A 52,941-nucleotide genomic window follows, 5' to 3' on the forward strand; every position below is an offset into this window, starting at 1 on the left:
GGCCTTCCAGCTCCATCTAAGGTAACCCAGCCAACTCCCACCAGGCCCCTCCTCAATTCCTCCTTCTCTGCCACAACCTCCCGTTTCATCCTGGTGAGATTCACGTCTCCCTCTTTTGTCCTCCAGTGCCCTTCACTGGTGCTTCCATCATGGTGAATACAAGCTCTTTAATAGAAAAATCTCTCTCTGCTCTAGGACACCTTAAGCCCTTGAAGTTAGGGGTGTGCCTCATCCCCCACAGAGCTCGGCACATGGTCTCTGTACAACGTGCATCCACAGAACCGCTCCTTCCACATTTCTGTAGAAAGCGTCTTTCCTTCTGTATAAGAGATACTTGCACACACTGTGAGGAAGGAAAACAAACCCTCCACGCCTTCCTCCACCATCTGACATTCTTTCCCACTTCAGGGCCCTCACCAATAGTGGAGGTTCCCTACACGCCTCAGGTGACCCCTAAGGACAAGGGGGAGACCATCCCCTGACCCTCGAGGAAGACACCACAGGGCCCTGGTTCAGGAGTTTTTGTTACTCATCAACCACTTGTGGAAAAGTCAGGGCTCAACTAGCTGGAAATCAACAATGAAAGAGGGTTTCCCAATACACATCAAGGGAACTCACAGTTTCATCACAGAGAAAAATTAAAATGAGAATAAGCTTGGATGGGATAATAGCAAGACACTCTTAAATGAACAGCACAGGTCCTTTTCTTCAGGCCACAGGTGGATTTTTCACTCTCTCACTCTTCATATAAGCTACCTTCTATATGTGACCAGGCATTATATAAATATTTATGAAAAGAAATGGACTTAGGATAATATTATAGTAATAAGAAAAGGGAAGATATGGGGATTTAACAGTAAAGCTGTAGCATTACCCTGATAATGTCAGGAGTAAAATTACTTAGAAATTTAATTTATGAATGGAATACTATAGTCCACAATTAAAAGTTAAACAGAAAAAATAAGGGAGCCTCCAAAATGGTATGGAAATGACTTTTTTTTCTCAACTAAAAGAAAAACAAAGTCTTCACCATTGACTCAAGGTGGGAAGGAAGCATAGACCCACAACCCCTCCAGGCACATCTCTCCAATTAAGAGCAACCCAAGGTCCTGGAGGTGTTGGTGAGTGGAGAAGGTCCACGGTCAGTGGAGGGGCATGAGCTCCACCAGTCACAGGGCACAGGCCCAGAAAGCCATTGTGGCTGGGGCACCTGAGGAAGACATCTTCCTGTCACCCCTTGAGACAACCTGTTGTCTTCATGTCGTGCTTGGGATTGTTTCCAGACAACATGACAATCCCCCACAGAAACAGTGGGACATGGAGTGGTTTTGCAGCAGAAATTAAGTGGCTGCACTTCACAATGTGCTCCCTACCTCTCTGTGCAGGGTTCTGCAGCCCAGGTCTTTGCAACATTGGTTCGTACGGCCTGTATCCCTCAGGAAGCCTCTTTTGGGACATTATCTCCAATCTGGAATATAGAAAAGGAATGGACTTCAGTAAGAATTACAACACCAAGTCCTTTGCTAGGCACTAAACAGCTTAGCCTTAATACCTCAAAAACACCCTTAAAAAATGTTTTTCAAAATCCCACACCTGTGTTTCAAGTGAGCGGCTTCCCTGCTCTGCTCCACTATCTCCCTCTCCAAAATCCGAGCCTTGATCTGTTGGAGAAAAATACACCCAGCTTCAGTTGTGACAGACTGTGCACAAAGGGAAGGAAGGAAAACAAAACTTACCCAACTATCTTGAGCATTCTTCTCATGCACAGCGATCTGAAAAGCCAACAGGTTAAAAACCCTATGTTAGGGCTTCCAAGGGCCATTGTAACCCTCTGCATTGGGTGCTGAAGGATCCAGGAGCTTTGGGCAGAATGCAGGTTACCTGGTGTCTGAAGGTGGACTCTACTTGCTGCACCTGTTGCCGCATTTGATCAGTTTGTTGCCTATGAGTGACAATTGCTTTCATCAGATAAAGCACAATATTGAGGATGATTTTAAATAATCTGTCCATGTTCCCATTATCCAAACTGTACCCTTATACATATCATCCAATCCTATAAGACACATTTCATGAGGTTACAAAAGTAAGTAGGATCAAAGCGATTGCTGCTTTGTTTCCTTATTTATTATCGAATGCCTGCCAGCTTCTCAGTTGATAGAATTCCCTTGCTGATTCTCAGTATCTCCCTAATTTATCCTGCAGTGAGTACCTTTCATCATACAGCTTGATTCTTCTTTTCCTTCTATCCTGATCATGTTCCTCAGGACTACAACAACTGGGTCTCTAAAGTGGCATGCGCATATTTATTGATGAGATTCGTCTGACACCAAACTGCTTCCCTAAGGTTTCTAACAATTTTTACCTCCTCCAGAAACATTTTTGTGAACCACGTTTCCACACAGTCTGGCCAGCATTAAGGATCAGGAAATTTTTCGGAACTTCATTTTTTTTAAGTTAATATTTTAACTTGACATTTGTAAAACTTAACATTGTTCATTCTTGAGGGAAATCTCTATATAAATGTCTTCTGAACATTTGTTTGTATTTGTATATGAATTGGGTCTCAACATTGTACAAAAGTTTAAATCCAGCAAGGGTGTTATAAGTTGCTGACGGTCAGAAGCTGAACTCACTTGCAGCGCTGCATTTCTTCTGCAGCCAATTTCACCTTCTTTTCTGCTGATGAGAGCTGCTTCTCCTTTTCCACCCTCTCACGTTCTTTCATTCTCAGCTTCCTAAGAGGGGAAAAAAATATGCATTTTCCAGTAGCCCCTGTGACATTTTGCCTTTCTAGCCTCCCAGAAATCTAAAGGGCAGGATTCAAATGTCCCCTCCCATCCTTCCCCACAAATGCGTAGATTGACAAATATAGTGAGAGGAAAGAATTGAAGCCCCTCATCAGAGGACAGAGAAAAATCAAACTCCAGTCTGCTGGCAAGTCTTTGGCAATTCTGAGTTTCTCTTCCCAGTTCTGTTTTCCTAGTCATTAGTAAATAAACTAAACAAATATGAAAAGCACATATGAGATGCGCCATGTGCCCTCCCACGCTTGGTCTCTTGTGACTGGGACAGCGTACGTTCATTTTCTTTCAATGTGGAAACCAGGCCTGACCAGCTCTTCGCAACTAAACACATTAGGATGAAGCAGGAGTTCATGACTTGTCTGACTTCTCCCAGGGAAAGTCCAGAGGCCATGACACAGCCATGGATCCTCCCTGGACATGGTGTAATAACATTGGATAATTAACTACTGGACATTTCTACAGTTCAAGAGTGGAACTCCTGCCACCTACTTCAAAGGTCCTAGTTGAGCAGAACAGAAACTGTTGAATGAAAGGTGATCTGAATTGCCCCATAGTCAGGGTGTTATCTCCTGAAAATGGAAAGCCTTCGAATTGAAGATATTGATCTGCTTTAATAGCAGATTGATTTCATTAACAAATACTTTGATTTCATTGACAGTGAAGGCAGCAAAGGGCAAGGGCTCAAGGCAGATTTGCTGTGTTGCCTTTAAACTACTTTGTTCAAGGTTCTGATTCAAAAGATTCTCAACTTGACGTTGCATTTGCTATGGATCACACACAAAATTAAAAGAGCTCTAGGAAACTGGGACAGAAACACTACAGAGAGAAAGTTCATGTGTTTGTTTCTGGCCAGCCAGGCAACCTTTCAGCAAATGCTGTCTGGACAAGCTATAAAGTAGTGGGTGCATTGTAAGGTGTTGAGGACACAGAGGGAAGCAGGGCACTATCTCCACCCCAAAACATCTCATATGTAATACAAACAAGATGCCAGTGTGGAGATAAAGCCCTACCTCAGGCTTGGGAAGGGATAAGACAAACCTGACTCCTACGGGAATAGAAGAAAAGTTTTACTTTTGAACATGGATGAGTGGGTGTGAAATCCCTCATCTCCCCATGAGAACAACAGGAAACATTGGCCAAAATATGAAAATTCATGATTGCACCAAATTGCTAACAAGCCAGTAGAGAGACATGAAGCCAAGATGGAGAAGAAGGAAGCCCAGGATTATGATCAGCCTGGCATTTGGGGCCACTTTCCCCAGGGTTCATGAACTAATTCCAGAGGGGAGTTTGAGTTGCAAAGAAGCTGAGGAGCGTTTGCACACATCCACGGGCACAGAAGTAAAACAACTGGAGTTCACGGTCACTAAATGAAGGTCATCCCTAGAAAAACCTGCAGGCCTTAGCTGGGTCCCAGGAGATGACACACTAAGAACAAAGGTGGACAGAAAACACACTGGCCTTAGGAGGGATTGAGCCTTCAGTGAATGGTCTGAATTGCTAACTGGATGATTAGGATTCAGTAGTGCTGGCGTCCCTGATCACCCGCCAGATATAAACTCCCAGATTTTCTGCAGCAAGATAACAACAAAATAGCCCTCAATTTTTCTCTAAATATTTTCTACCCAAAGTCTAGGGTTTAATAGGAAATGATAAACATATGGCAGGTCATGACAATATGATGAGATTGAAACCTAGAGTACAATGTAAATTCACCAAGAGGGTTCCAGATAATGAAGTGATTAAAGTTGGTACCAGGACTCATATCCTAAATTAATTACAAACAGGAATCGCTGATAATCAGTTGGAATGGAAAAGAAGATGCAGATAACAAAAATCAAGGCAGAAATGAGAAACACAATTCTGTACTGACTGAATATGGTGAAAATACAGTGATAAATATTGTACGAAATTATAATTATCTACATTGGTCTATACTTTCACTAATACAACACTATTTGTAACTATCAACACTTGAACATCTTACTTGTCTATGACCATCTTGCTTTGTCCAAAGAGTTCATCAGTCACGCCTATGTTCATCTTCAACATTTTTAATTCAGCTTCCTTTTCCACTTTAATAGATCTCAAAGCCTCACAGTTCTCTTTTAGTGTCTTTCTCCCTTCTGTAAAGCATAAAACAATTTTCTTTGTCTGTGTGCACACATTCTCAAGAACTGGGTTGTGATGGGGAGAGGAGAAAGGAGAGAATCCTGAAGGCTAGAAGACATTTTTTACCTTCCCAGTGCAAACTTATTTTTAATATATGGAATTTTCTTCCCAACAATCAACATACCTTCCAGATTACATTCACTAGATGTCGAGGCTTTGTGGTTCGAATCCTTGAATCCTCCACTCATATCTCCTGACTTTAAGACAGATTTGAGAAAAGATATTCAAGAAGCAATGATTGTACAACAATGTGAATGTATCTTACACTACTAAAATGTACACTTGCAAGGGTTAGATGGCAAATATTAGGTGTATTTTACCTCGATTAAAAATAAGAAAATTTAAAAGGAAGTAATGATGTTTAGTTCTCTGATTTATATAACCTATGGGAGGAACTTTTTGTTATCTGCTCCTTCTTGCCCGTAAGCTGAGCATTTTCCTTCTGTACCTGCTGTTCTTCAGACTTCAATTTTGGTTCGCGGACATGAACTTCATTAAGGGGGATTCAAACCTAAAGCCAAACATTCTCACTAATGACTTAGTTTCCAAGAAGAAAAATCTCTAAAACAATAACATATAAATTTAATATTCTAAGACATGACATATTTGTTCTTCATCAAACTTAAGGTGTACAATGAAATTCTTGCAGCAAATCTAGGTAGTTTACTTCTGAAATTCCTGAGGTGTTCATTGAAATATCAACTTTTAAGTTCTCTGTAGATTTTTCTTTTCTGCTATCTACATGCAGGATAGAAACAAAACATGTACTGGATTTCAATAGGAACACCGGACGGTATGCTAAAAAGAAGAAATGCCAACCAGACATACCCCACATCAGCCCCTGTTTCATTAAAAGCGGTTGATCCAGTTTGAGCCAAGGAGAAAAGTCAAACACAGAAATAAATGAGGAACTAAGAGAATAGTAGAAGTCAGAAATATTTCATGGGCACTCCAACTTTCTACTATTGAGACAATGAGATACTTGACTGGGGGACAAGGCAAAAGCAAAGAAGGTCTAAAACCTTGAAGCCAAACGGCTCAAATGAGCAGCTTTTCTTAGTGGAAGGTAAATACTGTCACTAGAATCACTTTGAAAATTCCCTGCTCTGCACTAAGAGGGATAGGACTGTTCAACATGGCTAGACGTCTCTAGTACTCTCTCCTACAATTTCTCAGTTCTATGTTTCTTGGAGGAGAGGAAGTGCTGGATGATATAAAGAAATTACCCAGGGTTGTAAAAACAGAAAAACATTCTTCCTAAGTCCTTAAATTTAAAAAGGCATTGTGGGTATTAGTACTTGGAACAGCAGTGAACAGCATGGAAGAATGCAGGGCTCAATTCACCCCATCAACAAAAAGGCTCAAAATCAAATTATGGTAATAACTTGGTAGCAAAACTCTCACCAAATCCCGATTCTCGTTGTTTCTATCTCTGTCATATTCCAGTTCAGCAAATATCCTTTCAATGATGTCATTAATGTTTTCCAGCATTTTGATGTTTTCCTTCAACAAAACATATAGAGATCAGCAATATTTACTCGTTACTTTTACTTCTGTTTTTAGAGTGTAATCTATGAAAAAGAAGGGATTTTTACCTTAAATTTCCGTGCTTCATCACCGAGAATCTTGTTCTGCCTCTTAGTTTCTTGAGCAAATTTATTTTCTTCATTGAGCTATACAAATAGTAATAAAGAATTCAGAACTCAAAAATACTTATTATAGTGATAGTGAAACTTATTCCCCCATGGGTAAGTCTTTACAGAAATTTAAAAAGTGGTACTTTATATATAAGATGCTTGCTTTGAATTTAGACTGTTATACAACATAATGAAATGTCACACTAGGTTGAAAGAAGGCACAGCAAAATAACTAAACTAGAAGAAAGTGGAGGTACTTCAAGATGAAGCCATGAAAACAAAAATTCAAGGATGATTATACCTTGTGTTCACAAAGAGATAATTTTTTGACCAGTTCTGAATTTTCTTTCAAGTAAGTCTTCATCGTATAAGAACTGTGACGGAAATTAACTAAAAAGAGAGCAAAACCATTTCTAAGATTATTACACAAATGAATAAAATTGAATTACCCCAATGTGTCAACAGCAAAGGCACATTATTGGCACTATGACCATAAATAACATTTTAGCAGGACTATGATCCTGAAGAAAACAAGTTTTAGTTAGTGGCATTTTAAATATAGGAAACAAGTATGGATATAAGAACCCTATTTCAATGAGATTCCTATTTAATCTTTTTTCGAAGATGGGGAAACACAATAAAATGTCTTAGACTAACATCCCATCGTAACCAATATTCTTAGAAAATGTGAACAGTTCAAACAGCCCTGTCATCACCAGAGGGGAAACAGAAAATTCAAGCAACCTATGTACTTACATTCTGTCCTCCAATTATCAAATAAAATAAACAGATCAGTACAATTGCTTTAAAAAACAAAAATTAAAAACCTGGCTTCCTCCAGGTTTTCCCCACTTCCCCACTCGCTTACTAAATATTTCTCTGCAAAATTAAACTCATCCTATTTTCCCTACCCCTGTGATCTGTTCCTCCTCTGGCTCTCTTATCTCAATAGATGGCACCTCCTTCTACATTGTCATTTAGACTCCAACCGGCGAAGAGTAAGATTTTCAAGCGTTAAAAAGCCAATTAGACATCAAAAGTCACTGTCTTTACTCCCAATTGAATTAAAACTCATCAAACACCAGAACTGAGGAAATATTACAAGGAAAACCGAAGCCTAAACTCTTACCTTGATATGTTCGAAGCTTTATCTAGGAGAGGAAGAAACAAAATTAAATATGATGTCAAAACATACTATTAGTAAAAATCTATCATTCTGATAAAATATCAAAATAATAATCCAATGAGGTTATAATCATCATTTTGTTCAGCATAATGATTCATAGGATTAAAAATAAGAGAAAGTTATAATTCCCTGTTTAAGTCATGAAACTTCACAATCATCTCTGATAAAGAGCACATAGGTAAATAACTTATTTTTGAGCAAAAGACCTCTTTATATTCTATTAAATTAACACCAATCTATTTAATTTTGATAATGGATATGGCAAACATTTTTATAAACACAATAATGCTTCATTTATCTGATTGTTATTTTGTCAAACCCAATATCCACACTGAAGTCCAGAATCTGGGATTGTATTAAAAGTCTCCAATAAAAAAGGCAAAAGATCTGTACTCCTAAGATATGCCTCTTTCACTCAATAGAAAGGTTTTCTGAAATCTAACAGAGTTGGCTGTTTGCTGCATTGATAAACAATTACAACACATCAGGTCCTATGATTTTCAAAGACCACTAAATACATAAAGAGGGTCATCAGATGAGAAAGAGAGGGGGAGATGGCTAGAGGAAAGCACAAGCAACAACAGAAATGACAGCTAACATTTTAAGAAAAGGCAAAAAAAGTGCTTCCCAGACCCGAGTCATACCCTGTGGAATTATAGCTCAATAAAATCTAGGCAGGACCTCATTTTAATACCATGGAAAGGCACATTTTATTGACCCCCTAAAACATATTTCCCCTTTGAATAGTTTTAAATGATGATCAGATGCTGAGGCCAGCCCAAATGATATTGCCAAGATACTGGAATATCATTATGGTATCAAAAGACAGTTATAGTGATGTTTTTATAGGAAAATGAATCCATGGAAGGCAAACAAAAAATCACAGATATACCTTTAACTTCACACAATGCGCAGGAATCAGTGCACTTCCCTGTCCCCTGTCACCCAACCCTACAGGGAGGGACAAGTGGGAAGAGGGATGGGCTCACCAAATACTTAATATCTGTGTTTTCTTTTTGAAGGGGAAGGTTTATGAATTGCAGTTTTCTCACTGAAAATATATTGTTGTTTTGCTCAACGAGTTCTTTACTAAAATGGTTAGAGTATTTTACAAAGTCAACTTCCATTTCAAACATTAATTTGTGGTCAGATTAGTAGTCTAAAGGAAGCAAATCAAAGAGCTGGACTCCTGGATCCTGATCCAGCTTGTAAGGAGCTTGGAAATTGTCACTCCTGTCCACATAGCAAGAAAACAGCTGAACAAACTTAAAGTCAAAAGTTCTTCATAGACCTGTCAGAGAACTGAAGTCACAGAGCCAACTGTTGCCTGGAGAATCAGTGAACCAGACTGGCGGATCATACAATCACCACTAATTGGACCAGAAGCCCAAGGTCAGGAATCTCCACAGGAACTAGAACGCCATGGTAGGAAAACACCATAACGGATGAATTCCTGGATGCTCAGCATGAAGAAGCAAGAGATTAAAAAAGGCCCGAGTGCCCAATCTTGAGGGGTTCCCATATTTGTGTGAATTTTATCTCCAGGAGTCCTAACAGGTTCTCACAGGAAATACTGGAGAAAAATCCCCTCATTCTATTGGCAGGAAGGGGGAAAATAGCCATTTAGAAATAAACTCATGGTATTTATTCTTCTTGAAAAGACCTGCATGCAAGAGAAACTACTTTAGCAGAGCCTAAGTGGTATTTTTCCAAAGACTAAGTGACCTAGGTGAAGGGAAGTACCCAGCTCCAGAGCTCTCTCTTCTTCCTGTCTCACCTAAGAGTAAACTCAGCCTAATCCCAGCCAGATAAACGTAAATCCTCAGACTAAAGGCCTATTTACCTCAGTTCTTCTTTTAAACCAGGACATGATACCCAGCTTTCAACAAAACCTTATATGGCAGGCTAAAAGAAAAAACACAGTTTGAACACAGAGAGTAAGCATTAGAATCACACTCAGTATGGCAGAGATGATGGAATTATCAGGCTAAGAATGGAAAACCATGATGATTAACACACTAACAGGTCTGACACAAAATGGAGAAAACAGACAAGAAGAGACAGTGAATACAAGCAGAGAGATGAAAATTCTACGGGCCAAAAGGAAATTCTAGAAATCAAAAACACCATAACAGAAATTAGGAATGCCTTTGATGCATTCATTAACAGACTTGACATAGCTGAGGAAAGAATCATCAAGCTTGAAGAAATGTTAGTAGAAGCTTTAAAAACAGAAATGGAAAGAAAAAATCCCCAAAATAACACACAAAATCAAAGACTAGTGGGACAATTACAAAAGGTGAAACATACACATAATGGGAACCCCGGCAGAAGAAAGGAAAGGAAGAAATATTTGAAGCAATAATGACTGAGAATTTTCCAAAATTAATGATAGTCACCAAACCATAGGTCCAGGAAGCTCAAGGAATTCCAAGCAGGATACACACCAAACAAGAAAAAATGTACACCTAGGCATATACTATTTAAACTACAGAAAAGCAAACACAAAACATTTTGAAAGAAGCCTGGGGTAGGGCAGGGGCACGGGAGTATAACATCCTACCTATAGAGGAACAAGGATAAGAAATACATTCAACTTCTCTTGGGAAACTGTGCAATCAACAAGAAAATAGAATGAAATATTTAAAGTGTTCAAAGAAAGGAACCATCAACCTAGATTTCTGTAGCCAGTGAAATTCTCCTCCAAAACAATACTAAAAAGTAAGGAAAATTATCAGGAATAATGAGTGGCATCATTTTGATGGTAAAGGTGTCAGTTCTCCAAGAAGACATAAAATCCCTAATATGTATGTATTAACAACAGCGTGTCAAAATACATGAGGCAAAAACTGACAGAATTTCCTGGAGAAATAGGAGAATCCACTATCACAGCTGGAGACTTCAAAACCCTCTATCACTCAATGACAGACCCAACTTACAGAAATAAGATGTTGTTCAGTTCAGCTGTATTCTTACTGAATTTCTGTTGAACTGAACAACACCTTCAATCAACTGGATCTGCTGACATCTGTAGAAGACTTCAAGAGCAGAATATACTTTATTTTCAAGCTCACATAGAACATTCACCCAGATACACCATATTCAGGACCATAAAATTCATAAGAAATTTAAAGTAAAAGAAATCAGAGAAACTATGTTCTCAGACCACAATGGAGTTAAACTAGAAATCAGTGAAAGAAAGGCAGTTGGAAAACCACAAAAAAATTGGAGACTAAACACCACACTTCTAAAGAACACATAGGTCAAAGAAGCATCTCAATAGAAATTTAAAAATAATTCAACCTAAATGATAATGAAAATAGGACTTACTAGAATTTGTGGGATGCTGTGAAAGCAGCACTTAGAGGGAAATTTGTAGTACTGAATGCAAACAAAAGGTCCAGTGACTATCAAAATCCCTACTTATTTATGATTAAAAGTATATCCATAAATTACTTTAGTATACTCACAGCAAGGACAGTTTTCCAGTGGAAAATGATGAATGCAGAAATTCCCAAGGAGACAATAATAATGGTCAACTTCCACAGGATTCCCAAAACATCAAGCCCAAAGTGGAAAAGTTCATGTGGAATATGGACCAGCTGAAATAATGTTGAAGATAGTGAGGAACCTCAAAGACATTCACAATACATTTGTCACAGAGTCATCTTTAGAAACACTAACCCAGCCTCCAGGAGGACCACACCCCTCGAATGTCTCCTCATGGACAGATGGATTACAAAGGAGCAGGAGGAAACTTTTGGGAGCGATGAGTGTGTTTACTATCTTAATGTGGTGATGGTTTCATTGCTGCATACATAGGTCAAATATCAACAAACTGGATTCATTACAATGGTGCTGTTATTATACAGAAATTACACCACACTTAAGCTGGAGGAAAAAAAATCTAATACACACACTGTTCGAGATTTTATTTTGCTGGCAAACACATTTCAGATACTTTTTAAAATAGTTAACAGAACTTAAACTATGAATTTATAAACCAGTTAAAATTGAAAACTAATTAAAATCAAACTTATCGTGATCGGGAAGCCTAGGTCATCTATTGTATATTCATGAAGTACCTAGATAAAATTCTTTGGAACATCTCCAAAAGTACACCCAAATGTATGGAAGAATGGGAAAGAATAATAAAAAATGTGTGTTAAAGATACAAATGAGAATAATAAAGAGATGTTTATAGATATGCACACAACTGAGAGAGATGGGAGGCTGTTATTATGATGACACCGGGATTATTTCTCCTACAAAAATTAATTCCAGAGTTTTGCTTAGCTCAAGTTTCTAAAACTATTGAGGTTTACTTTTAATGTCCACTTTGATTGTGAACCAGAGCACATAATATCAGATTTCTGTAGTACATAGAGATTTGCATAATACTGTGATCTTGTATATTATGATTAAAACTATGAGAATTTAAGTTAGTTAAAAACACAATTCCACATAGCTAGTAAAAATAATTCCCATTCATATTTCATAGAATGGCACCTAAATGAATCAATAGCAACCATGAAAATTAACTTGTAAAGGAATACAATAATTCTAGAATGTCTGTTCACCAAAACAAAAGGCAAACACGTCGTTTTACCAAACTATATCTATAAATATTTTGGAAGAAAATAAACTCACACCTCAATTCATACTAATCCATGTACCAAGCTTCAGTTTTGTGCAAATAAAACTTCTCTAGAAAGTAGCCTCTGAAATCTATAACATTTTCATCTTCAGCCCTCACAGCTGGGGTCAGTAAAATGTGTGCTCATGGGGAACATGCACTGTCTTTGAGTCACCACTGTCAGAGAGAGAGCAGTAGCTCTCAGCACTTGGACAACCATGTGGATCAAATGCACAAAAAAGACAAAGACCGTCTGGTCACTACCTGATCAAACATCCCCAGTCGTGAGCACTCTCCTTACATCTGACAACCGTGGAGAGCTGATATCAGTAGTTGACTCCTACGTAGATGAGATCCAATGGGGCCAAAAAGCTGAGGTTCTGACAGTCAATGGCCATGAGCAAGGGTAGATGTGGGAAATGCAAGACAGGCGAGTTTATCCAGGTGCTCAAAGATGAGGTAGGGAAAGAGAGGTTAATTCATCTATGAGAATGGAACCTAGGTAGAGGGTAGGGGGAAGTTCCAACAAAGACTAACAAGAAATTTCCTCCTTTGTAGATTCAAAGGAAACAGAATAATTCTTCTTTGATTAGAGATACTCATTTGGGATGATTCTGCCTCAATGTGAGGGTTGTTCCTGACCACTGGACCTTTCCAGATCCCTAAGAATCTGGTGCATGCCAATCAAAACAAATCTACTTATCTCTAAGGGGTTTTCTCAGTCTCTCTCCCTCAATACTAGGAGTCTGGAATTTCTTTATATTTGGACAATCCTAAGGACATTAAGGATGCTTTTTGCTTTGAGTAAATCAACACTCTACACATGAATGCTTTACTAAAGAAAGGAAAACAACTCATTCGCCTCCTGGTCATGTCATTCCTAATAAATTACCCTTTATTAACATCGCAGCAGGATGCAGCCACTTATTTTCTGATGGACTTCTGAGGGCTCCCATCAACATGGTTGGACACAGAGTCCCTGGGGGTAGCTTCCAAGAGCAGAAAGGAAGAGATGACTTAGAAGTTGCTAAAAGTCAACAAGGCCGAAAGCACAGAGCACAAATGACATTCCACTTTTTAACAGACTAGTACCAACACCAATACTTAGATACCACTGTTCCCAGGGCTGCCAACCTTCACATATATGAACCATGTACTTATAGAAAAGCAAACTACACATGAGATGGGCCCTACAATTGCATGGCTTGAAACAGGATCTTGACAAGGCTTCCAGGAGACAGTCTAATTCCCATGACTCCTCTTAAATAAGAGTTCCTTATGTTTCTAAAAACAACTTGACTGAGCTATAATTCACAAATTAAACAATTCTTCCACTGAAGACATACAACTCAATGACTTTCAGTATATTCACAAATACTTCCTTCTAGACACTGTACAGTTACTATTTTCAGGTTTCCATCCTGTCAACCCTGCTGTGTTTGGTCCAAGCAGTGCTGACAAGACCCAGAATTTGATGTGCACAGTTCTGGCCAGAACCTGTTCAGGCTGGTCAAGCAACTTGGCCTGAGGTCCTCAGTCTTCAGGATGTCTGAGTTCCCATCAAGAAACCCATGAAAAATATGTTATTTAACCACCATGTAAAAGAGCCCAATAAAAAGGAAGAACCATCTGATGTCCAATGTTCACTCACGTTTGTGTTTGGGTAACCGGGAAACCCAAGCAAAAGGAGCCAGAAGACCAACCTCTGCACCTCCATGTCCTGGTCCTCAAGGAAGGAGGTGGGGAGGGAGTGATGCAGAGGGCGTGAGGGGAGGGGTGGGGTAGGGAGGTGATGAGGTGAGGGATTGGGAGGGGGTTGGGGGGAGAGGTTGGATTGAGGGTGGGATTGGGGTGTGGGTGTGGCAGGAAAGGAGCTGTTGGGCACCTGGGAGGGGAAGAAGAAGCAGGCCAGGGAAAGTACTGGGTCAGATCAAGTCCTGAGGGGAGGGAGGAGAGTTCAGACAGGTCAGTAGGTCAGTAAGTCAGCAGGACACAAGGATCAGGTGAAGCAGACTCTCAGGAGCAGTTAGAGGGGATGAGGGCTTTGTCCTCCTCCAAGCCTTCTCCTGTTTGGCTGCTGCCTTAGCAACCCCGATGCTTTATACTCCCTTTTGACCAATCCCCTGCCTTCACCCCTGGTTTATCACAGTGGACACCGTGTGACCTTACGTTTAGAATGCCCCTCCCCCAACCGGTGCCTCCCCAGGAGCCATCCCAGTAACAGGTCCTCTTTGGAACCTTCACAGACCTTCTGGTTTCTAGTCCTTCCCAACCCAGGTCCCCTGTCCCCCACTTCTGGGCACCCCTCTTTCCTTTCTGACCTCCCAAGGTTTCCCATGGCCATTGGCTGAAAAACATACAAAGCAAAGGATGACTTGTAAGTGAAATGAAAAGAGAATCAAACACACAAGCAGAGTGGGAGGGTTTCACATCCCTCTCAGCAACTCGTACAATAAGCAGACAGAACATCCGTAAGATGCAGACGATCTTAATAGCAAACCACCTTAATCACCCAGATTACCTATATATCTATCTATAACCATGTAACGACTGTTGGGGGCAGGTATGATACGTTTACAGAATTAACCCTATTTATTTTGTCTATACACAAATTTCCATATATTTCAGAGGAATGAAATCATACAGAGCATCTTTCCACAAAGTAATTGTGCTAGAAGTCACTGATAAAAAGCTGACTGGAAATTCCCACATGTTAGGAACCTGAGAGGTACCTTTATAAATAAAAAAATGAGTATAAGAAGAAATCCCAAAAGAAAAGGGTCTATCTTTGAACTGAATGATATCATCATGATAAAATGGCAATAAAATACGTCTCCACCTGCCCTGGGAATTCCACTCTGTGTGGCGGATTGTATGGTCTCAAAATCATCCTCGATTAAACAGACATCATCACAACTGAAACAGTGGTGAACATGTCACTTTTCTGTCACCCTGCTGTCTGTTAGCATGGGTTTTGCGTTATGAACCTCAGTGGGGAAAATCCAAGCTCACTCTCATGATTGATCTCCTGGGATCTCCAGGAAAGTGAGCATTTTAAGAGAGAAAGTTCATTATCTTCTCTCCTGGGGGACCTGGGGACAACACCCAGGGAGCTTGGCAGCACCAAGAGTGACAGGTGGGGAGAGCCAAGCAGGTGGGCAGGGGCCCGGAGACCAAGACAAACCCCACTGGTGATCACCTCTCCTGGGCCCCGTCACGAGCTACCTAAGGCTCTGTTCTGCGTGTTTACACACAGTGTTTCCCCAACTCATTCAGGCCCATGGCAGCTTAAAATCATTGCTTTAAATCCCACCACATTTTATTATTATATAAATTTATAGCAAACAGGAAAGATTCCATCACTATTATAGTGGAAAATCAGCGTCTTTTACCGTAAATATAAAGAAACCATAAAAAACAAGAAAAGCAAAAACAAAACAAAACAACAGTGCATATGAAATTCTGTTTAGATGCTGTTGGCTGCCTAAAGAGCCCCAGAGATGCGCCGTCCTGGTTACACAAGGAGAGAGCAGTACAGAAGGGGTGGAAGTCAGACTAGCCCAGAAGTGAACGGGAGAGAGGCCCAGCCTGTAACGGGCTGGGGACTTCCGTGAAAGCTTCCAGGGTCACCCTGACCATAGTTCAAGCAGAGAGGAAGGAAACAAGGAGAAGTGACAGAGGTTGGGGGCCTGGAACAGGTGAGATCATTTCTGCAGCCGAGGAAGCACTTACTCCCCAAATGCACGCAGTGTGAGCCTCCCGTGCAGGGGAGCCCTTCATGGCCCCTGGAGGCCAGGCCAGCAGCCTTGGGCTTAAGACTCAGGTGTGCTGCTTTCCAGCTGTGTGACCCTGAGTGGGTTTCCTTCACTAAAATGGGAGTGTCCATGCCTGCGTCCAAAGACTGTCCTCAGGACAAGAAAAAGCCTCGTGCTGAGCCCCTGTGCACATCAGCAGCAGCATCCCCCAGGGGCATCTGTCCTCCCAGAACTGGGGCCTTGAAGGTATGCAGCCATTAAAGGCAATAAGGATGTAACCAAAGGCCCCTCCTCTTGTGGGCCTGTGCTGAGCACTGAACTGTGCAGGCATCATCTCATGGGATCCTGAGGTCAGCACCATCTCTATCCCCGTTGCACACATGGGGAATCAGCTTCAGAGTGGTGAGGGAGAGGGCGGTACCAAGGCTGAGCAAAGGGTCAGAGGGGACTTGGGTCTAGGAAGGGATGTTGGGAGAGGGGGAGGCTGAGGCAAGAAGATTCCAGAAGGAGAAGGGGCCAGAGCGAAGCTTTGCCCAGGGCCCAGCTTTGCTTGGGGTCTGCCCTGCTCAGAAGATGAGGTCAAACCAGATGGCCATGGTGACACCCCTTGCTCCTCGACCTGGGACTGATGATCAGTCATTGCTGTTGTGATGATAATATCATCATATAATAGTCCTGACAATTTCATTATTGTTATTGTCATTATTGTGGGAGAGGGTGCAGCTCATTCTGAGGCATGGCAGGGTCCTGGGGAGGCTCGCCTCTCTCCCTCTCTTCTCCTTGAGCTCTGCTAAGCCTCATACAGTACCTCTGCCCTAAGTACACACTGTCAGGATCCCTGTCCCTACCCTGGGCCCCTGTCTCCAGAGCAACTCTACCCTGGTCACTCTCTGGCATCTTAGGACCCAGGCACAGCTGTCCAGAAGGCCCTGGTGTGGGGCAGATGCCCAGCCTTCGGTTTGGAACCAGGAAAATGCCCCCTTACCTGACAGCTTAGGTGGGGCAGGTCATGCCAGGGTCTATTCATCATGTCTGCCTGCAGTGGCCTCCACTGAGTGCCAGGGCTGTCTGTTCGTCTTGTTGGCTGTCTTGTGGGCTGGGGTGGGGTGATGGTCTGGGAGTGTGTGTGTGCATGTGTGTTTGGTTGTGTAATTCTGCATCATAGACCTAAGAGTCTGAGTTTCTCTGTCTATGAGTATATAGATTATGCACATGAGTTTTCCCTGTGTGTCTATGTATATTTTAAGTGATGTATTTCTAATATATCATTCCACTGTCTCCTAGCTGTAGAGTTTCCGCTGATAGTGTGATGGGGGTTCCTTTCTAAGTTATTTTCTTCTCCCTGGCTGCCATTAATATTCTTTCTTTGTCATTGACCTTTACTTTTCCTTTTCCCTCCAGCTTTCCTGGGGTATAATTGACAAGGAGGCATTGTATATATTTAAGGTGTACATCTTGGTATTTTGATAATATGTACGTTTTGCAAAGATCACCGTGCTCAAGCTAATTAACACATCCTTCACCTCACGTGACTATTTGTGTTTCTGTGTGTGTGTGTGTGTGTGTGGTGAGAATACTTGAGATCTCTTTGTAAATTTAAAGTATATAACACATTATTAACTATAGTCACCACACTGTACATTTTCATCCAGAACTTATTCATCTTTTAATGGACAGTTTCTTACTTTTGATCAGTATCTCTTCTTTTTGCTCATCCCCCAGCCTCTGGTAATCACTATTCTACTCTGTGATACTATGAATTCAGATTTTTTAAAAGTTCTACATAAAAGCAAAATTATGCAATATTTATCTTTCTGTGTCTGTCTTACTTCACTTAGCATAATGTCCTCCAGGTTCGTCCATCTTGTCACAAATGGCAGGATTTCCTTATTTTTTAGGCTGAATAATATCCCGTTGTGCATAAATACCTCACATTTTCTTTATCCATATGGCCATTGATGGACATTTAGGTTGTTCCTGTATCTTGGCTATTGTGAGTAATGCTGCAGTGAACATGGGGTGCAGATATCTCTCTGAGATCCTGATTTCATTTCCTCTGGATATATACCCAGGGTGGCATTCCTGCATCATATGGTAGCCCTGTTTTCAGTTTTCTGAGGAACATCCATACCAGCTGCAGGGCCTGTGGGTGGGGTGGCTGGCAGTGTCTGTGGGCTGGCTTTGAGATCCCACAGTGGTTGCTGTGAAGCCCTCTCCACATCTTTGTTCTTAGCTACCCCCAGAGGATCCAGCCATGCTGATTCCCTCAGCAAGACAGAAATAGGCTTTCAAGCAGTGCCTGGAAAGCCTGTGGAAGTGACGCTCACACTGCTCTCTTCCCCCTGGGAGAAATCGCAGGTGGAGGGGTCTCTCTGAGCTGAGCTGAGCCAGCCTGTGGGAACGGTGACGCAGGTGGAGCTGTTCTTTCTGCCCTTCTCAATGTGGTTGTTAGATTTTCTGCTCCACCGGCATGCTGAGACCTCACACCTGGCTTCTAGAGCTTTCCTAAAGGTATTTTTGCCCATGAATGGTGGTTAAATTATGGTTTCTGTGGGCGATGAGTGCTGGGCCATCCTATCTCACCGTCTTGCTGACATGCATCGTTGTTGTTTTATTTTGCATTTCCCTCATGGCTAATGATGGTGAGCATCTTCTCCTGTGTTCCTTGTTTACTTGTAGAAATAGTTCTTTGCAGAATATCTTTTCTGTAGAAATGTCTACTCAAGTCCTCTGACCATTTTTTTAAAGATTTTATTTTTCCTTTTTCTCCCCAAAGCCCCCCGTACATAGTCATGTATTTTTAGTTGTGGGTCCTTCTAGTTGTGGCATGTGGGATGCTGCCTCAGCATGGCCCGATGAGCGGCACCATATCTGCGCCCAGGATTCGAACCCAGAAATCCTGGGCCGCTGAAGCGGAGTGTGCGAACCCAACCACTCGGCCACGGGGCCGGCCCCTGACCATATTTTTAAATTGGATATTTTTTGGTGTTGTATGTATTCTTTTCTTTTTGTTGAAGTCATATTGGCTTGTAACTTGAGTAAATTTCAGGTGTACATTATTGTATATCAGTTCCCGTATAGACTGTGTTACGTTCACCACCAATAGATTTTATCTGTCACCATACATATGTGCCCTTTTGCCCTCTCTCCACCCTCTTCTCCTATGGTAATGTCATTGACTTTTGACATTTTTAATATAATGTGCCTTGGAGAAGGTCTTTTTATGTTGAGATAATTAGGAGTTGTATTAGCTTCATGTACTTGTATATCCAGTTCCTTACGCAGGTTGGGGAAGTTCTCAGCTATTACTTCTTAAATAAGCTCTCTGCTCCTTTCTCCCTCTCTTCTGCTTCCAGGATATCTATTGTGCTTATGTTGCTTTTCCTAATAGAGTTGGATATTTTTCATAAAATTTCTTCATTTTTTAAAAATCTTAGTTCTGTCTCCTCTTCCACTTGAATCATTTCTAAATTTCTATCTTTGACCTCTCTAATTCTCTCTTCCATGTTTTGTGCTCTATTTCCAATGCTTTGTCCTTTATTTTCCATCCCATTGTGGTCTTCATGTCCAGAATTTGTTTGGCTTTTTTTTAGTTTCAATCTCTTTGGTGAAGTACTCTGTCTGTTCGTTACTTTTATTCCTGAGCTCATTAACTGCCTTTCGGAGTTTTCTTCTAACTTGCTGAGTTTCTTCACGACATCTGTTTTGAATTCTCTGTCAGTTAGATTGCAGTCTTCTGTGGCTTCAAGTTTGGTTTTTGGAGAGCTGTCACCTGCTTTCTGTTCTCCCACGTTACTGTAGTTCTTCACGGCGCTCGATGAGTTGATCCTCTGCTGGCGCATTTGTGATGGCAAACACCGTTCTCACTGGGGTAAGGCTTTTCTTACTTTGATTCTGAGTTGCTTCTGCTTGTATTTGAGAGCCTGCACTTTCCACCCTCCAGTGCCTCTGCCAGAGGCATCATCAGCGCCCTCCTTGTGCTGCTTGTGTCTCCGATGTTGCTGGTGACTTGCTGCCTACTAATGTTGCTGCAGTTGTGGGTGCTGCCACTGGGGTCACCAGGTTGAGAGCACTTCTGTTGCTTTTGGGGAAGCCTGGATCTTCTGCTCCCCCACTGGCCCTCCACAGGCTCAGGTGCTGCTGCCACGTATACCACCTGTGCTGCTGCTCTGGGGTTAACTGTGGTTGCTGGGAGCACCACTGCCAGATGTGCTGGGTTCATGGGTGTCACTGCTGCTGGCAGGGGCCTAGGGTCTTATATGCAGCCCCCACTGCAAGTAGGGTCAGCGTCATGGGTGCTGCTGTGGCTCCTGAAGCCTCAAGTCACAGGAGTCACATGAGACTGTTAGGAGAGAGGTGGGGCTGAACCATGACAACAATTACTGTTCCTGTAGCCTTCTGGTCCCCGGTACTAGTGCACTTTTAGAAACCTCAGGTCAGACAACCACTGCCCCTACCAGTGGTATCGTTGTTTTGGATTGCCTCTGCCAGGAAGGGGGGAGGGAGCTCCTCTCCTAGTTCCACTGCCTCCCAGAAGCCTAGTCCACCAGCCTTCAGATGTACAGACATATGGATCTCTCAGGCACTCTGCTGTGCTCTTAAAGGAGTCCTTTATTGGTCTGAAAGCTCTTCTCTTGGGGAGAAAAGGGAGAGTTTCATGGGAACAAAGCTAAGAAAGGAGTTTCTAACCAAAGACTGCAGAAAATGTCAACATTGAGGGAAGAAATGGGACTGCAAGCAAAGTGGGAAGGTGTACACGAAAGGATCAAAAACAAGTTACTGAAGAGCCAGAAATCTAAGAGTCTTGGGGAGAGAGGAAGAGCAGTGGGTCCATGTAGCTGGGGAGGGATCCAGGGCAATTACCCAAAAGACACACTGTTGTATGTTTCCTATTCTTCTCTGCTAACAGAACCATGGTGAACAAGTGTGTTGACCACTATTCGTAGTGATAAACACAAAGGCAGAGTCACAACTTATAAGGGGTTTGGGTCTAAACTCGGCACCTGAGATGAAAATCCCATGTCATCATACTACTCATTTAAAAAATAATCCTATAATAGCTCATGGATACTATACTATCTCTTGGAAAATCTAATCTAGTCCATCTTTCCTCCAGCATTGAAAATGATTTCAGTCTTTTTGGTTGAACACCCATGGAAGTAATTGCCTTGCGTTTGTTCTGGTTTCCCAACCTTACAGTCAATTCTTCCTAAGGTAAATGCTTGTGAATTGTGACTCTGTGCTCAAGTTCTCTTAAGAGAGGCCAGCCTCATGGCTGAGTGGTTAAGTTTGCATGCTCCACTTTGGTGGCCCAGGGTTTCACCAGTTTGGACCCTGGGCATGGACATGGCACCACTCATCAGGCCATGCTGAGGCGATGTCCCACATAGCACAACAAGGGGGAGCTACAACTACAATATACAACTATGTACTGGGGGGCTTTGGGAAGAAGAAGAAGAAAAGAAAAAAAAAAAAGAAGATTGGCCACAGTTGTTAGCTCAAGTGCCAATCTTCAAGAAAAAGAAAAAGAAAAAACTTCTCTTAAGAAACTTAACCAAGAATCCCTTAGGGGAAATAGGTACATGTATGTGTGTTGCTCAAACTCACAACAAAGTCTTTGTCTCTTTATGAGCTATTAACAAACTGTGGATATCAGGCAGAGAATTAGAATTGGAGAAACTGAAATTATTCATTTATTCAATACATGAATTCATAAAAGTGCCTGCTGGATAACATCCAAGACTTCCTAAAGCCCTGGTACCTAGAAGGCAACATAATGCCAATTAAGACAGATGCTGACAGAATTTAAGGAGATTCTATTGGCCTCATGGTCATACCTTGAGAGCCAGGAAATGTCCCCAAGTCACCCAGGTCTACAAAGAAAGGAGCTTTCACAGTGAGTTTATAAAATCTAGTATTACAATCTGTGCCAAGTCCCTGGTCTCCAATTTCACCTCCCTCACAACACAATGCCAGAAACACCCACATCATTATGATGGGGAAACTGAGCTAAGAGGGGACCTGAGGCACCTGGAGGGCTGAAATTGGGTCAGAGGCCTACAGGCAGGTGTTTAACAGATCTTGTGTTCTAATGCAAATATCAGAAGATATAAGCAATCAAGGAGATCCAAACACAGATTTAGGACCCTGCAGAATCAACTTGCCTTAAAGAGGTCAGTCAAAGAGTGCAGAAATTGAGAGCAGGTTTGAAGGTCTCTATCTAATGTCATTTCCAATTCTGTGTTCATTGAACGTCTCCATACAGTAAGGGTGATATCTGATCTCTACTCTGTGTTAGTCACTAGATCAGGAGAAAGGAAGGGTTCAAAGAGGAGTCAGGTGTGAACTTTACCCTCAAGAAGTCCACAGGCTAGTCAGAGAGCCATGACAAGCATATGAATAAGTAATTCATGGCAGAAAGTTCGTGGTTCTTTAGGAGAAAGCATTAGGAGACTCAGAGGACAGAGCAATAATTTCCAAAAGAGACCGGCATATAAAGCATTGGAGGTGAACTCTGTATGTGGGATTTGATTATGTGGAGGTGAGCATGGAAAGAGCACTCAGAGCAAAGGAAACAGCGTAGAGCAACCCAAAGGCTGGAAGAGAAAAAGCAAGAGGATGTATAGAGCACAGGGCCAGTTTGGCTGAAGTGTAAGGTGTGGAAAGAAAAGAAATAAGAGGTGAGGGTGAAGTCACATGGACTGGATTATAAGAAAAGAGTATCACCCTTACCTTATCATGACAGCACTGGGGAGCCGTTGGAGGGTTGTTTTTAAGCAGGAAAATGTGATCATCGGAACTGAGTTCTAGAACACGAGATGATTAAACCAGGAGGCAGGGGCTGTGGCGGTTTAGCTCATATCAGCCGGGATAACAGCCCTGCACATTTCCAAGCCCTCCTGCTCTGCCATCTAAACCTGGAGAATTCCCTGGTACCACTACTTTACTTGGAGGAGCTCTGACTCCAAAGAATTATTTGCCCCCAGCACAAGAGCAAGGAAAGGGTTGAGTACTGAGGTGGCTCTGGCATTAAACGGGTATAACCGTTCAAACCTCAATTCTGCCAGTGCCTAGTGTGACCTTAGGCAAGTCATTTCACCTCATGATACTTCAGTGTCCTCATTTGTGAAATGGGATAATGCTGTATTTTGTGACTCCAAGATGCACACTTTTTTACATTTCATTTTAACATCAGGAAGTGCCTTACAAACAAAGCATGCTCAAGTTTAAGTAGCACTGTTTTGCATTTTCTTGATGAGTCACAGAATAATAATGGTGGAACTTCTCATTGATGGCATCTTAGATTTAATAAATACAGTAACATCTACCTCCGAAGGTTGCGAGACTTAAAAATTGGCAACAGATATTAGCTCAGCTGGCAATCTTTATTTATTTATTTTTCTGCTTTTTCTCCCCAAATCCTCCCAGTACATAGTTGTATATTTTAGTTGTGGGTCCTTCTAGTTGTGGCATGTGGGATGCTGCCTCAGCGTGGCCTAATGAGTGGTGCCATGTCCGCGCCCAGGATGCGAACTGGCAAAACCCTGGGCCAGCAAAGCAGAGCACGTGAACTTAACCCCCAGGCCACCGTGCCGGCCTCCGGGTTGTGAGATTTAAAGGAGCTATTGTACAGAGCGTGCTTAGCTCAGTGCCTGGCCTGAGGCTGGAGGTTAATAACAGTAGCCACCCTAACACGGGGAGGAGGCAGTAGGACACAGTGCTTCAGAGCCCACTGGCTAGATCGAGGTTCCAATTCCAAGGCTGCACTCATCGCCTTGGACCAGCTGTTTCATGTCTATGAGACAGTTCCCTCGTCTATCAAAACGCCAATCCTATAGTGTTTTTGTAAGAATTAAATTAGATATCATTTGGGGTAAAATTTAGCAACATCTCTCAAGATTACAAATGCACCTTCCCTTTTACCCAGCAGTCCATTTCCAGGAATGTATCCCACAGATCCATTGCCGTACATGCAAGCTGTCATCACCACAAGGATAGGTGTTGCACCCTAATTTGTAACAGCAAAAAGGTTGGGTTTGGGGGGTGGTTAAACAAATAATGGTACATCTATCCAATGAAATATTATGCCACTATTTTAAAAATATAGCACTTAAAATATATGTTTGATATGGAAAGATCTTCAGCATGCACTGTGCAGGAGAACAAGCAGTGCAGAACATTGTGGAGAGTGTGCTGTTTGTATAGAAGGAAGTATTCAATAAGTTGACGTGTGTAAAGCAGTGAACACAGTACCACATATACAGTGTAAGAGCCTGAATATACAAATGGACAATGGCCAGATCACATATTAAAACAGAACTCTGACCCACAGTCTGCAGCAACCAGCCCAGGAAACCAACCCATTATCTACAGACTAGCCCAGGAAGCCAGCCTGCTATCTCCAAATCAGACTTGGAGGAAGTCAGACCACTGTGTCCAGCAACCAGCCCAGGAAGCCAAACAATAACCCCTGCAGCAATCAGCCCCAAATGGCCAGGGATTAATTAATAACTGACAGCTTCCCTAATTTTTGTCCCGCTTCTAACATAGGACCAGCCAGTGACAGCCAAATGTGCACCCCTAACCAATCACATAGGACGTCCACCTCTAGTTAGCCCACCTACAGCTTCCCCGTGCCAACAGCCTCCACTCAGGGGGCATCTAGACCCTTCCCTTCTCTCCACTATAAAGCTTTACAGTCCTCTGCCTGCCTGGATCTCTGCCAAACTGCAAATGATGGGGGCCGACTCCCTTGCTATAGCAAACTCTGAGAAAATAGCCTTTGCTTGTTCTCATTTGAATCGTCTTTATTTCCACAGGTTAGTGCTTAATAACTAGCGACTCTTCTTGTTGTTGCTAGTACCAATGCAAGAGAATTCAGATGTTTTTCCTGTTTCTCTTTAGACAGTGGATGGACTTTCAGCCAGCAGATGTCTTGTGGTGTTTGGGTGATACTCTTGGTGAAACTTTGTCTCTGAGCAATGTCTGGGGAACTTGGCTTTAAGGAGCTGTGTGTTTCTGGATCACAACCAAATCTTCTGCCCTGAGTCTCTTCTAAACATTAGACCAGTTCCCTGTGAGGGCCGGGGCAAAGGCCAGAAAGGAAACATTAGCAATGGCCCAGCGACTCATGCCCAACATGAGGTGAATCAAGAATTAAATTTGAAATGTGATCCTGACCCGAAGATGTTCTCCCTCCTTCTGAGAACAATGTCCTCTCACTTCTCTAGGCTCTTTGGAATCAGGAGGAGCTGGCTGCTTCAGCTGAATCGCTGAAAATGAAACTTTTAACAGACAATAATGATAATGAAGATGATAATATTAATATCCACTATCTTCTATTCACCAGGTACTGGCTCCTAACATGCATTATTTCATTGATCTCCCCAACAGCACTGTGAGGTAGAAACTGGGGAAACTGAGGCTCAGAGAGGTTAACTAACTAGCCCAAGGAATCAGAGCTGGAACCAGAAATAAAACTGGGCCTATTGGATTCCATCACACAATCTCTAAACTGCTGTGTTAATCTCTAAACTACCTTCACAAATCAAAATTTTCCTGACAACATCCAGGATTATTATTCAAAACAATAAATCTAAGCAAAGGGCTTCAGGGATCCAGAAGTAAAGGTCAAGCTGTGTATCCATTCAGTTACTGGGTGATTAACATGGTAGCTCCTAGATCCAGATAGGAACAGCTAAATCCTCTTCCAAGGCTCATTAAGATAAAGGACTTGCTCCAGCTGAGTCTTGAAGCTAGTGATCCTCTCCCCTGGACATTCCCCAACTGTCTCAATGTCTTTCTCATTTTCAAACACAGATTTTGTTTTTCCTTTCTTGGTGGCACAGGCCCTGTCCGGGTTTCTCACCATCATCGCCCTACCGAGAAACCCAGGGACATACCAGGAACTGCTTCCACACAAGTGTTTTGCCAGGTAAGAGAGGATCTTCTCAGAGAGTCCACTTCCACTCATGGGGCCACAAATGAGACTAGGAACACTCGATTTATTGAAATAATCCAATTCTACCCTTCATTAAAGCATCTGTCTTCTTGCAATTTATGACAATAACTCCACTAGGTTGTGGGATTTTTTTTTTGCCCGTGACACTTCTGAATCCATATCTTCTGGCTCCAAAGGAGTTAGGAATATAAAACCTAATTGTAGTCAAAAGGTTGGATGTGTTTAATTAATTTGTAATCATAACTCCCTTTAAAAATATAAACATTAAAGAAAAATATATTACATGTAAAAAAAGGTAAACATTAAAGAAAAAGACCACCTCCCCTACTGGATATAGATCCTTCTAGACCTTTTAAAAATAAATGTATATCTAAACCTATATCTATCTATCCCCGTAGAAATACATTCTAATATTGGGGGGTGGATTACGTAGAAGGTATCATTCTGTATGTCATGGTGAAGCTTGCATTTTTCACTCCACACTGTACCTTAGAGCTTTATTCATGACAGTATGTGATTGTACATCTTATTCTTTTAAATTATTGCATAATGTCCCTTAGTATGGAACTATCAAAGTGCCTATCAAAAGATACTTGGATTTTTTCCAAGCTGCTAAAAAGAGCATCTTTGCATATACCCTGGAATTCTTTAGGATACCTGCAAAGTGGAATTGTTTATCATCATCAATGAAGATTAGTGAGAAATCACAGGCCCAAAGCATTGTATCAGGCCTCAGAGTTTGCTAAATAATCACTTCACTCTAAATTTCACTGTAGCTATGTGGACAAGGACACATATTCTACAGAAGGAAGCGTTTGTGGTAGGAAATGATATTAGCATATTACATTATAATTACGTGAAGAAAGCACATGACCTAATTCATTGGCATTTTATGGAGCAGCAAAAAATGTGTTATGTTAAATATGGCATATCTTCATTCACCAACATGCTATCATCTCATGAAATGTCTGGATTATTTCTTACACTCTTAAAAGAAAAGCATTTAAAAATTTCAAAATAGTCAACTCTCACTTGTGCCCTGAAATTAATGGTAATACAAAGGCAAAGACATAATGATGATTTTGGAATTAATTTAGAAACAGTTCTCCAACTTTGATCTTTCTTACTCTCAGGAACTGAATGGGTAGTCAGATATTATCTAACACAGATGAGCTACCAGGTAACCACTAATTGACACTCTCATGTTCAAAATACACAGGGTCACTCTGCCTCTATCTGAGACCACAAAGAGTTTTGTTCCAATCTTCTTCCCACATTTGATTCTTCCACCGTCACCAAAATCAAATACTCATAAAATGAATTATGGGTTTATAAAAGGTGTTCACTACTATCCTATCTATGCCTGGGGCCCTGTGGAAACTTCTCATAATATCCAGAGATTTTGAATCCAGTTTGTAAAATAAGCAGCTTTCTTTTTATCCTCAGAGTTCAGAAAAGTAGATTCTGCTTTATATTACCATTTCTGACACATCCTTCACACAGCTCAGGCTTTGGAGAAGTAAAGGAAACTCAGAAGGGTTTCTTCAGAAGGCTGGCTTCCTTCCATCAGTTAGGACTATCATTTGATTGACTCACGTTTAACACTAATTCCTCTTCTCGAGAAGAGTAAGTGTCTTCTGGGAAGTCTATCCAAACGGGATGTCTGAATAGATTATCTATTAGAATGTTAATAAGAACATCAACTACTACTTAATGAGTGCCTTGTATATTTGACAATATCTGCATCATTTCCCCAAGATTCTTCCTTACAACAGACCTACTACTGGTAGAAATATTCACGAAGTGCAAGAACAACTTTTGATCGCTTTTGCTATGGATTCAAGAGTCTGAAGCATTGTGTGGCTGCAGAAAGATTCATCAGCCCTGAGGAGATGGAGGACTGGAAACATCACTAAGTAGGACATCTCTGAAGGCTACTGGGCAGGCCAAAACTGTAGGGTGATGCTGATTTGCCATTCAGCCAGATGGCCAAACTTGTCCATCCACTACATAAACGCACCATCAAAGCACAAGGCACACACTAGACATGCAACTAGCTGGATCTTAAACATGGGAAGAGAAACTGACTTAAACTAAAGGGATCCCTCTTCCATCATAAGACAAAGGATTCTGGGGTACAGACAAATGTAAGCTTGTAGATTCCATAGTAGGAAGTTCAGCTAGTTTCCACCTGATGAATCCTATTTTCTCTGTGAAATAGGACTCAGTATCCCCCGATGAGATAGGGAAAAAATGTGCTGTAGAAGTCTGAGTGGACAATGTTTAAAATTATCATTGCTGCAAATGGAAGAGAGAGCAGATGCCAGAAATGCAGCAGAAATGGGTGATAAGGACACATTTGAGGTTGGTGATCATCCATCTTCAAAGTCACTCTCTATGTGGTTGTGTGATTTCCGCCAACTCACTCTAAAATGTTGGAGAAATATTCTCTAATATTTGAGAAAATCACCCTTAAATATTGCAGAAAATCACAAGTACAAGTGGAGAGTAGGAATGACCCAGGATTAAGGGTTTTCCAAGAAGGCACAATAAAAGGGCAGTGGGCAAGGGATCTTGGGAAGTTGGCAAGAAAATGGTTAAAGTGAAGGACTAAGAATGCAAGCTGATTAGGCAAGGAAGAGAATTTAAGAAAAAGGCAGATCAATGGTGAGAAGACAAGGTACTGAAAGCGTTAGTAGAGCTGGAGGGACTGAAGGTAATTGTTGTAATCTGCCTGGGCTGCCATAACAGTACCAAAGATTGAATGGCTTACACAAGTGATATTTATTTCTCGCAATTCTAGAGGAGGCAAGTCTAAGATCAGGGTGCCGGCATAGTTGGGTTCTGGTGAGAGCTCTCTCCCTGGCTTGCAGACATCTGCTTTCTGTGTCCTCACATGGAGGAGAGAAAGAGAGACCAAGTTCTCTAGTGTCTCCTCTTATACCAATACTAATACCATTGTGAGGGCCCCACCCTAATGACCTCATCTAAACCTAATTACCTCCAAAAGTTTCCACCTCCAAATACCACCATATTTGGGGTTAGGGCTCCAATATACAAGTTTTAGGGAGACCAATTAAGTCCATAGCAGTAGTAATCAAAACATGAGATGCATGGACTTAAGATTTCAGAGGTGAAACATTTACAGGTGATGGCAAAGTCAAAGGCATTGCCAAGGGGGTTAAAGTGTCATGAAACTCCCTGATGGTAAAAGTCAAAGAAGGAAGAGACTAGAGTGTAGGATTAGTCATCCATATAGATGTAGGAGTCACTCAGGATAATGGTGGGACATGGAGTCAAAGGAAAGATCATGAACTTTATGCTAAAGGCTTTAATGGACAAGGAATGACTGGGAGGTTGGCAAATTACAACAACCAGGAGTGTCAGAGGGTGGTTAAGGTAAATGGCGTGAGTCTCAAAGAGAGAGAGGGATTGTAGATAGGGTGAGAGGGGTAATGGTCAGGAGGTCGTACTGGAAGCTCGAATGGTGCCAAACCCAAGGATCATGGAAGAATCAACAGCCTCCACTTAAAAGGGGGAAATAGTAATCTATTCTCATGAAGAGCCAGATCTCATAAAGCAAACAATGAAAAGAACATTCAGTGAAGAGGATGTAGAAAATGTGAAAGTAGAAGAGTTTGTTAACCACTCAATTGATGTTCAATCCAGAGGGTACCATGCAAAGATTTGGAGGGAGAGTAAGGGGCAGGGAACAAAAAGTCCTATTCCTGTGCAACATGAGGTTGAGATAGAAAGAAAAGAGAATTAAGCAGAGGCGTTCATATAATGGATATGCAAAAATCCTCAACAAAATATTGGCAACCTGAATACAGCAATACACTAAAAAGATCACATGCCATGATCAAGTGGGATTTATATCAGGGACTCAGGGATGGTTCAACATCCACAAATCAATCAATGTGTTACACCACATTAACAAAATGAGGAATAAAAACCACATAATTGTCTCAATCGATGCAGAAAAAGCATTTGACAAGATCCATCAGCCATTTATGATAAAAATGCTTAATAGAATGGGGATAGAAGGAAATTACCTCAACACAATAAACACCACAGCCAACATCATACTCAATGGGGAAAAAACTGAAGGCCATCCCTCTGAGAACACGAACAAAACAAGGGTGCCCACCATCACCGCTCTTATTCAAACTAGTACTGGAGGTTTGGGCCAGAGCAATTAGGCAAGAGGAAGGAATAAAAGGAATCCAAACAGGAAATGAAGAAGTGAAACTCTTGCTGTTTGCAGACGACATGATCTTATATATAGAAAACCCTAAAGAATCCATTGGAAAACTATTAGAAATAATCAACAACTACAGTAAAGTTGCAGGGTATAAAATCAACTTACAAAAGTCAGTTGCATCCCTATACTGTAATAATGAACTTACAGAAATAGAAATCAAGAATACAATTCCACTTACAATCGCAACAAAAAGAATAAAATATCTAGGAATAAATTTAACCAAGGAAATGATACAACGAAAACTATATGGCATTATTGAAAAAAATAGATGATGACATAAAGAAATGGAAAAAGATATCATGCACATGGATTGGAAGAATAAACATAGTTAAAATGTCCATACTACCGAAAGCAATTCAGAGATTCAACGCAATCCCAATCAGAATCCCAATGACATTCTTCACGGAAATAGAACAAAGAATCCTAAAATTCATATGGGGCAACCACAGACTAAAAGATTGCTAAAGCAATCCTGAGAAAAAAGAACAAAGCTGGAGGCATCACAATCCCTGACTTCAAAACATATTACAAAGCTACAGTAATCAAAACAGCATGGTACTGGTACAAAAACAGACACACTGATCATTGGAACAGAATTGAAAGCCCAGAAATAAAACCACACATCTATGGACAGCTAATCTTCAACAAAGGAGCTGAGAACATACAATGGAGAAAGGAAAGTCTCTTCAACAAATATTGTTGGGAAACCTGCACAGCCACATGTAAAAGAATGAAAATAGACCATTCTTTTACACCATTCACAAAATGAGGAAGATTCGCCCTCAATCTAACATCTGTTGCCAATCTTCCTGTATTTTGTATGTGGGCCACTGCCACCGCACGGCCACTGACAAGTGGTGTATGTCCATGCCCAGGAACCAAACCCAGGCTGCTGAAGTGCAGCACACCGACCTTAACCACTAGGCCACCGGGGCTGGCCTTCTCAATACATATTTTTTCATGAATCAGTGAATAAATGAATCCATTGTGTTTATAATCAACTAAGACAACACCCCAGAGCAATACTGGAAAGTTATTTTTTATTTAAAATAACAGTTTGCTCCCTGGCAAGAAACTATGTAATGTTTCCCAGAATGATTAATTTGGACAGGAAATAGTTTTAATAGGTAAGATTGATCACTGTTAACAGATTCTTTTAAAGATATGATAGGAATTATATGTTGGCAGAAATTAATTTTCTAAGGGTAATGTCTTTAAATAAAGTGCGGCTTCTGGGCATAAATTGCTGGCAGTGGGCCTGTTGCTAGAGAGTGCCTTTAAATTATGGAAAAGTGTTAGGCCATGGGAGGCTAACTACCTATCCCTAGGTGGCACATCTTTAAGGAATAAGCTTGGAGTAAAAACCTGTTGTTATGTTGCCATTTTTAGAAAGGGAAGATATTCCGAGGAAACTTGAATTTTAGTCCTGGTTGTCTGTTTTCTGAGGAATTCCACTGAAGGGACTTGTCCTTTCCAAAATAAAGATGAGTCAGTGCCAAGAGTCCAGGAATGACCAGGCAAAACCTGAGACTCACAGAAGTGAAGTGGCTTGTCCAAGGCAACCTTGTTAGAGTATCTGGCTCCAGGACACACTCTGAACCATTCCACTACACCTCACAGTAGAAGTCACAGCAGGCCAGAGAAGCAGCACAGAGAAGATGAATGCCTTAATTCTTCCTTTGGAAAAAAACCGTCAAACAGTCATGCCCGTTTTAAGAGACACTGGATGGAAGTGATTAAGTGTACAGCTCTGGGGTCAGGTTGCAGGGTTCACTCCCTACACTGCCACTGGTGATCTTGGGCAAGTTATTCACAGCTTTTGTGTTTGGGGTTTTTGGGTGGGGATCAAATGAGTTAAAACATGCAGAACACTTAGAATAGCACCTGGCACTCAAGTACTCAATCAACATTGGTAACATTACTTTTCAATCAAAACCCTCTTCAAGCTGAGCATTATGAATGATCTCCAGCCAGAAGATAATCATCCAGCTCTAACACCTTTTCATGTTAGGTCAGAAGGGTCATAGCTTTGAGGTCATAGGAAAGGCAAAATAGTGAAAGGAAGACAAATAGATCCCTTGCTGGTACTCTGACTAACTCATTCTGAGATTACAGAATGTACATGAACCATCTACACTATCCCAACGAACATGATGAAGGAAATCCTTCCTTCTAAACACTGTTTCCTTTCTGCTCCTTTAGGGACGGTTTTATTCCAGGAACCACTCAGCTGACCCGGAAAGACATCCTCTACAGACTACAATCTTCAAAAGCAAAGTGCATTATTACCAATGAAGTTTTAGCCCCAGCAGTAGATGCTGTTGCATCTAAATGTGAAAATTTTCTCTCCAAGCTAATTGTGTCTCAGAACCCCAGAGAGGGGTGGGGGAACCTCAAGGAGATGATCAAGTGAGTAGTCATAACTGTTGCAGAACAGCTTCCCCAAAAGAAAGGCAAATTGAAAAGTTACTCAACCCACAAGTGATCAGGAAAATGAAAATTAAAACAATAGACAAAGGGAATTGGTGATTATTTCTGCACTAATAGTGCAAAGCTCTGAGGCAGGAAGCAGCTTGGAGTGCTTTCGTATGTTGGGATTTCTAGGAAGCACACCCTGAGACAGAGATTACTTGTATAAGAAGTTTATTAAGGAGTTCTTTGGGGATCAACACCTGTGAAGGAAGGGGAACGATGTGGAATTGGGCAGAGGAAGAAATTTATCAGCCGTGAACTCCCCAAAAAGCCCTCAGCCAACCCACTGTGACCTCTGGACTTTGGATAGCCCCTTAAAGTTATTCCAAGATAAAGAGATCCTGCCCTTTACATGCCCACACTAATCAGTAATTAGTGCAGGCTGTCCGTTGAAGGTGGCGTAACCTTGAGCAAGGCAGCTCTCTTCAGCCAACGCCATCCTTAAAGAGGGCTCCGTGTGGTTTTTATGCCTCATTTTGTTAATGTGGTGTATCACACTGAATGATTTGCGAATGTCGACCCATCCCTGTGTCTCTGGTATAAATCCCACTTGATCATGGTGTATGATCTGTTTAATGTATTGCTGTTTTCTGTTTGCCGATATTTTGTTATTGACTTTTGTGTCTATGTTCATCAGTGGTATTGTCCTGTAATTTTCCCTCTTTGTGTTGTCCTTGTGTGGGTTTGGGATCAGAGTGATGTTGGCTTCATAGAATGTGTTAGGAAGTGTTCCATCTTCCTCAATTTTTTTTGAGTAGTTGGAGAAGAATAGGTATTAAATCTGCTTTGAAGGTTTGGTAGAATTCTCCAAGAAGCCCTCTGGTCCTGGATTTTATTTTTGGGGAGGTGTTTGATTACTGTTTCAACCTCTTTACTTGTGCTTGGTCTATTTAGATTCTCTATTTCTTCTTTATTCAGTTTCGAGAGGTTGTATGAATCTAAGAATGTATGTGTTTCCTCTAGATTGTCCAATTTGTTGCCATATAGCTTTTCATACTATTCTCTTATAATCTATGAAAATCCTTTTTATTTCTGTGTTATCTATTGTGATTTCTCTTCTTTCAGTTCTGATTTTACTCATTCGAGCCTTCTCTCTTTTTTTCTTAGTGAGTCTGGCTAAGGGTTTGTCAATTTTGTTTATCTTTTCAAAGAAACAGCTCTTCCTTTCGTGGATCCTTTCTACTGTCTTTTTTTTGGTCACAATTTCATTTATTTCTGCTCTATTTTTATTATTTCCCTCCTGCTGACTTTGGGCTTTGTTCTTTTTCTAATTCTATTAGGTGTAGTTTAAGATCACTTATTTGAGATTATTCAAATTTGTTAAGATGGGCTTGGATTGCTTTGAATTTCCCTCTTAGGACCGCTTTTGCTGCACCCTGTATGAGTTCGCATGGTGTATTTTCATTTTCACTTGTCTCGAGATATTTTTTATTTCTCTTTTAATTTCGCCAATGATGCATTGGTTGTTCAGTAGTGTGTAGTTTAGCCTCCACATATTTGTCCCTTTCTCAGCTTTTTTCTTGTAGTTGATTTCTAGTTTCATAGCATTATGGTTAGAAAAGATGCTTGATATGATTTCCTTTATTGAGGCAGTCCTTATTTCCCAACATATCTTCTATTCTTGAGGATGTTTCATATGCATTTGAGATGAATGTGAATTCTGCTGTTTTTGGATGAAGTGTTCTATATATGTGTATAAAATCCATCTGGTCTAGTTTTTCATTTAAATCTACTGTTTCCTTGTTGATTTTCTCTCTGGATGATTTATCCATTGATGTAAATGGGGTGTTGAGGTCCCCTATTATTATTGTATTGTAATTAATATCTCCTTTTAGGCTTGTTAATACTTGCATTATGTAATTTGGTGCTCCTATGTTGGGTGCGTATGTATTTATAAGTGCTATGTCTCCTTGGTGGAGTGTCCCTTTGATCATTATATACTGCTCCTCTTTGTCTCTCTTTACCTGTTTTATCTTGAAGTCTACTTTGTCTGATATAAATATGGCAACACCTGCTTTCTTTTCTTTGCCATTATCTTGGTGTATCATCTTCCATCCCTTCACTCTGAGCCTGTGTTTGTCTTTGGAGCTGAGATGGATTTCCTGGAGGCAGCATATTATTGGGTGTTGTTTTTAAATCTATCCCACCACTCTGTGGCTTTTGACGGGTGAATTCAATCCATTTACATTTAGAGTGATTATTGATATATGAGAGCTTAATGCTGCCATTTTATCACTTGTTTTTTCCATTCTTCTGCATTTCCTTTGTTTCTTGTGCCATGTATTTTCGACTATCAATTAAGTTAGGTAGATTTCTATGATGGTTTTCTTAGTTTTCTCCTTATTTATCATTTATGTGTCTGTTCTAATTATTTCTTTGGTAGTAACCATGAGATTTGTATAAAAAAACTCATAGATGAGATAGTCCATTTAATGATAGCCTCTTATTTCCTTAGATGAAGCCATTTCCATTCCTTACCTCTTCCTCTTCTAAGTTATTATTGTCACATCTAGTTCCATCTTGTGTTTTGAGTTTGTGGTTAAAATGGAAATTACATTTATTTTTGGTGTTTTCCTTCCCTTTATCTTTAATATTATAATTGTTTGTTAACCTGCTCTGATAGAGAGCTGCAATTTTCTGATTTTGTCTCTCCTTGCTCAAGGTTTTGTAACCCCCCTTAATTTTTTTCTAGGTATGAGGACCATCTTGATCATTTCTTGTAGGAGGGTTCTTGGGGTGATGAGCTCCCTTAGCTTTTGTTTATCTTGGAAAGTTTTTATTTCTCTATCATATCTGAAGGATATTTTTGCTGGATAGGGTATTCTTGGCTGAAAGTTTTTGTCTGTTAGACTTTTGACTATATCATTCCACTTTCTCCTAGCCTGTAAGGTTTCTTCTGAGAAATCTGTCAAAAGCCTGATAAGGGTTCCTTTGTAAGTTATTTTCTTCTGCCTTGCTGCCCTTCGTATTTTTTCTTTGTCATTTACTGTTGCCATCTTTACTGCTATATGCCTTGGAGAAGTTCTTTTTACCTTGATACCATTAGGAAATCTATTGGCTTCTTTCACTTGTATTTCTAGCTCCTTCCCCATGTTTGCGAAGTTCTCAGCTATTATTTCTTTGGTCAAGGTTTCTGCTCCATTTCTCCTTCGCTTCTCCCTCTTGAATATCTATAATCGCTATTTTGCATTTTCTAATTGAGTCGGATATTTCTTGGAGAATTTCTTCATTTCTTTTTCATCTTAGTTCTCTCGCCTCCTGCATTTGAAGCATTTCTATATTTCTGTCCTCAAGACTGCTGATTTGCTCCTGCATAATATCAGCTCTATTGTTTAGGGAGTGCAGATTTTTCTTTCTCTCACTCATTGTGTTTTTCATCTCCAACCTTTCTGATGTTTCTTTATATTTTCAATGCCTTTTTTTGAAGGAGTTCCTGATTTCATTGAACTGTCTGTATTTTCTTGTAGCTCGTTGAGGTTTTTTATGATAGCAATTTTGAATTCTCTGTCATTTAGATTATAAATATCTATGCCTTCAGGATTGGTTACTGGGTACTTGTAATTTTCCTTCTGGTCTGGAGATTTAATATATTTTTTCATACTGCTTGATGGTGTGGATGTGTGCCTCTGCATAGTGATAGTATCTGGTCTCAGCTTCCCCCTGCCAGCACTGGATGGGTGTCAAGAGCTTTATATTCTGAACCTACTGTGATCTGTGGCTCGCTTGCTCCAGCCACTGGCTGCTTTTCTATCTGTGTGGCCCTCTGGCCAACTGGTTGAGCTGGAGCTCTGGGAGCGGGGAGCAATGCTTTCTTTCACCTGTGTGATCCTGAGGGTGTTCTTTCTCTGCCCTTCCTATCTGCTCTCCTTGGGTCCTAGCTTGATGAAGACATTCTCACAATGGCTTAATCACCTCTGTGTGATGCTTTCCCATGGGCTGTGAGGGAACTTGGAGAGTGAAGGTGTTCCCGCAGAGGGCCACCCCTCCCCTCTCTCCTCTCAGAGCCATGTGCAGTCTCATGGTTGCTACCATTTTGGAGGGAGAGGACATTCACCTTACCTCCTTCCCCTTCCTCCAAGGGATCCAGCACCTCCACCTTCAGACATGTGGCTGCTTTCGTCTGTGAGACATCTTTTGTGTTGTGGGAATGTCCTCTGTTGGTATGTAAATATCCTTTTTTTTGTATATCAGACAGGAGAATCTCAGGGGACAGCTCACTCCGCCATGACGCTGACGTCACTCAAAACTTTGAAGTTTTGCCTGGTTAAATTAAATGGTGGAAAATTCATTAAATAGCCAGATCATTTTCAAATAGAATAAAACACTGAAACATTAATTGCTAAGCAAGTCTAAATTTACCCACTTTTGTCTTATTTTTACAAAGAAACTTAAAATGTTTGGGTCTATTAATAAATGTCTTGTGCTTTATTAAAAGATTGTACCGTAAAGTAACATGTTCATAGAAATTATGAAAAATATTTATAAATTTGCCAAGCCACATAATGCTAATGTAAAAAATAGTTTATACTTGCTTACTTCTTTCTTTTCACTAAACATTAAGGTTTCCAGGTGTTAAACACTCTATATATATGATTAAAGCTACTAAAAGTTAATAAGGAAAGCATCTCTATATACAAAGAAAGTAAGATGTACGTTTCCAGTAGGAAAGGTAAGAAATGGATATTTTTGTTTTGTTAAGAAAAATGAATTTGTCCTAAAGTAAAATGGGTTAGGAAAAACATAATAATAATATTTTTGTCCTAAGGAGAGGCTAAAAAGAAAGACCTCGAACATATTCTAAGTGTAAAATAAAAGAAAGTTTAGGAGCCTTGTGGAAGAGGAACTCTGAGAAGAGAGTTTTGTGCATGGTCAAGTTGGCTAGGAGTGGAATAAATTTAATGAAATGTGTTTTGATATCAATAGTAAGCTCATACAAGCTTAGAATTTTGTTTTCTTTCTCTTAAAAGGATCATTTTCTTGTATGTTTAGTCTGCTCTTGATAAAGAAATATAAAAGATTTTTCTTGGGGCTGGCCCCGTGGCCGAGTGGTTAAGTTCGCGCGCTCCGCTGCAGGCGGCCCAGTGTTTCGTTAGTTCGAATCCTGGGCGCGGACATGGCACTGCTCATCAGACCACGCTGAGGCAGCGTCCCACATGCCACAACTAGAAGAACCCACAACGAAGAATACACAACTATGTACCGGGGGGCTTTGGGGAGAAAAAGGAAAAAATAAAATCTTTAAAAAAAAAAAAAGATTTTTCTTTATTTTTGAGTAAGTCTACCTAAAAGACAGAAAATCTATTTTCTAAAAATAATTTCCTATGTTCAAAAAACTGAAATTTTTCTGTTAAGAGAACTAAGGTTTTTAAAAACTCTTCAACTCTACATTTGCCTTTGTAGCGGAGGAAGAAATACTCTCCAACCCTCTAGGTTGTTCTGGCTTGTCTAAGAATTGAGTTAACATGAGACAGAATAACAGGAGATAATCAAACAAAGTTTGATAGCATGTATACACAGCAGAAATTCAGGAAAGCTGAGCAACTCACTAAAATGTACAAAACCACCACCTTAAATACCATCTTCAGATAAGACAAAGGAGGTTGCTGGGGGTAGTGGTCTGACTCCTTCCTACTCTGACTTAGACACAGCAGGGTGGCTTCCTGGGCTGGTTGCTGCAGATTGTGGGTCAGAGTTCTACTTTGACATGTTGTCTGGCCATTGTCCCTTTGTATATTCAGGGTCTTACACCATTATGTGGTACTGTGTTCAGTGCTTTAAACATGCTAACTTGTTAAATACTTCCCTCTGTACAAATAGCAGCACACTCTATATACTGTTGTGCACTGTTTGTTTTCCTGAGCAGTGCATACTGAAGATCTTCCCATATCAAACATGCAGAAGTACTATATTTTCAAATAGTAGCATAATATTCCATTGGAGAGAGTTAATTTTGCTTGTTTAACCAGTCCCCCAAAATAGCCTTTTAGCTATTACAAATATTGCAAAAACTATCCTTGGCTATGTATCTGTGGGATGAATTCCTGGAAACAGACTCCTGAGTAAAAGGACATGTGCATTTGTAAGTCTTGAGAGATACTGTTAAATTTTACTTTAAGTTATATCTAATTTAATTCTAACAAAAATGCTATAAGATTGGCATTTTGGCAGATGAGAGAACTGTCTCATAGACATGAAATGGCTAGTACAAGGTAGTGAGTGCAGCCTTGGAATTTGAAGCTTGATCTAGCCAATGGGCTCTGAAGCACTATGTCCTACTGCCTCCTCCCCGTGTTAGGGTAGCTACTGTTATTAACCTGCAGCCTCAGTTCAGGCACTGAGCTAAGCATGCTCTGTACAATAGCTCATTTAAATCTCACAACCTTGGGAGGTAGGTGTTACCGTATTTGGTCAATCTAAGATGCCATCAATTGTGAGTCACACCATTGCTCTATGACTCATCAAGAACACAAAGCATTGCTACTTAAACTCGGGCATGCTGTTGATCGTAAGGCACTGTCTGATTTTAACAGTGAAATGTAAAAAAATGTAAAAAAAACTCTTGGAGTCCACAAAATACAGCATTATCTCATTTTGCAAATAATAGTGAAGTATCATGAGGTGAAATGACTTGCCTAAGGTCACACCTGCTCTTTGGCAGAATTGGGGTTTGAATGTTTATCTGTTTAATGCCAGAGCCATCTCAGTGCTCAACACTTTCCTTGCTCTTGTGCTTGGAGCACATAATTCTTTGGTATCAGAGCTTCTCCAAGTAAAGTAGTGGTACCAGGGAATTATCCATGTTTAGATGGCAGAGCAGGAAGGCTTGGAAATGTGCAGGGCTGTTATCCTGGCTGTAATGAGCTGAAATGCCACTGCCTCCTGGTCTAATCATCTCGTGTTCTAGAACTCTGTTCTGATGATCACATTTTCCTACTTAGAAAAAAAAAATCCTTCAGTGGCTTCCCACTGCTGTCATGATAAGGGCCATATTATTTTCTGATATTCAAGGCCATCTGGCCTCACTCTCACCTCTCATTTCTTTCCTTTCCACACTTTATACTTAAGCCAAACTGGCTCTGTGCTCCATACATCCTCTTGCTTTTTCTCTTCCAGCCTTTGGGTTGTCTATGCTGTTTTCTTTGCTCTGAGTGCTCTTTCCACTCTTACCTCCACTAATCAAATCCCATACACAGAGTTCATCTCCAGTCCTTCATATGCTCTTCTCTTTTGGAAATGATTGCTCTGTCCTCTGAGTCTCCCAATGCTTTCTCCTAAAGAACCACAAACTTTCTGCCATGAATTACAGTTATTCACATGGTTGTCATGGCCCTCTGACTAGCCTGTGGAATTCTTGAGGGTAAAGTTCACACCTGACTCATCTTTGAACCCCTCTTTTCTCCTGATCTAGTGAGCAACACAGAGTAGAGATCAGGTATCACACTTACTGTATGGAGCCCTACAATGAACACAGAATTGAAAATGACATTAGATAGAGACCGTCAAACCTGCTCTCAATTCCTGCACTCTTTGACTACTGACCTCTTTAAGGCAAGTTGATTCTGCAGGGTCCTAAATCTGTGTTTGGATTTCCTTGATTGCTTATATCTTCTGATATTTACATTAGAACACAAGATCTGTTAAACACCTGCCTGTAGGCCTCTGACTCAATATCAGCCCTCCAGGTGCCTCCAGTCCCCTCTTATCTCAGTATCCCCATCATAATGATGTGGGTAGTTTTGTATATTTTTTTTAAAGATTGGCAGCTGAGCTAACTAGTGTTGCCAATCTTCCTTTTTTTTTCCTTCTTTTTTTTCCTCCCCAAATCCCCCCAGTACATAGTTGTATATTTTAGTTGTGGGTCCTTCTAGTTGTGGCATGTGGGACACCGCCTCAACATGGCCTAATGAGTGGTGCCATGTCCATGCCCAGGATCTGAACCCTGGGCCGCCGAAGTGGAGCTTGTGAATTTCACCACTTTGCCACGGGGCCGGCCTTGATGTGGATAGTTTTGGTGTTGTGTTGTCAGGGAGGTGGAATTGGAGACTAGGGACTTGGCACAGATTTCAATCCTATATCTTATAGAATCACTGTGAAAGCTCCTTTCTTTGTAGATCTGGGTAACTTGGGGACATTTCCTGACTGTTGGGGTATGACCTTAAGGCCAATAGAATCTCCTTAAATTCCGTCAGTATCTGTCTTGGTTGGCATTATGTTGCCTTCCGGGTACCAGGGCTTTAGGAGGTCCTGGATGTTATCCAGCAGGCACTTTTATGAATTCATGGATTGAATAAATGAATAATTTCAATTTCTCCAATTCTAATTCTCTACCTGATATGCAATGGACATTATAAAGTCAAAGACTTGGTGGTAAGATTGAGCAACACATATATGTGTATCTATTTCACATAAGGGATCCTTGGGTAGAGTTTGTTAAGTGAACGTGAGCATAGAGTCATAACACACAACCAATTATCTTAGAGAGACTTGACTATAAGGTTGGGAAACTAAACTCCAAACAAATCAAAACAAAACAAATGCAAGCCAGTTACTTCAATTTGTTTTCAACTAAGAAATTGAAATCAGTTTTGGTGCTGGAGGAGAAATGGACTACATTGGATTTGCCAAGAGATGGTATAGTATCCACGAGATATTTTGAAGATTTTTTTTTTTAAGAATATGATGATGACATGGGATTTTCATCTTAGATGCTGACTCTAGACCCAAACCCCTTATAAGTTGTGACTCTGTCTTTGTGTTTATCACTACATATTGGGCAACACATTTGTTCACCATGGTTCTGTTAGCTTGGAAGAACAGGAAACAAACAACAGTGTGTCTTTTGCATAATTGTCCTGTACCCCTCCCCAGCTACAGGGACCCACTGCTCTTCCTCTCACCCAGACTCTTAGATTTCTGGCTCTACAGTAATTTTCTTTTGACCCTTTGGTGTAACACTCCCACTCTGCTCTCAGTCCTGTTCCTTCTCTCAGTATTGATATTTTCTGCAGTATTTGGTAAGAAACTCCTTCCTTAGCTTTATTCCTGTAGGGGAGCAGAACTTGCCACTGCAAAATGTGTCTCTTTGGCTTGATTATTTTTAGGAATAAAAGACTCAGGAAGAAATTTTCACCTCCCCCTAACTGCCTAAAAGAATTTAAGCTAGAACGCCTGCTTCGGGAAGGAGCTATCACCATAGATAACTATTGTATAATATGAACTCGGAGTGGTAGACAGGGAAGAACCTAGCAAGACCCATTTGATCAAAGTCCTCTCCATGTCTCATTGTCTCTGCAAGGCACGACAAACATTTGTTTATCAAACATTTTCTTTTACATCTCCATGTGAATTGCTTTCCTCCCCTTTGAAGTCCCAAACCACTACCCCCAACATCCTCTGTTGTCTTTAGCTGAAAATGATATTTAAGGTGGTGGCTTAGGCCAAGTTGGTGAGTTACTCAGTATTCCTGGGTTTCTCCCATGTATGCATGTTATTGAATCTGTTTGACTTTTCTCCTGCTATTCTGTCTCATGTTAATTTAATTTAGACCAGCCAGAAGAACCTACAAGGATAGAGGAAAAGTTCTTCCTCTCCTACAGTCCCATGAAATTCTCCCTTCATTCCCCAAGCCTGTACAGGCTGTGGGAGGACTGTACCTTGAAGCCTGACTACATCCCATTGCCAAAACATGCTGGGAATACTCCACCAGTGTGGGAGCTCCTTTTGTCCTGTTGGTGAAACAGATGGCCATTGGATCCTGACTCTTCATCCCCACACAGATTTGCTTTGGGGGTACAAGTCTGTAAGTCACAAAAGATGCAACAGTCAGTTCTAAATGCAGGTTCTCTGACTTAAAGCCTAGGACCTTGGTTTGGTCATCTGTACTTTTTGAAAATAACAGCCCATATCTTGTCATATTGGGGCATGAGTTTTAGAGGGAGAGCTGCCATTTTTTCTCTTTTAAAAAATTTTGTATTGATTTTTATTGCATAAGAAATATATGTGGTGTTTACACTCCAGCCATAATTTTCTTGGTAAAAGATCCTCTATTCAACCAGTTGCTCAAGCCAAAAATCTGTAGTACTCAGTAATCTTTACTCTCTCTCTTTCGGTATCTACTTGCATACTTACCTACCTACCTACCTATGCCACATCCTATCCATTGACAAGCCCTGCCAACTCTACCTCTAAAACTTATCATTAATCTGTCTATTCTCTTCATTATCTCTACTCAGGGACTGGACTACGGTGAAGTGAGTGAAACATTTGCCTCAAGCATGGTTTTTAAGGGGATGCCAACAAATTCAATAGTCAAGATAAATAATATTTTAATGTCATATTTTTTAAAAAATTAAAAATTAATGCAAAAATCTATGATAAACAAAATATTAAAGTTTTACTTAAATACAGTATGCAGCCTAGCACTTGCATGACTCCCCTCACTTGGTCAGCCTAATCCTGCCCCTGGCTCCAGTAAAACTTTGTTATAAAAACAGGCAGTTGGTTTGAGGATGATAGTTTGCCAATTTGATTATTTTTAATTTCAAGAAATTTTAAAAATATTTTCTTTTAGAAGATTTATAAAGTTAAAATTATCTTATGGTTAATCATAAGTTACAAATATGTAACATAAATATATAAAATAAATATTTAAAATTATATGTAGGTATATGCATTTTAAAACAATTATTTTATTATTTACATGTGTTTTTAAAAATTTATTTTAAAATTAAAATGTTATTTTTCATGATCACTGAATATTTTGGTGTCCATTTAAATTCTGTGCCTGAGGTGCGTCCTGTCTCCTCTGCTGCTGCCTTGGTCCACACCAAAGCCTCTCACCCGGACAACAAGCCCTCTGCCAGGTCTCTTTCTTGTGTTCAATTGTTCATAGAGCAGCCAGAGAGTACTTTTTAAAAATGTAAGTCAGATCAAGTCCTTCCCTCTCCTGCAGGACCTGCAAGGCCTCCGCAGTCCACCGTCTCTTGCTCATCAACCTCTTTACCTCCTACTCTCTTCCTCACTCATTGCACTTCAGGCACCCTGGCATTCTCTCTGCTCCTCAAACAGATCCAGCTCATTCCCACCTCAGGTGCTTTACCTTAGTGTTCCCTCTGCCAGGGACATAACCACAGATATTCAGAAGGATGGCTCCTTGGTGTTCAAATAGCAGCTTAAATGTCCTCTCTTCGGAAGCCACCAACTCTAAAATAATTCCCCCATTCCACATCAGGTCACTCTATCTTGTTGTTCTGTTTTGTTTCGAAGCCTCTTTTGCAATCTGTATTATCTCGATCATTTATGTGTTTTCTTGTTTGTTCGTTTTGCAGTGTAGAGTATCAGTTCCATGTTGACTTTTATATCCCCGGACACTGGAATATTGCCCTCTAGAGACCACATTAATAATTATGAAACTCGATATTTCATTAACCTGAGGATGAACATGGCATCCTCTCATTATTTTAGTAAGTATTTCCCCATTTACCAGCGAGGGTGAGTGTTCTTTGTTTTGTTTTTTTAATACGTGTACTGCTTATTTATGTTACTATCACCTATTTTTTGCCCCTCTCTGAGAATGAATACTCAGGTATGAATCAGGAGATGAGACTTTCACTCAGACTGAGACCTTGTAAGACAGATCATGAATTCTTGTGTTGGGGGATGCTCTGGTTTCAGGACTAGAAATTGCTGTCCAGCTTCCTTCTCTTTCCTCTCACACCACCCAAGTTAAAACAACACTTCTCACGTATCATCACATTTTCCAAAATCAGGTATTTGCTTCATTTAAGCATCTTGTTTTCAGTGTCCAGTCACCTCATCAACTCCTTAAAACCCAACCACCCACCATAGCTTATATCTGATACCAGGAGCTTGGTCTTCAAGGTGGGGCAGTTGGACATGACAGAGTCCACAAGTGGGACTGTAGCCTCATTGACCACAATGCTCTGGGCCTCAGACATTTGCAATCGATAGAGATTTTTCTTGGCAGTCAGTTGTGGGGGGGGGGTGGTTTCCCACGCACAAAGGTGGTTCCTGAGAAAACCACAAAAGGCGGCTTCATTCATATCTTTTAAGTAGATAATATTTCCTCAAGCATCCTGGTAGGCATAGATGAGGTCTCCTGAATACTGTCTGTTTCTAGGATGTAACCTCTGCATTGGGTCAGCAACAAAATGGCTGGGGAAGAAGTGAGAGGGGCAGGAGACTGAGCTCACTGAGCTTTGTTGCCATTATCTGTTCCCCTCAAGTTGTCCTTAATTTACATGGGTTAGGTGTCAGATTACTACCTATTTGAAATGTAGCCTGATTTTGAAATTGTGTGACACAAGGAGGTGGTGGAAACTTCCTCTTTGTTGTTCCCTCCTTGCTTGCGAATGGCAAGTGCTGTGGATTCCAGGATTTGCATTGGACACACAAGTTCATTCTCCTTTTCTTGGGCTGTTCTGTAGACTTTCTTCCATCCATTTATCACTTATCAGGGGCCTACTCTATGTGACTGGCACGTGCTGGCACATCCTCTTATGATCCTTTGTATTTCTGTGGTGTCAATTGTAATGTCTCTTCTTTCATTTATAATTTTATTTGGGCACTCTTTTTTTTTCTTGATCTGTGTAGCTAAAATTTTGTCAATTTTGTTTATCTTTTTAAAGAACCAATTCAGTTTTGTTGATTTTTTCTATTGTCTTTATAGTCTCTGTTTTCTTACTTTCTACTCTAATCTTTATTATTTCCTTCTTTCTGCTAACTTTGGCTTAGTTTGTTCTTTTTCTACTTTGTTGAGGTGTAAAGCTGAGTTGTTAATTTGAGATCTTTCTTTCTTCTTAAATTAAGCATTCATAGCTAGAAACTTCCCTCTTAGAACTGCTTTTGCTGCATCCCATAAGTTTTGGTATGTTGTCTTTTCATTTTTGTTTCTCTCAAGATACTTTCTGACTTCTCTTTGGCCCATCAGTTGTTCACCAATGCCCATTCCTGATTAAAACTCTCAGCAAACTAGGAATAGGGGAATCATCTTCAACTTGATAAAGAACACATAGAAAAAACCTACAGCAAACATCATACTTAATGGTAGCTCTAGGAGGGACACTCCATATGGTCCCAGGTGTCTGCCCTGCCTGGCATACTCATGCCCTACTGGAGGGTGAGGCCAGGGGCAGGGTGAGTGTGGGGTCTGGCGAAGGGGGAAGGAGGGGTGGCCAGCCCAGCTTGGTGACTACACTTGCTGCCAGACCATCCCTCACCTGACACCCTCCAGTAGATCCACTGCCTCGGTGCTCACCAATAATGCTGCTGCTGCTACTGCTGCTACTGCTGCAGCTTCCAGGTCCCAGACTGGATCAGTGCAGGTGAGTGAGAGCCCTGCCCTCTGGCAATGCAGTAATCCTGCAGGATTCCTCCAGCTCTTTCAAGGGGGGTGCCCAGTCCTTCATTCCTTCCCAGGGACCCAGGAGCTCTGTTCCACATCCCTCCCTAGGGTGCCCCACTCACTCACTCTTCCCAGGTCCCAGGAATCTTCCAAGCCTTAACCAGGGATCCAGTGTCTTCCCCAGGCATCCCCTCCCACACACTCTATAACCCTCTCCTGCCATCCAGATCCCATCGTACCCCCCTGGCCTCGGATCCTGTGAACTGACCCTCTGGATTGCCCAGATGAGTGCTCAGATTGGGACTAGAGGTAATAAAATCTGAATATGAACATCAATGGTGCCCCTGTGTTGTGCATTCATTCTATGGATGAACCTATCCTAAATGTGGTCCCTCTGTAATTGTCCCCAGCCCCATCAGAAAGAGCCTGGGTCCTGATTCTCCCTGCTGGCACCAGCTTCCTGGGTGACCCTGTGCACCCAGTAGATGTCCAGGACACAGAGGTCCAGGAGGAATGCTCCGAAGAGCCCCAGGCACCAGCCTTTCCTAGGTCCCAGCCTAAGTCCCACATGGGTGAGTGAGGGACCTGCTCTCTGGGAACCCAGGAGTCCTGTAGGACTCTTCCAGACCTCTCCAGAGGTACCCAGTCCCTCATTCATACATAGGGCTTTTGCCCCTCAGCTTTCGCCCATATACGCCCACCCACTCATGTCTTCCAAGGGCCCAGGAATTCCCCCAGGAATCTTCCCAGGGGTCCAGTATCCCCCCACCCCAACATCCTTCCCCTCACACTCTACAACACCCTCCTGACGTTCAGATCCCTCCTGCCCCCCTGGCCTGGGGTCCTGTGAACTGATCCTTTACTCCATCCATCCTTGGGGCCTGAGATAGGACCACTAGGGGGAAAACCAGAGGCTGGGAGGAGAAGGGGCAGAAGGGGCTGAGCCTGGGGGTGGGAGAAACACATACTGTCTCCTTCTCACCCACCACTAGGGTCACCCTTGGAGAGATCCCCTCTGCAGCTGCCCTTTTCTGAGGTGCACAGACACACACACTCAGAGGGAAATAAGACCACAAGCACAAAGACACACAGGCATGGAATCACCTCCATCCTCACCTGGGGACTCGGGCATAGGGCTCAGGGACAGGCTCACACAGACCCACACTGCAGACACAGGCAATGACCCCTGAGGAGAACATATGCACACACTTAGGGCCACATGACACAGCCCCACAGGGCACACCCTACACACACTGGAGACACATACAGAGAACACAGAGATACACACTTAGATAAAATCAAGAACACACAAAGGGGTAGTAGATTCACTCACACAACCAACACACACAGAGATATATAACACAGACACACATAGATGCTCCAGCAGGGACGCACACTTCCAGAGACACAGACTTGCATGACCAACATACAGTCATTCAGAGATACAGACACACACAATACATACAAAGACACACAGAAACACAGTGCCATACAGTGGAAAACTCACATCCACAATCAATACATTCACAGACACAGAAGCACACTCACAGGTCCATAATGCAGATTTACACACCCAAACACACTTGTGCATGCATGCGCAAGTGCACACACACACACACACTCCCAGACCTTCATCCCTTACCCAGGCTTACAAAACAAACAGCCCTGACACTCAGTGGAGGCCACTGCAGGCAGACAGGATGAATAGACCGGGGTATGACCTGCCCCACCTAAGCTGCCATGGAAGGGGGTGTTTTCCTAGTTCCAGACTGAGTGCTGGGCATCTCCCCCCTGCCAGGGCCTTCTGGACAGCTGTGCTGGGTCCTGAGGTACCAGAGAGTGGCCAGGGTAGGGTGGTTCTGTGGACAGGGGCCCCGGGCAGGGACAGGGACCCTGACAGTGTGCACTTTGAGTGGAGGTGTTGCATGGGGCTTAGCTGATCCCGAGGTCAAGAGAGGGAGAGAGGCATGTGTCCCCAGGATCCTGCAGTGTTAGGACCCTGCATGTGTCAGAGTGGGCTGCACCCTCTCTCACAATAACAATAATAAGAATAATGCCATCGTCAGGACTATTATGTGACAATATTATCATTAACACAGCAATGACTGAGTCAGTCCCTGGTGGAGAAGAAAGGGCTGTGACCATAGCCAGCTGGTTTGAGCTCATCTTCTGAGCAAGGAACCCCAAGCAAAGCTGGGTCCTAGGCAGAGCTTCTCTCTGGTCCCTTCTCCCTCTGGAGTCTCCAGACCTCAGCTTCCCTCTCTCCCCAAATCCCTTCCCGGACCAAAGTGTCCTCTGACCCTTTTCTCACCCTGGGTAAAGCCCTCTCTCTGATCACTCTGAACTTGACTCTCCATCTATGCAAGGGGGATAGAGATGGTACCAACCTCAGGACACCACAAGATGATGCCTGCACAGGGCTTAGCACCATCCCGTAACAAGAGAGGCCCTTGATTGTATCATTATTGCCTTTAACGGCTGCACACTTTTAAAGGTGCCAGTTCTGGGAGGACAGATGCCCTTGGGAGATGATGATGCTAATCTCCACAGGGGCTCAGCATGAGGCTTTTTGTTGTCCTTAGGACAGTCTTGGGATGCAGGCCTGGACACTCCCAATTTAATGAAGAAAACCCATTCAGTGTCACACAGCCAGTAAGCAACACAGCTGAATCTTAATCTCAAGGCTGCTGGCCTGGCCTCCAGGGGCCATGCAGGGCTCTCCTGTATGGGAGGCTCACACTGGGTGGCTTTGGGGAGCAAGCGCTTCCTCGGCTGCAGGAAAGATCTCACCTGTTCCAGGCCCCCAACCTCTGTTCTCTTCTCCTTCTTTCCCTCCTCCCTGCTGGAGCTCTGATCAAGGTGACCCTGGCACCCTTCATGAAGTCCCCAGTCCCTTACAGGAGCCTCTCTCCCATTCACTTCTGGGCTAGTCCGACTTCCACACCTTCTGCAATAGTCTCTCCTAGACAGGACAGTCCACCTCTGAGGTTCTTGAGGCAGGCAACAGCATCTAAACAGAATTTCATATGCACTTGTTTTGTTGTCCTTGTTTTTGTTTTACTTGTTTTTGACGGTTTCTTTACATTTGTGGTAAAAGACTTTGGTTTTCTATTACAACTGATATAATATCAATTATATAACTGACAACATATCAGTTATATAACTGACAATATATCCGTTATGTAACTGATGTAACTGATATAACTGAAATAACTGATATAGCTGAAATAACTGATATAACTGAATGTTTCCTGTTTGCTATAAATCTACATAATAATAAAAAGCAATGGGATTTAAAGCAATGATTTCAAGCTACCACGGGTCTGAACAAGTTGAGGAAATGCTGTGTGCACCTTAGGGAGCTCAGGACAGGGTGCAGAAGAGATGATCACCAATGGGGTTTGTCCTAGTCACCTGGGTCCATGGGCCCCTGCTACCTACTTGGCTTTCTCTATCCTTCACTCCTCATCCTGCCGAGCTCTCTGGGTATTGTCCCCAGGTCTCGCAGGGGAGAAGATGATGAACTTTCTCTCTTAAAATCCTCACCTCCCTGGAGATCCTGGGCGATCAGTCATGAGAGTCAGCTTGGATTTCCCACACTGAAGTTCATAATGTAAGCCCATGCTAACAGGTAGCAGGGTGACAGATAAGTGACATGTTCACCACTGTTTCAGGTGTGAAGATGTCTGTTTAATCGGGGATGATTTTGAGACCATACAATCTCATCACACAAGTGGAATTCCCAGGGCAGAGGAAGATGTATTTTATTACCATTTTATCATGATGATATCATTCAGTTCAAGTATAGACTCTTTTCCTTTGGAATTTCTTCTCAAATTTATATTTTATTTATAAAGTTACTTCTCAATTTTCAAACATACGGGAATTTCTAGTTAGCTTTCTGTCAGTGACTTCTAGCAGAATTACATCACCAGAAATGTGGTGTGTGTGATTTCATTCCTCTGAAATATATTAAAATTTGCTTTATGGCCCAAATAAGTAGGGTTAATTTAGTAAATGTATCATATCTTCCTAAATTAATGTGCCCTCAACAGTTGTTATATTGGTGTAGATATATGGATATATCTGTATGATTAAGATGGTTTGCTGTTAAGGTCTTCTGCATCTTATGAATGTTGTGTCTGCTTATTGTACGAGTTGCTGAGAGAGGGATGTGAAACCTCCTACTCTACTTGTGTATTTGATTCTTCTTTCACTTTTGTCATCCTTTGCTTTGTATGCTTTTCAGCCAATGGCCTTGGGAAACCTTGGGAGGTCAGAAAGGAAGGAGGGGTGCCCAGAAGTGGGGCACAGGGGACCTGGGTTGGGAAGGACCAGAAACCAGAAGGTCTGTGAAGGTTCCAAAGAGGACCTGTTACTGGGATGGCTCCTGGGGAGGCACCGGTTGGGGGAGGGGCATTCTAAACGTGAGGTCACACGGTGTCCACTGTGATGAACCAGGGGTGAAGGCCGGTGATTGGTCAACAGGGAGTATAAAGCATCGGGGTTGCTAAGGCAGCAGTCAAACAGGAGAAGGCTCGGAGGAGGACGAAGCTCTCGTCCCCTCCAACTGCTCCTGAGAGTTCACTTCACCTGCTCCTTGTGTCCTGCTGACTTACTGACCTAGTGACCTGTCTGAACCCTCCTCCCCCCCCAGAACCTGATCTGACCAAGTACTTTCCCTGAGCCCTTCTTCTTCCCCTCCCAGGTACCCAACACCCCCTTTCCTGCCACATCCCCTACTCAATCCTATGCCCATTCCTACCCATTCCCCAACCCTTTCCTACCCGACTCTCTGACGACCTTCCTGGCAACCTCAGGACCCCTGAGAGGACCAGGACATGGAGGTACACAGGTTCATCTTCTGGATCCTCCTGCTTGGGTCTCCTGGTTATCCAAACAAGGATGTGAGTAAACCTGGGAATCAGTGGTTTCTTCTATTTGTACTTAAGTGACAACTTTATCATATGGTCTTTGATGGAAACTCAGTTTTTCCCAAAGACTGAGGACCTCAGGGCAGGTTTCTTGACCAACCCGAATGGGTTCTGGCCACAGCAGTCCACATCAAGTTCTGGGTTCTGTCAGCACTGCTTGGACCAAACAGAGCAGGGATGACAAGATGGAAACCTGAAAATAGTAACTTTATATAATCAAGAAGGAAGGATTTGTGAATATAATGAAAGCCATTGAGTTGTATGTCTTCAATGGGAGAATTGTCTGATATGTGAATTATATCTCAAAGAAGTCATTTTTAAAAACATAAGGAACTTTTATTTAAGAGGAGTCCTGGGAGTTAGATGGACTCCTGGAAGCCTTGTCAGATCCTTCTTCAAACTATGCAAGTGTAGGGTCCATCTCATGTGTAGCTTGTTTTCCTTTAAGTACATGATTCACATATGTGAAGGCTGGCAGCCTTGGGAACAGTGGTATCTAAGCATTGGTGTTGGTACTAGTCCATTAAACAGTGGAATGTCATTTGTGCTCTGTGCTTTCTGGCTTGTTGGCTTTTATCAACTTCTGAATCATCCCTTCCTTTCTGCTCTTGGAAAGTGTACCCAGGGACTCTATGTCCAACCAGGTTGATGGGGACCCTCAGAAGTCCCTCAGAAAATAAGTGGCTGCATCCTGCTGGTATGTTTATAATGGGGAAATCATTAGGAGTGACCTGACCAGGACGTGAATGAGTTGTTGTGTTTTCTTTAGTAAAGTGTTCATGTCCAAGAGTGTTGATTTATGCAAAGCAAGAAGGATCCTTAATGTCCTTAGGATTGTCTAAATATAAAGAAATTCCAGATTCCCACTGTGAAGATTTTCATTCTCTTGTTGAAAGACACCTCTACCCCCAGGAGAGAGAAGGACTGAGAATACCCCATAGAGATAAGTAGATTTGTTTTGATTGGCATGCACCAGATTCTTAGGGATCTGGAAAGGTCCAGTGGTCAGGAACAACACTTGCATCGAAGCAGAATCATCCAAATGAATACCTCCAATCAAAGAAGAATCTATTCTGTTTCCTTTGAGTCTACAGAGGAGGAAATTCCTTGATAGTCTACACTGGAATTTTTCCCCCTCTACTTAGGCTGCATTCTAGTTGATGAGTTAAGCTCTCTTTCCCTACCTCATCTTTGAGCACCCAGATAGACTCACCTGTCTTGCATTTCCCACATCCACCCTTACTCACAGCCATTGACTGTCAGAGCCTCAGCTTTTTGGTTCCATTGGATCTCATCTAGGTAGGAGGCAACTACTGATATCAGACAGTTGCCAGATATAACGAGAGTGCCCACGACTGGGGGTGTTTAACCGGGTAGTGACCAGATGGTCTTTGTCTTTTTTGTGCGTTTGATCCATGTGTTTATCCATTGTGCTGAGAGCTACTGCTGTCTCTCTGACAGTGGTGATTCAAAGACAGTGTCTGTTTCCCATGAGCACACATTTTACTGACCCCAGCAGTGAGGGCTGAAGATGAAAATCTTAGATTTCAGAGGCTACTTTCTAGAGAAGTTTTACTTGCACTAAACTGAAGTTCGGTGGTGGATTAGTATGAATTGCATTGTGAGTTAATTTTCTTCTAAAATACTTATAAATGGGATTTTTAGTAAAACGATATGCTTGCCTTTTGTTTTGGTGAACATAATTTCTAGAAATTTTTTATCTTTTTACACACTAATTTTCATGGTTGCTATGTATT

At 41.7% G+C, this 52,941-nt stretch overlaps 1 protein-coding gene across 10 annotated transcripts; it reads right to left on the bottom strand.

Moving 5' to 3' along the window:
- On the bottom strand, nt 1-51,141 carry LOC103545434 (transport and Golgi organization protein 1 homolog). 10 transcript variants are annotated; one of them, XM_070606766.1, is made up of 15 exons: nt 51,038-51,141; nt 42,591-42,684; nt 36,947-37,147; nt 11,270-11,401; nt 7,743-7,764; nt 6,915-7,003; nt 6,572-6,649; nt 6,381-6,479; nt 5,101-5,173; nt 4,792-4,930; nt 2,634-2,735; nt 1,882-1,942; nt 1,737-1,772; nt 1,594-1,661; nt 1-1,468 (listed from the first exon to the last, which is right to left on the bottom strand). In XM_070606766.1, the coding sequence occupies exons 6-15, from the start codon at nt 6,975-6,977 to the stop codon at nt 1,231-1,233; spliced, it is 957 nt and encodes a 318-aa protein (XP_070462867.1). In that variant the 5' UTR covers nt 6,978-7,003; nt 7,743-7,764; nt 11,270-11,401; nt 36,947-37,147; nt 42,591-42,684; nt 51,038-51,141; the 3' UTR covers nt 1-1,230. The 10 variants fall into 10 exon arrangements, with proteins under 10 accessions (XP_070462867.1, XP_070462864.1, XP_070462871.1 ...); XM_070606763.1 differs by lacking the exon at nt 51,038-51,141 and adding an exon at nt 49,195-49,380 and having other exon boundaries at nt 42,541-42,684; XM_070606770.1 differs by lacking the exon at nt 51,038-51,141 and adding an exon at nt 49,195-49,309 and having other exon boundaries at nt 42,541-42,612.
- Nucleotides 51,142-52,941: the final 1,800 nt, after the last annotated feature.

The sequence above is a fragment of the Equus przewalskii genome, unplaced genomic scaffold (assembly GCF_037783145.1).
Source record: "Equus przewalskii isolate Varuska unplaced genomic scaffold, EquPr2 contig_12967, whole genome shotgun sequence".
Classification (NCBI taxonomy): Eukaryota; Metazoa; Chordata; class Mammalia; order Perissodactyla; family Equidae; genus Equus; species Equus przewalskii.

Bases quoted from the DNA above. Each gene is read 5' to 3' on its own strand.
- LOC103545434 (XM_070606760.1), bottom strand. From the start codon at position 14,152: ATGGAGGTGCAGAGGTTGGTCTTCTGGCTCCTTTTGCTTGGGTTTCCC. The intron at 7,004-7,742 runs GTAAGAGTTTAG...CTCTCTTTTTAG, and splicing joins AAAGCTTCGAACATATCAAG to TTAATTTCCGTCACAGTTCT. The intron at 5,174-6,380 runs GTGAGAGTTTTG...TCTGTCTTAAAG, and splicing joins ACAACGAGAATCGGGATTTG to TCAGGAGATATGAGTGGAGG.